The sequence below is a fragment of the Diadema antillarum genome, unplaced genomic scaffold, assembly GCF_040938485.1.
Source record: "Diadema antillarum isolate AM-2024a unplaced genomic scaffold, OU_Dant_1.0 seq00000718_RagTag, whole genome shotgun sequence".
Taxonomy (NCBI): Eukaryota; Metazoa; Echinodermata; class Echinoidea; order Diadematoida; family Diadematidae; genus Diadema; species Diadema antillarum.
This window is the reverse complement of record NW_027271622.1, coordinates 410,728-482,816: the sequence shown is the minus strand read 5'-3', so window position 1 is coordinate 482,816 and position 72,089 is coordinate 410,728. Positions and strand designations below refer to the sequence as shown.

The following is a 72,089-nucleotide window of genomic DNA, read 5'->3' as shown; positions in this document are numbered from 1 at the left end:
TTGAGATCTTCGCGTGCGTAGATGAGGGGTTGTAATCAAATACAGGAGTGTGCGCACGGAGCTCTTGGGTTGTAATTACAGGGGGCGTGGAGGAGCGCGCATTAAGGGCATATTTGCGCGTGTAATCATCATTTTGGCTTCTAACAACGCGTCTGATTGGATGGAATAACAATTAGATGGGAGGGACCTAAGATAATTACAGGGGACTTAATCATACCTTAATTACGTCCTCAGAATACCGATTTTGCCCATGATTAAGGGCCTATTAACTTCACGACTTAATCACGAAGTTAATTACAGACTTAATTACGACCTCAGAATACCACCCCTAGATTGGTATCTAGTGAGTAGTGTGCTAAAATCCTCGCGTTGAGTTGCCACAACACACACATACACATACACACACACACACACATACACACCAGCGAGACAGCGGCACCACGCAATGACGAGTAGGCCTACTGCACTGCCACTGGCACTGTGTGCTCTTCTGAGCAAAACATGGAGCCAGCGAGTCTCGTCCCGGTACCCGGTGGCGGTTTTTTTTAAAGACGGCACAGATTGGGGCATGGCGCGTGTTAAACCTATGGGAGAAACGTTGGGTTAGGGGTTAGGGGTTAGGGTTTAGGGTTTATGGTTATGGTTATGGTTAGGGTTTGGGTCAGAGTTAGGGTTAGGGTTAGGGTTAGGGTTTGATGGTTAGGGTTAGGATTAGGATTAGGGTTAGGTTTAGGGATAGGGTCCCCAATCTGTGCCGTCTAAAAAAAACACGCTAGGCCTACCCGGTGATCGCCCGATGCCGCTGCTGCTGACCGTACGTACATCACCGACAACTCGATATGTGTTGCATGTGAAACTGCGAGTCAAGGCTAACCGATTTTCGCTATTTCAGCTTAGAACACAGGTTTCAGACTTTAGTTTGCTAACTGTTGACTTACCTAAAGAAGAGGAACAGTACATGGAGATGCACAGCTGTGCTAGAAACAAAATCTTCAGTTCCATTTTTACATGAACTTTCCTGGCTTTCCTTTTGAAGACTGTGAGTGTGAGAGTAACGAACTGCCCTCTGTGGGGCATGCAGCGATAGCGATTGATTGCTGCTTCGTCGCGCTCGCTATGCTAACCATAGGCTACTTCTAACGTTAGTAGCTAGCGAGCTATCGCCTGAAGATAGCACAACCACAATCAAGAGTGATTGCGAAGAGAACTGAATTACTGCACTCGTACAAAAGTTCGTGTTGTAAATAACAAATTACAGACCAACAGCACATTTGTAATTCACGTGTTTTGGATGCGATGAGCTATCATGTCACGGGTGCGTAGTAAACTAGAAAGGGCTGATAAACAATTGAGTTTTCGGCTGTTCGTGACTCGTAGTTGTCATTACGTAGTGTACACACAGGCGCAGCTCGACCCCAAGATAATCCAACCGAAGACAAGACGGACCGAAACCCTTGACATCTCGAATGTGTAAAACTGTTCGGTTGGGCTCGTGACGGAACAACTCGACCAACTCAATTTAAAGGGTGTGTACAGTTCTGGTCGAGGTGAGGATTTAGGTTTTAACGTTTTGCGAGATATTCAGTAACCACTCAATGAGATGTCAAATCGCATGCAATTCTAAGGGGTATCAAAAGTTTATTTGATGAAAATCGGTTTTGAAATGGCTGAGATATCCAAAAACAAGGTGAAACAAAGAGATCCTAATAAAAGGCGTGGCCTGTCGCCTTTTAATATTGTCACTTTTTTTGGATATCTCAGCTATTTGAAAACCAATTTTCATCAAATAAACATTGAATCCTTCTTAGACTTACATGCTCTTTCATATTTCATAAGAGGTTTCTCATTTTCTCACTTAGGAATGTTCAAAACATGAATCCCCACCTCAACCAGTACTGTAGGCCCTCAGTGTCCCTTTAATTTTGTTCCCGTTAATTTGTTACCAATTTCAAGTAACAAAACATGTATAGATGGACATATTTGCCATTTTTACACTAATTTATATAGGACTGCATTAGTCCCGTGTGAAAAAAGCCAACAAAAACATTTTGTTCAAATTCTTTAAGTAGTTCGAGTTTGTTCTCTGTCCATGGCTAACAACAACCAAGAGGCAAATACGAGAAGGGGCGTCCCCCTCGGCCCCTAAACGCACTCCATATACACTCATACGAAGTTTAACGGCCCCATTATACGGTTGTGGAAAAAACAAACAACTGAACCTGGAACTTCCGGGGTACTATAATAGCCCTAACCAGATCCTCAGCAGATGACGATGGCTCATGACAAAAAAAAAAAAAAAAAGGAGGTCTTTACATTTTTGACTGCCACTTATACTAAAATCTGCTGACAAGCACTGACAAAAAAAAAGCAACAAAAAGAGAAACAAAAACAAAACTAAACAAAACAACCCATGCAAGACGGGGGATGGGATTACTATGACCCCCCCCCCCCCTCAACCAAACAATCCTCCAAAAAAAAAAAAGGAGCCAAAGGGCAGTTTTTTTCAAAACCTAATACCACCCCCCCCCCCCCCACACACACACACACACTGAGTCACACCCCGTAGATCCGCCACTGGGAAAAGGTCAAGGAGGCGCCTCGAACTCGACCCCAATCCACGTAGCACTGAGACGGATTTGCCCTAATAAAAAACAAACAAAGAAACAAATAAACAAGCACACATTCTAAGCAAAAAAAAAAAAAAGCTCCAAAGCTCTTGATTGATATAGATAAGTGATATTTATTTGCCTTGCACATTACAACCAAAGAGCTACCATGATGACAGTTGTATGGGATATCTATATATGATTAAAAGGCGCAATTTAATTTCGTTCAAGTGCAGCATCCAGCCTGGCCCGATGTATGGGAACCACGACGCGACTTCCCGATCCAATGACTCCCGTATCACTGGCAAATCGGAAGGTGGATCACTCTTACTCACGGTCACATCTGTTGCGTAGGTAGATATGTTACGTTGTCTACGTTGTCTACACCTCCCCCCCCCCCCCCCCCCCCCCCCCCTCCGCGGGCTATCATGCTCTGTAAGGACCGTACACCTCCAGATCTGTTATGCGATAAACACAGTTTTTTTTACCATAGTCCCTGGACATACATTGTTTCACTGTCTGATATCCCGTCATCAATTCAAAACAAAATGCAGAATTTCAGCTTGCTTACATTGCTTCCGTAGTTTAAAGGACAAGTCCACCTTTATACACACAAAAAATTACCCGAGTCAGTTGACTCATTTTAGGTCAAATCTACTGAGTCATTGCTGTTGTGACACACAGTCACCTTTTAAGTTCTTCTGAGTAAAAAGACTCGTTTGACCGAATCTAACGAGTAAAATGACGCACACCGAATTACATAATGAGCCACGAAATCGATGACTCATATTGCATCATCTCTGTTTGACTCAGTAACTGTTATAAATGAGTCAACCGACTCATTTTATGTGACATGTGAGTCCAGTTATAATCGATTATAATCGATCATGTAATAACTTCAAGCAAAAGAATCAACTATTTTTCAGAAAATATTTTCTGAAATTTCTGATTTTGTCGCGGATGGTAAATTGCATCATTTTTAAATATTTATAATTTCATATAATTTATGAAATATTCAGCTCTGTTATCAGAACAGAAGTCTTGAATAAATGGATAGAAAATATATTTCAAAACAGTAACCACATACATAAATACAATTTTACGACATGGGTATATATTAGAAGCATTGTCTCGTGATGTGTAGTTAGGTGTTAGGAATAAGTTAAGAGTAGGTTAGGAATAGCTAGTTACGAGTAGGATTATAGGCTACCACAAGATATAGGATCTGATTCCTATACTCCGTCTACGGTCGTGCTGCATGCGTAGGTCACCGACCTGGATCAGCATGCTGAACAAGAGACGTTTCAATCATTTTGCGTTTCGATTCTCGCACAGTGAGTCGCTTGACTCAGCATACTGAGTCACTTGACTCATTCAGTGACTTTACTGAGTAAAAAGACTCAATATTTGGCAAAAGTGTGTCACCACACGGACAAACTGAAGACCCAAGCAAAGGAGTCATTTGACTCAGTAAGCGTGAGTAAAAAGACTCAATATTTGGCAAAAGTGTGTCGCCTCACGGACAAACTGAAGACTCACGCAAATGAGTCATTTGACTCAGATTGTTTTTGTGTGTATACATTTGGATTGAGTGAATGCAGCAATACATTGTATTAGTAGAACACATCAGTGAAAGTTTGGGGGAAATCGGACAATCCGTTCAAAAGTTATGAATTTTTAAAGTATCTGCGTAGTCACTGCTGGATGAGAAGACTACTACAGTGTATGATGTCATATGCGTACAATCATATAAAGAAAATAAAAAGAGAATTTCACAAAACTTTACTTTTTAAATAAAGTGCACATTTCTTCGACTTGTTACTGACATACGTTAAGGGTATTCCCCCTGCCTTCTGAAAGAGAGAAGTCAAGTGTTCTTTTGTTATGCGAGAAAAGTGAAAATATGTTGAATTTTCTTTATTCTTTCTTTATATCGTTGTACTCATGTGACATCACAAGCTATAGTAGTCTTCTCATCCAGCCTTGAGTGAGCAGAAACTTCAAAAAAATAACTTTTGAACGGATTGTCCGATTTTCCTCAAACTCTCAATGATATGCTCTACTAATATTGCTGCAGCACTCAACCTATATACATGTCAATGAAGGTGAACTTGTCCTTTAAAGGGATAGTACAGTATTGGTGGAGATGAGAATTGGGCTTTTATGTTTTTGCGAACCAAGAAAACGCTTATGAAAAAGTACAGAGCATATACTATTTTAAGAGGAATTCAAAGTTTATTTTATAAAAATTGGGTTTAGAATGACTGAAACATCTAAAAACAAGGTAAAACAAAGCGATCGTATAATAATGTGGGTCCCACACTTTGTTAGAATCGCTCTGTTTTGGATATCTCAGCCATTTCAAAACCAATTTTCATCAAATAAACGTTGAATTCCTCATGGAATTGCATGCTCTTTCATATTTCATAAGAGGTTTCTCATTATCTCACAAAAAAAAAGTTGGAAACCTGAAATTAGGTCTCAACCAAAACTGTACGATCCCTTTAATTTGAGACAATTCTGTACAAATTACCATTCTTTTCATTACACTAATTAGTCATGCAGCTGTAGGTTTTCTACCAACTAATGATGTCGAAATGATGTTTGCGGAAATGACAAAAGTTGAATTGATTTGAAAACTGCACCTACTACCAGCTGTCTTACTGGAAACTCTGCAATGATTGATGATAATGATTATTATGATATGATATTGTCATTTATTTACCTCTTTCGAATTACAGAAAATAAGTATTGATTGTCTTGAAAGTTTTAATGAATGGTTTTCATGCTTTACTCAACCATCAGATTTAAGAAATATTCATGCAAAAAGAAAAAAAAAAGTGTTCTTCGATAGAAATCGGTAAATGCCACAAGTAAATTGGGTCGAGTTGTCCGATCAAACATTTTGGGGCCGATTTGTCTAGCATTGCATGGGCGCATATTATGCAGAGTACTAGTATACACACAGCGTACTGCTGGTATTCGGCGCCGCCGGGGGTGGAAACATTTTCCCACAAAAAATGCCAGCACGGTCTTGAAGAGCACGAACGTCGTAGTACTATCAGTGAAAGTGCGTGCGCCCGTACTGCACACACGCGAGTGTCTATACCCACCTCCCTGGTGTGTGTGTGTTGTGAGGAGTAATTGTGTAATGACTGTGATATACTGGTGTTACGACCAAAATCACTCCGAGAATGATCGCACAAAAGAAACAATCAACTGATGTTCAGGCGGTTTATTAACAGTGATATTGTGGGTACAGACTGGTAATCGGCGTCACATCAATACAACAATGATCAATAGAAACAGTTATAGATCGGTAGTAGAATCACTTACACGTATTAAATAATCCTTTGAAAGTGTCCAAATACGATGTTCGATGCACAGACGAATGATCCTTGACGCACCGATGAATGATTCCTCCGACGTAACTCCAGAGGCGCAGGTTACGATAGTCCACGGTATAGATCCGGGGTAAAATCCACGAAATATGTCCACGGCGAAACGTGCAGAGTCCAAACGTTGTGACGACCACGTCCAGTTGATGCGTTGAATAATGATTCACTTAATATTGTCCAGCTAGGAATCCAGCCCGTCACAGCTTTGCCGTAGCAATGTCCATTGACATAAAAACATGGAGTCTATCTCCAATGAAGGCACATTAATTCTCTGCAGGCAAAAATGTCTCCCAGGCCAAGTATCTCCACAAACATAACAGGTCAGCAGGTAACACAGGACTGACTATAACAAGTCGCTTCAGAGCCAGAAGTGACGTAACTCTCAGAGCAGAGGTGTTGGGTACTCTGCCTACTGCAGAATTTCTCTGGCTTATATACTATCTATTCACCCCTTCTAGCACATTCTATAACTCTCTCCAACCTACTAGCCAGTCCAAGTTCCAGGAAACCTGGATGACTCACTGCCTAACTATGTACAAAACATCATTACCAAGAATAACTACCAATCACATTGGGCTACAGGGACAGTGCCTCACTCAGCCAAATATGTAAGCACTTCCCAGAAAATTCTGGAAAGGGTGAACTCATTCTAAATTGAGTGAGTTATAATGTATTTCCTCTTACATGCATGTACTGTGTAGTTACATTGTATACCACCTAGAAAATTCTCCACTGATCTGGTCAGCCTGTATGTACTATATCTATACCACATAGAATGTTCTCCATTAATCTGGTCCACCTGTGTACATACACATTAAAACAGCCCGGCATACAGTACATCATACATGTACGTGTACATAACTACTAGTGTGTACATTTGTGACACCATCCCCCATGGGAAAAAGAAAGCCTTGCTGTAGCAAGGGTTTCTTTTACCTTCACAATTTCTCATTGTTATTTGCAACGAATGTGAGGTAAAGTCCAAGTCAAGCAACAATAATCACATACTATCACATGCCTTTTGGATAGCTGTATTAATTCCATGTTCTCTTTTCATGGATACTATTTACAATGATATTGCTTAGATTCTCGGAGCTTATACAATCATATCAAACTGTTTTGCACAATATATGCTAAACACATACACTGGAAATGATACGCGGTGAAAACTTTTCACCTTTGATACTCTCTTCAAGTTACACTCTTGACAGAGCGTCGGCAATTACATTGTTTTTGCCTGCCACATGTTTGATTTTGAGTGCATATGGCTGCGTCATCATGCTCCATCTGAACAACCTGTTGTTCTTAATTTTGAACCGGTCTAAAAAGACCAAGGGGTTGTAGTCAGTATAGACCGTGATCTCCCCTTTGCTATTTGTCAAGTACACTTCGTATTGCTGGAGGGCAAGGATGAGACTCAGAGCCTCCTTCTCAATTGTGGAGTACTTCTTCTGGTATGCATTCAGTTTTTTTGAGAAGTAGCTAACTGGCCGTTCAGTGCCTTCTTCATCTTCTTGGAGCAAAACCGCTCCCACTCCCACATCGCTAGCATCTATTGCCACCTTGAATGGCTTTGCGAAGTCAGGAGCTGCCAAAACAGGCTCATTAGCAAGGACTGCCTTTAGTTTCTCGAAGGCTCTTTGACACTCATCAGTCCAGGTGTACTTTGCCTTGCCCTTCAGCGGGTTTGTTAGGGGGGTGACTACAGTGCTGAAATTTGGTACAAATTTCCTGTAGAAACCAGCCATGCCCAGAAATCTGAGCAACTCCTTCTTGGATTGGGGGATGGGAAAGCCTAGTATAGCCTCTACCTTGGCTTCTCTTGGCAATACTTGTCCCTGACCGACTACATGCCCGAGATACACCACTTTGGCCTTTGCAAATTCACTCTTTGCCAGATTAATCACCAATCCGGCCTCCCTGAGTCGATCAAAAAGTTGCCGCAAGTGTGTAATGTGCTCCTCCCACGTGTCACTATACACAAGGATGTCATCAATGTATACTACACAGTTGTCAAGTCCGGCAATGATTTGGTTTGTCAGCCGTTGGAAGGTGGCCGGAGCATTTTTCATGCCGAATGGCATTACTTTGCATTGGAACAAGCCATCTGGTGTAGCAAAGGCAGAAATCTCTCTGGCTTTGTCGGTCAAGGCACTTGCCAGTATCCCTTTAGAAGGTCTATTTTACTGACATATGCAGAATTGCCGACCCTGTCAATGCAGTCTTCAAGTCTGGGAATGGGGAAAGAATCTGTTTTCGTCACGGCATTCACCTTTCGGTAATCTATACAGAATCTTTGAGACCCATCCGGTTTGGGCACCATGACGATTGGGGAGCTCCAACTGCTTTTACTAGGTTCTATTATGTCATTGTCTAGCATGTATTGAACCTCTTCCCTTACTTTTTGCAGTTTGCTCGGGTTTAGTCTGTAAGGGTTTTGCTTGATAGGGTCAGCATCTCCTACATCAACATCATGTACAGCCAGAGGGGTGCAGCCTGGTTTGTCTTTACACAGTTCTTTGTACTCATGTAACAGACTAGTCACATCTTTCCTCTGATTTTCAGGTAGGTAGTTCAGTGCCTCATCTACTTTCCCTAACATCTCTGAGTTAGACAACCTGGCACTAGAGGGCTCACTTCCATTCTCATCTCGAGCTTCTCCCTCTTCATCTACTTCTTCTACTACCACCTGAGCTACGCCTACCGGCTGACTAGCCTTTCTCTCATAGTACTCTTTCAGCATGTTTACATGACACACCCTCTGATCTTTTCGTCTGTCTGGCGTACTGATCACATAGTTCACATCATTGAGTTTCTTTTTGACACAGTATGGGCCACTGAACTTGGCTTTCAGTGGTTCACCTTGTATGGGCAGCAGTACAAGAACTTTGTCACCTGGGTTGAAAGTTCGGGCTTTGGCATTTTTGTCTGCCTTTCTCTTCATAGAGTCTTGTGACACTTTCAAGTGTTCCCTAGCTACCTCACAAGCCTTTGAAAGCCTTTCACGAAACTTTGACACGTAGTCAAGTAGGTGGACCTCATCATCCTCAGTCATGAATTTCTCTTTGATGAGCTTCAGTGGGCCCCTAACTTCATGACCGTACACCAACTCAAATGGGCTGAAACCCGTCGACTCATTTGGGGAGTCACTCGTTGCGAACAGTAGGAAAGGGATGCCCTTATCCCAATCCTCGGGATACTCCTCACAGAACGCCCTAATCATTGTCTTTAGGGTCTGGTGGTAGCGCTCCAACGCACCTTGGGACTGGGGATGATAAGCTGACGACTTCAGCTGCTTCACACCCAAACGATACATCACCTCTTGAAATATGCCTGACATGAAATTTGACCCTTGGTCAGACTGCACTTCCTTGGGCAACCCATACCTAGTGAAAAACTGCACTAGAGCATCTACCACAGTCTTAGCAGTAATGTTTCGCAATGGGATAGCCTCTGGAAACCGTGTAGACATATCCATGATTGTCAAGAGGTACTTGTGACCCGACCTAGTCCTAGGCAAAGGTCCAACACAGTCAACTAGAACCCGACTGAATGGTTCTTCAAACGCAGGTATCGGAATCAATGGCGCCGGCTTCACTGAATGCTGTGGTTTACCAGCCACCTGACATGTGTGACAAGTCTTGCAAAACTCAGCCACATCCACATTCAACCCTGGCCAATAGAAATGCCTCATGATCCGATCCTTTGTCTTTCTGACGCCTAAATGGCCGCCAACTGGTAACTCGTGAGCAATCCTCAAGATCTCACCGCGGTAACTAGGAGGGACAACAACTTGATGGACCACCGTCCAATCCTCATCAGCTGGCCTATGGGGAGGTCTCCACTTCCTCATCAAAATGCCATCTTTGACATAATAGCACTCAGGGACCTTTTCAGCCTCAGCCTCAGAACACGCGGTCTGAGACAAGCCTTTCAACTCAGAGTCTGCCTGCTGTGCTTCAACCAAGGAAGACTTGCTAAACAGCCCATCACTGTTAGCCTTGGACCCTAATACAGCAACCCCATCATTCAAATCCTTGAAAAAGGTTTCTGCCAACCAAACCCCGGAATTCTCCTCCACATCAACAAAATCCGCATCATCTTGAACAGCTCTACGAGCCTGAGACCTAGTCACAACACAATCTGGGAAAATCCCAGGAAACTCCTCCTGCAACTGCTCAGTTTCAGCAACCACCACTGGTTTCTCCGAAACAACTGGAGACGCAACCACCTTGTCCCCAGCCAAGTCATTCCCCAACAAGAAGTCAATGCCTGCCATAGGCAACTCAGGAACAACTCCAACAGTCACAGGACCAGAAACTAGGTCACACTTCAAATCCACTCTATACAGTGGCACTGACATATAACTGCCATCAACAGTCTGAATCAAGACTTTTGCATTCACTGCACTATCTGGTGGAAAAGTCATACCACCATCCACCATCAATGACTGAGAGGCCCCCGTATCCCGCAGGATGACTACTGGCTTACCTGCCTCACCAGAAGTACATGGGGTCACCTCACCATCAAACAAGAAGCTACGATAGCTCTCATCCACCTGCTTCATCCTATCTTTGAATTTGGGAGATTGACTTTCAATGGCCTGTGTTTCACTGAACGGGACACTGTTTTCGGGTAGGACACTTTTTGACATGACAAATCCCAAGTCCTTCTTTGTTTTGTTTTGCAACTTCCAACACTGTGACTTTACATGCCCTGTCTTGTTACAGTGAAAACATTTAATGACATTTGCACTTGTACCGGACCCTTTGTCAGATTGAGGCTTTGGTGTCGATGAAGTTTCAGAACTCGTGCCTTTTTCAGAACCAGCATTCTTTGGACTGCTCGACTGATTTTTGTCTCTCTTATTTCCAGAGAAATTCCTGAAAGGTGGTCTGTTGTCATTTCTGTGGGTCAGCTCATACTCATCAGCCATCAAGGCTGCTTTATGCAAACTTGTCACTTTGTGATCATCCAAATGTGACCTCACACTGAAAGCAACACTCTTTTTGAATTCTTCCAAGAGAACAACCTCACGTAGGTTATCAAAATCCTGATCCACTTTCAGGGATCTGTACCACCTATCGAACATCATTTCTTTTTCACGAGCGAACTCGACATGTGTCTGGCCTGGTTTGCGGTACGAATTTCTGAACTTGTGTCTGTACGCCTCTGGCACCAACTCATAAGCATTCAACACTGCTTTCTTGACTGTAGCATAGTCACGTGATTGCTCTTCAGAGAGAGATGAGTACACATCAGCTGCTTTGCCGACAAACACACTTTGAAGGAGCAAGGGCCAAAATTCCTGTGGCCAGTTCAAACTGTTAGCCACCTTCTCAAATGACACAAAATATGCATCAACTCTGTTTTCTTCAAACTTTGGCACCAATCGAATGTTCTTGGCCAAATCAAATTCAGAGGGAGCCCTTTCACGATTTCCAACAGTCTGTGCATGAGTCAATTCCATCTCACGCAATTTCATTTGCTGCTCCATTTCGAATTTCCTCATTTCCATTTCTCTTTGTTTTTCCCTTTCCTTCATTTCCAGTTCTAGTCTCATCTTCTCTTTCTCCAGTTCTAATTCCCTTGCTCTTTCTCTCTCCTTTATTTCCAATTTAGCAAGCTCAAGCCGTGTCTGATCAGAAATTTGAGCTTGATCTGGAGTGTCAATTTCTTCTTTGAGCTCCATGTGACCAGCTACTAAGTCAAGAATCTCTGCCTTTCTTGCACCTTGTGGAACATCAACATTCAAATGCTGTGCAATAGCAGTCAAATCACATTTGCGTAACCTTTGCAAATCTTTGAGGGACAAATCTGTCCTCTGAACAAATGCCTGAACATCCATTGTACTGATTGACATTGTCACAATGTATTACACACAATACATGTATACAATTGAACAATCAACTCAACTGGTATTTTGTCTGTACCAATATTCTGGATTCCGGAACGTTCCAAATTCTAACTTTTGGCTTTAAATTCACTTCCCGGACACAAGCCCCCAATTTTGTTACGACCAAAATCACTCCGAGAATGATCGCACAAAAGAAACAATCAACTGATGTTCAGGCGGTTTATTAACAGTGATATTGTGGGTACAGACTGGTAATCGGCGTCACATCAATACAACAATGATCAATAGAAACAGTTATAGATCGGTAGTAGAATCACTTACACGTATTAAATAATCCTTTGAAAGTGTCCAAATACGATGTTCGATGCACAGACGAATGATCCTTGACGCACCGATGAATGATTCCTCCGACGTAACTCCAGAGGCGCAGGTTACGATAGTCCACGGTATAGATCCGGGGTAAAATCCACGAAATATGTCCACGGCGAAACGTGCAGAGTCCAAACGTTGTGACGACCACGTCCAGTTGATGCGTTGAATAATGATTCACTTAATATTGTCCAGCTAGGAATCCAGCCCGTCACAGCTTTGCCGTAGCAATGTCCATTGACATAAAAACATGGAGTCTATCTCCAATGAAGGCACATTAATTCTCTGCAGGCAAAAATGTCTCCCAGGCCAAGTATCTCCACAAACATAACAGGTCAGCAGGTAACACAGGACTGACTATAACAAGTCGCTTCAGAGCCAGAAGTGACGTAACTCTCAGAGCAGAGGTGTTGGGTACTCTGCCTACTGCAGAATTTCTCTGGCTTATATACTATCTATTCACCCCTTCTAGCACATTCTATAACTCTCTCCAACCTACTAGCCAGTCCAAGTTCCAGGAAACCTGGATGACTCACTGCCTAACTATGTACAAAACATCATTACCAAGAATAACTACCAATCACATTGGGCTACAGGGACAGTGCCTCACTCAGCCAAATATGTAAGCACTTCCCAGAAAATTCTGGAAAGGGTGAACTCATTCTAAATTGAGTGAGTTATAATGTATTTCCTCTTACATGCATGTACTGTGTAGTTACATTGTATACCACCTAGAAAATTCTCCACTGATCTGGTCAGCCTGTATGTACTATATCTATACCACATAGAATGTTCTCCATTAATCTGGTCCACCTGTGTACATACACATTAAAACAGCCCGGCATACAGTACATCATACATGTACGTGTACATAACTACTAGTGTGTACATTTGTGACACTGGTAAACGTTGGTATATTACGTATCCTGTTGTGTATTATGGTAAAATAATATATTTGTCTCTTCTTCTTCTTTTTTGTTGTTTTCTTTTTTTTTTGTTGTTGTTGCCATGAACCAGAGTCATTGTGTGTTCCAAAGGTTGGGCTTAGACAGTAGATATATTGGATGTTTCAGGGGCGGCGCAGCCGTGGGGGCCGTGGACGCGGGGACGGGGAGAGATGAGCTGAGGACCTTTTTTTTTTTTTTTTTTTTTTTTCTTGTTAGCTCATGAAACCCGGAAGTGGGCCCCCACACTTTTGAAAACAGTGCGCCGGCCCTGTGTTTGTACTTGGAGAACCAAGATGGGAACTTGAAAAAGTGGTAGATCTCTTAAACTACTACAACAGTAGTATCCGAGTGAGATCAAACTGTAACAAGTTATACTTTTACATAAACTACACTGTGATTCGGTATTGTGACATACATCCTATGGAAGATGTATGGGCATAAAATGATAGATTTATGACTACCGTACAATCCAGAAGTACTAGTACAAAGTAATATAATATTGATAAGAGGAAAACATATGCAGACCAAAAATTATATACAATTCTATCGATAAAGCTTTATGGAGTTCCAGCTCAAATTCCTTTATGTACATAATCAAAGACAAAACAAAACAAAACATACATTTTAGGTTGGGAATATTTTAAGCTGGGATGTTACAAACCTGGAGACTCTAGAGTTACCCGGTGGCGACTCGATCGAGTCTCCACTGGTTGCGACGACATTTGCGATCTCCGAGTCGAGTCTTGATTTGACTTTTCCCAGTATCCTGCAGGTCTCGGAGACGTCTCACTGCGTCGTACTGCGTCGTACTGCGTCGTCTCCGAGACCTGCTGGAGACCAAGGAGACTATAATAGGAGTCGTTGCGGCGACATTGCAATTACGATGCAATGACGATGATGTCTATACGGTTATTGTTATGCAACATAGTGATAACCGTGTATTAAACACACACACACACACGTACACACACGCACACACACGCACACACACACACACACACACACACACACATACACACACACACAGTTTGTATAGAGAAAAGTGCCGATTCTTTCGTAGATAGATATCCGGAACATTTTCAGTGTTAAGTTTTGGAGGTACATGACAGTCAATGTGGACAGTGAAGAGAAAATACTCAACATCTGAAGTATTTTGACTGTTTAACGAAACGATACAAATTTGACATTAATATGATAATACCATGTCAAATTTGTATTGTTTCCATGACAACAGTTGCGTAAAATGAGCAAGCCCTCCCTCCTGCATGCCCCTGCCCCATAGAATTAGGCAGACTTTACCCTCATTGAATTTTGATGTTTGTTCGATTTTTTTTTCATTTTAAAGTACTTAAAGTCTCGAGATCAAATAATATACTTCTTGTTAACTCTATTTAGGCCCTAACTGTACGTAACTCTACCATGTCTACGAGTACACACAGGTTTCGACATGATAGATTATACATGATGTGTGTGTCTGTGTGTGTGTGTGTTTTCAATTTAAGTATACAGTATCACAGATAGAAAGAATAAAAAGGCTCCCTAACTGGGACTACTCAGATTGCTTCACTGACTATGGGCTGAATTATGGATTGTAGATTTTTTTTTCTCAATTTTGAATGATTTAAATGATGCTTCAGACAAGCCTATCACATTTGAACATGTATGTCATCTTATTACATCATATCACTTCTGTTTGATATGTGCAAAATTACTTTTCAGAATGGTAACAAGTCTCGTGGTTCAAGACTGGAATTAATTGTGCATCTTTTCATCGATATTAATGTCGCCATTTCCTTTACTTTAAAGGGGAAATCCAGTCCAAACATAAGTAAGTCTGATAAAAGGCGTAAAATCTTACGAGCTCAACGGTAAACAATTTGACTGAAATCGGATGAAAAATATCGAAGTTTTGCTAATTTCTGCAAAACAGTTCTTGTACAATTTATAGAAATACGCAAATGAATGAGCTAACCATGTCATACCCTCACAATTGTTCAATGATCGTGTACAAAGTCTGAAGTCTGAAACATTATTCCTGGTTGAATATAACTTCAGGGTAGTGATCAATTTAGATATGCCAGAATTTGAGCCTCGGGCATAATTGCGTTTGAATGAAAACTGGAAATTTCACAGTTTTATGTACAAACTATATAACAAGTTGTTAGGGGATGACATGATCACTTTGCCATTTCATATTCATATTGACTATTCAAGTACTACATGCTTCCTGAAAAATTAGCGAAACTTTGAAATGTCATAACTTCCTTATTTTTCACCCGATTTTGATCAAAATTTCACCGTTGAACTCATAAAATTTTACTCTTTCTTATCAGACTAACTTATATTTGGATGGGGATTTCCCCTTTAACAGTCATCACAGGCCGCGGAACTTTTGGGGTCAGAGGCCAATGTTCAACGTATATACGGTTTCATGACATTTGTTCCAGCGATAATTGCTCTTAAAGGACAAGTTCACCTTCATAGACATGTGGGTTAAGTGAATGCAGCAATATTAGTAGAACACATCAGTGAGAGTTTGAGGAAAATCGGACAATCCGTTCAAAAGTAATGAATTTTTAAAGTCTCTACTCAGTCACAGCTGGATGAGAAGACTACTACAGATTGTGATGTCAAATGAGTACAACGATATAAAGAAAGAATAAAGAAAATTCAACATATTTCCATTTTTCTCGCATAACAAAAGGACACTCGACTTCTCTCTTTCAGAAGACAGGGGGAATAATATTGCCCTAAACATACGTCAGTAACAAGTCGAAGAAATGTGCACTTTATTCAAAAAGTAAAGTTTTGTGAAATTCTCTTTTTATTTTCCTTATATTGTTGTACGCATGTGACATCACACACTGTAGTAGTCTTCTCATCCAGCAGGGACTGCACAGATACTTTAAAAATTCATAACTTTTGAACGGATTGTCCGATTTTCCCCAAACTTTCACTGACGTGTTCTTCTAATATTGTTGCCTTCACTCAATCCACATATATATGAAGGTGGACTTGTCCTTTAATGAAATATCTGCACACTAAGCCAAACATACATTCTATCCACAAACATAACCATAACCTTAATCCTTACATCAAACTAAGCCTAAAACCATCCCAACCCTAACCCCATAACCTTAAGTCCTTAATTGGAGCAAATAAGACCGGATCAACTTTTGTCGCAGGTCTGAAGCAAAAATGTCGTCTCACCACAATGTACAGAGCCATCCCCCATCCCCTGCCTCCAGGGGAAACTATAACGGAGAGTCATGATGGGTTATATTGTTTTATGTTTTTAAATCAAATTTTCTTCGCCCAATCTTTTTTAAGAGCCACAATTGGGGGGGGGGGGGGGGGAGTTGTAGGAAATCAGCCCGGTTCCGCGGTCTCTGACAATGTTGCCTTTTACTTCTATTTTTTTTAAATTTGCATCCCTGTATAGTCGAATTTCTGTTGGTGATTAGCAAGGCTGGAAGTGATTTCGTATCTTGTCATTTATAAACATGTTGCTTTTCATTTTTATTATCCTGCCTTGGTGAACCGCGGTCCCTGACAATGTTGCCTTTTACTTCTCACAGTTATTCTGAATTTCTTTTGTTTTTTTCTTGCCAAAAAAAAAAATGTGTTTGATATCATAACTGCAGATAATGATATGCATGGAGTACAGTTTTGTTTTGAGAAATACAATATCCCTTTAACATGCATTCAAACTAATAGTGAAATTATTATAGGCTCCGATAACCTTCCATGATGTGACGCTATTAAGGTCGGAAATGATACTTTTCATAGATTTTGTTGTTGTTGTTGTTGTTGTTTCCAGTATACTGTGCTTTCTTTTTTCTCATCCACTGCTGTACCGCTGGTGAAATTGTTGATTGTTTATAATATATTTATGTCTAACAAGGCTGGAATTGATTTCGCTTCTATTTTCATTTACATTTCATGGTATTGTAATTCCTCTTATGATTTTGCAATAGCTGCCTTTTACAGCTGATGATTAAGGCTCTGATTACCTTCCGTGAAGGGATGCTGTTAAGGAAATGATACTTTTCATTGAATCTTATTTTTTTGTTTCCAGTACAAGTATTTTTTTTTTCAATTTGCATCCCTGTATAGTCGAATTTTTGTTGGTGATTAGCAAGGCTGAAATGATTTCGTATCTTTCTCTTTAGACATGTTGCTTTTCTTCTTTATTATTCTGCCTTGGTTGTTGCATTTTGCTTGTTTAAATGTGTTTAAGCTATATACATTAGAGGAACTATACAATGCAATTGCATGTTGACTTGTGTTGGTTCGTGATACCGGGCTCAACATCACTAATTATGTGGCAAAATGAATATGTAAATACGTTCTATTTATATTTCATGTAGTTTTCTACTATTTTTCTTCAGAGTACTTGGATACGTCCACAAAATCCTTCCAAATCAAGATACTGCTTGTGACCTAATGCATATAGAATGCACCTTCCCATGTAATAAACTTTTTAGTAGCTTAACTTTTATGTTTCCATGTTACTAAGTTTAATGATTAACAAAAGACGTTGCAAAGAGAAACATGCATGCACGTTTTCAAAACTGGCATTTTCCATGTTTAGCAGAGATGTGATTAAGAACCGTACAGACATTGTAGGGAAACATGCGAGTTCCGTCTAAAGGAACTTGCATTCCAATGTCTTTTGCTGATGATCATATTAGTACCTTAGCAGTGATTGACAGATTAAGTCACATTCAGAATCCTGGTTTGGGAGGTAATCTTTGAAAAAATATTAAAATGACTATTTATATGATATTGACTGGCCCTGAGGGAGGTACCAGAAAATATTGCCCAAACTGAAAGCATATTGCCCGAGTCGAAGACGAGGGCAATATGTTTTCAGTGCGGGCAATATTCATCTGGTACCTCCCGAAAGAAAGGCCAGTCAATATCATAATTATTACCTATCCCTTAGGTAAATTAAGAAATTGTGTGAATACGGCTATACACTATGATACAGATCAAGCCACATTTGACTACCTGTAGACCATCAACATGTTTAATAATTGCAAAATTGTTCATCAATGTACATCATTCAACTCCAACTTCAAAGATACATATGTAGATGTAACAGGCAAACTTCAAACATCTGAACGCTCTTACACTTTATTTTTACTTCTCTGTTTGAAGTTGGAGAGTTGTAAAACTAATGGTCACTGTGCAATTACTGAGCACAAATGGACTAGTCATTGTTTGACGCCTAGTGTTGCTGTAAGTGGTCGACCTTGTATGAGTTGATTTATCAGCGTTCTTCTGCGGTGCGTGTAACTGACACCCTGGACGTCCTGGAATGTTTTCTTTTTGTATGATAAATTTAAATGACCACAAATCATGAATCAACACAAGTCGACATGCATTTGCATTGCATAGGCCTATAGGCCTATAGTTCCTTTAAATTTTGCCTATAGGGAGATACAATCGTATCACTTTTACAAGCATTCAACCCATGGCTCTGATAACCTTTATTGTTTTGTTTCCAGTACAGTATGCACTGACAGTTATGTACTTTTTGAGTTCCATCTACTGTTGCACTGCTAGTGAAGTAGTCATCATACACTCGTCATAGCATGCGACGTATCTTGGTGTATCCCACTTACAGTAACTGCTGGCCAGAAGCACATTCTTAGAATCGCGCCATCTATTGACGGGCAACCAAAGAATTAAATGACGTTGTGTGCTGGACTTGTGAAGTTATTATCTTGTTGATCACAAAGAAGGTTGGGATTGATTTCTCACCTTTCCATTTTTATTTCTTGTTGTAATTCTCCTTTCGGTGTCATCACGATAATTGCCTTCTACTTCATTACGCTACATCGAATGTATTTGTTGCTGCTGTAAAAAAAATCTTTTTTTGCTTATTTTCAGGACGTAAGGACTGTTCTGGGAACTTTGGTCAGACGATTGCACGTAATAAATTCGTTCTACATCAACCGTAATAAAGTTCTTATTTTGATGTAAACATTTTAATTTCGCTTTGGAGCCATCGACTTTAATACTGAGCATTCAATTTTAAAATACACATTATAAGCGAGTGTGAATTTGTCTACTTAATTATTGAAAGTGATTTTTACTTTTTATCTTTAATTCCATCATCATGACCAGCATTATCTTTTCCTGAACATCCTTCTTTTGCACGACATTTTATGTGAACTTCAATATGATTCCTTCTTTTCATCATGATCATCATATTGGGTTGATAATTTTCCGTTGACATCTTTATTTTCACTCTGATCGTCTAACTGTGTTTGTGATCTTCATTTTACATGATCATTGTCGTCTACTATAATAAATAAGTTCACTTCTGAAATGAACGCCTTTTACAAATTTGATTTAAATGCTCCTATAAATAAGAACGTGTTCACCTCTATTATGCGGACTTGAATACGTGGACGATCTGGAGACAGGTTAACACGAAAATTTAATAACAATTGCCGACAATGTTTGTACATTCCATAAGAATTAGATTGCGCAAATACGAAATCGGTTGTCATATTAGTTAAATTCGAACAATCCCCCCCCCCAAAAAAAACCCAACAACAACAACAACAACAACAAAACTGATTTAGAACGGCTATATTCCTAAAATCGATGAGCGTATTTGATGAAAATGAGTGCTTTCAAATAAATAGAATGACAAAACAAAGAAATTGACGACAAAAAATTACAATTCCGTATGTTCCTTATGTTCTCGTCCATCCCCCCCCCCCGAAAGGAAAGTGCCACATCATTTACAAAGGTTACTCCCCCCCCCCCCCCCCCCGCCCCCAAGAAAAAAACCAAGGGTCACAATATACCCTGCGGTTTTTGCCCCGCGTGGGTAACACCACATCCCATGGTTCCCCCTGTAAAATAAGGTAACACCACACCCCCTTGGTCTTGTATAACCCCCCACCACGAGAGAAAAAAAAAAGGCGGTAACAACAAGCCCCCTGGGACTTGCGACCCCCTCCCACCCGGCAAAAAGGGGTTCACACCTATCCCCTATAGGTCTTGCAACCCCCGAAAAAAGGGGTGACACAACACCCCTGGGACTCGCACCCCCCATGGGAACGATCTACCTCGGTTCGTCCGCATTTCCCCATCCCTTGATGTCTTCAAGAAGAATCTTAAGTCTTTCCTTTTTGATGCTAATCTGTGACTGAATTTTGTTGTAAAGTGCTGTGAAAGCAGTCATTGTCTGTGTAAGAGCGCTATATAAATGATCCAATTGTATTGTATTGTATTGTATTGTATTGTATTGTATGGTATTGTATTGTCAAACCCACTGGGTCTTGCGTCGCCCCCCCCCCCCCACGGGAAAAAGAGGGGGTCACACCACACCCCCTGGATCTGGCACACTCTTGTCACGCCACACCCCCTGGGCATTGCGCCGCCCCCCCCCCCCCCCACGGGAAAAAGAGTGAGTCACGCGACACCGCCTGGGTCTTGCACCCCCCGCGGGAAAAAGAGGGGGTCACACCACACCACCTGGGTCTTGCAGCCCCCGCAGGAAAAAGAGGGGGTCACACCACACCACCTGAGTCTTGCAGCCCCCACGGGAAAAAGAGGGGGTCACACCACACCACCTGAGTCTTGCACCCCCCCCCCCCTCCGAGGGATAAAGAGGGGGTCACACCACACCACCTGAGTCTTGCATTCCCGAAGGGATAAAGAGGGGGTAAAACCACACCCCCTGGGTCTTGCACTACCCCCTCCCCCCACACAGTAAAATGAGGGGGGGGGGGTCAAACCACACACCCCTGGGTCTTGCACCACCCCCCCCCCCCCAGGGAAAAAGAGGGGATCGCACCACACCCCTGGATCTTGCAAACCTCCCCCCAATGGAAAAAGAGGGGATCGCACCACACCCCCTGGATCTTGCAAACTCCCCCCCCCCCCCGGGAAAAATAGGGGGTCTGGCACACTCCCGTCACGCCACACCCCCGGGGTCGTGGCACACTCCCATCACGCCACACCCCCGGGGTCTGGCACACTCCCGTCACACCACAGATGTTGATTGTTTTCGATTTTGCCCAGTTTGCGAAAAATGAAAGAAGCCTCCTTTTACAGTTTGGAACGGGACATTTCATACACTGCACCGTCACACATGGCACCCTTGAAATTACAAGACTTAAAATTGATTCATGTTTCCATTTTATTTTGTATACTCTGTATACAAAATGAATTGGGGTCTAGTGCAAGAGTGCAGAATCCAGAGGGTGCTGGTGTCACAGTGCACACTTAGCACTGTGACACCGCACCTCTGGGTCTGCATTCTTACACTCTTAGACCACAATTTCATTTTGTATTTTTATACAAAGTAAAACGGGTGTTTCTCATTTTGCATACTCTGAAATTACAAGACTAAACCGAAGTTTTAAAAATAAACTTTATTCTCATTTTGTAACATTATTTTTCTTCCTTTATTGCAATGAACTCAATGTACCAGACATCAACAAGAAGTCCATGAAGCAATTAGTGTAGCCACTTAAGATTTGATTCTTTTATTTTCTTATGCTTCAAGACTAAGATATAATAGTCCGTCAGAAATGCCAAAAATCGATAGTGCATGGAAATCTCAGTATGAATAGGATTACCTACATGGAAATAGAACAAACGATTCCAACAGCAGCTCTACCTGAAAGTATTAAAAAGCAAAACTGGTTCGCAGTCATTTGCCTTTTTTTTAGATCATAAGACATGCATAAAGTTATATTGCATGGAGAAGAGAGGCAACCAATTCAAATCTATGAAGAGCTTTTAAGACGTCACTCCTCAAAAATCTAGAAGCATTACCAAGGATTAAGTCGTCTGCATTGTGTTGACCAATGTGAAGTGCGGCAGGGGAGCCCCCTATAACCGTCGAATTCATATGGCTCCATGGTCAGTTCTGTGGGTGTCTGCGGGTGGATTAGTCTCGTTGGTTACATGCCACACAAGACAATTGGGTTCCCCGCATGCTTGGTCATAGACTGGATGATTAAGCTATAGATCTGCAAGAGACATAAAATGAATTTATCAAACAAACTTTCCCGCAATCTACATCTTATCAGAATCAGTTACCTTTTTACTTGTGTTTTTTTTTCCCCCATTTTTGTTCCATTTTCCAAATGAAAAAAATAAAGAAAATTGATGTCGGGGATACAGACGAAATTTTGGCACATGGCATGCAATAGTAAATACCTACATTTGTCCCAAATATCAAGTTTAAAAACCCAAAGGCAACAAGCGGCCAGCCATTAGTTGCCGCTCAAAACCATAGTCTGCTAAATGTTTTCCAGTTTACACAGTAGTTACTTGCAAAATACATATTTTACAAATGGTTACAGATTTTTGAGGTCAGTCTCGGCTGGTTACATGTCCCACTAGACGTTTTCACATCAGCCCGATGTTTCGAAATAGCGCGCTATTTTCTGACTTGGGAAATTAACCCGATCACGAAATAGCGCGCTATTTGATAATGTGAACACAAATTGGCGCCCTAATTGTATCGCTCTGATTAGGCGTTTTCACATCAGCCCGATAAAAATCCAAGCTCGAGATATCTTTTAATGTCCTAAGTCAGAAGAATAGCGCGCTATTTCGAAACATCGGGCTAATGTGAAAACGCCTATAGAGAACATTTCTCGAGTCCAACTCGGGCAATTTCTGAAAAATAGCGGGATAACATAGCGAACTAGCGCGCTATTGATCGCCTCAAGATATTAGCGCGATGCATCCCATCATGCCTAGCGTGTGTGACCCGAAAGCGTGCGCTCTGCTGGTATACCCTACACTGTTTGCGCATGCTCAGCTGTCGAATTACAATAGCTCGAAAAAAGATTTCGGGCGAATTTTCTTCGGGCTGATGTGAATAGGAAATGAAATAGCGCGCTAATGTGCGATCGCGAAAAATATCTCGAGCTTGGATTTTTATCGGGCTGATGTGAAAACGCCTACTGAGGCAATTGGGTGCTCAGCACGCTAGGGTCTGGGACGCGGAGACATAAAAATATCCCGTTATTACACTTTCCGCAATCTACACCTCGTTAACTATAACAAATCCGTGACCATTTTTACTTGCGGGTTTTTTTTTCACTTTATTTCAATGACATTAAAGGGCTTTTGAAGATACAAATGGAATTGGCATACAATAGCGAAATAAATTTCTAATTTTGTCCCAGATATCAACTTCAGAAGACCACTAAATGCGAGGAGTGTATATAGCCAATACAATAGTTACCACTTAAAACCATAGTCTGACAAAATGTTGTCCAAAAAAGTTACTTGCGTAATTACACAAATGATCACAGAACCTGCACAACTTGAATGGGCATTCCAGTGCTCTAGAAGCAGAAAGTTTGACCCAGATGGTAGCTACAACACGCCATGTTAACCACCAACTGTGTGGAATGCTTCAGCAATTATTTAAACTCACGGCAGTCTTTCCTCTGATGACACAAGTTAGAACTGGGCGCCCTCCGATCAAGATTATTATACTCACTCTAAACAAAAGAGGGAGTCGTTTATATCATCATCAAACCTGCATCAGCGCCAGAGAACTTATACAGCTGCAGCACATGAGCAGCTGCTACCATAATCTGACGCTCTCAAATCTTCATCGTGCAAAATTTTATTTAGTGGGAAAAACAACAACAAACGATTGTAATACTAATTAAATAAAGACACATAAAAAGATGGATTTTCAGGAAATGCACCAAGGACCACTTATAGTACTTAAACATCTGTAACTGTGACTGCAGTAAGAATAAGTACTGACAATGAAAGAAATTCAAGTAATGAGGCTAGTAAAGGAAAAAAAAAAAACAACAACAACCAACCAGCCAACCAACCAACCGAACAAACAAACAAAAAGCAAACTAACAAAACAAAACATAACAGAACACAAAACAAAGCCCTCAAAACAGTAAAATTGAGCATTTGATTTTTGTTTTGTTTTATAATTGCGAGCTAGTTACTGCAGGGAGGTGAGTCTCACCTCCCTGGTTAGTGTCTTTTGCATGTGTGCATTGGGTTTTTTTTTTTTGGTGCAATTTTGATGCATATGAAGAGTTTGAATGCAAAAACTAACAAACACCATTTTTAAAGTTGTTTTTTTTTTTATTAGTCATTATATCCCCGCCCCCCCCCAAAAAAATGTATCTCTTCAATGATACTGCACTTGTTGCATAACAAGAAAAAGTTTTAAAAGAAATTATTACAAAGATCACGTTGAATTTGGATTATTTCTTTGTTTTTCAGCAGCTTCAATCTCAAACGCCTCAAGCCATTAAAAGTGGATAAAACACGGAAAGTATAGACTCCCAGGAGCAACTCCAGCTTACATGGTGACGCTGAATCAATCTCCCACCAGAATTGGAGGAAGGAATGGCTCGCAAGACTTGCACTCAAATCTCAGTTCCAGCTCCCCCCCCCCCCTGCCCACTGTATCAAAAAAGTTATTGGACAGACAAACAAGGTGCATGAGATGATATCAAAGTGAAGATTTGTTCGCAAAAACCGCAAGTCCATTTTTGAAGATTTTGAAGTACGGTCTCTGTCAAAAAGTACAAAATAATACCTTTTAAATGATATATTGGTCACTACATATAAAGGTACATTTTTGAAGTTATGGTCCAAAGAAGCAAAAAATTTCTTATCATTCTCTTTATTTATCCTGACCTTTAATCGCAAATATCTCCATTTGGCAAATATGGACTTATCGGTTTTTGCGAACAAACTCTTCAAGTGCATTTTGGGTGGTCTAGTGTAGTGCATATCGTTACACAGAGAGTCAATCTCACCTTAGTCGAATTCAAAAGAACCAGAGAAAATATGTAATTCAGAAAGATGATGATGATGATGAGGGTGTCTATTATTATCATTATTATTATTATTATTATTATTATTATTATTATTATTATTATCATCATCATCTTTATCATTATTATTAGTATTACTACTACCACTACTACTACTACTACTACTTCTATTTAGATTATCATCATCACCATCATCATCAAAATCATCAATTATAATCATGAAATAAACTGATATTGAAATTGAAATAAAAAAATCAACATCATTATCATCATCATCATCATTATCATCAAAGTCATCACCATCGTAAAAATCATCAATCATAATCATGAAATAAACTGATTTTAAAATTGAAAAAAAAATTTTTTATCATCATCATCATCATCAAAATCATTGCCATGGTAATCATCATCACAATTATCATGATTCCAAGCACCCGACTCTGTAGTTAGATGGTACACAGTACAACTGAGAACAAAAAGATGCCAGATTGATGATTTTACATACTTTTATAGACACTGTTTGATACTTTATTTCCATTTCATTCTTCATAACCAAGAGCATAAACATCATAGATTTTGACCAGAATGGAAGTATGGAATAAGAATCAGACAATTTGTTCACCTTACAAATACATTTTTGTACACAAAGTCGACACACATATCAAAGACACTTTGGGGAAGTTGACATGAGCAACATCAGAAATTTCAGCATCACCTTTAATACCCTCCTTACAGCGATAGAAAACTTAAGCAAGAAAATGAGGCAAGACAGAATAATTGGCACATGGAGAAGAAAACATGTGTTAATACCACCATATATCTGAAACAGATGACAAGAAATGTGTATCTAAATGGCACCCTTCATCGACAAGCTGAGATCAGCAAATCAGAACATACAAAGTGTATGTATTTACTGTCAAAACATTGAATGGAATTCATATATTTCAATTACGCCCATGTTGAATCGCCTGCATTGGCTTATCTGTAGCAAAAGTTACTGTGTATCAATCAATCGTCTTTTATGTCATAGAGTTGTAATCAATAAATCTTCTTATTTCTTTATTCTATGATTGCTCCATACACACCATTAAGAAAACTCTGCTTTACTGATAAGCTTTAACTTACTACAAAGTTGTAATACTATACCAGTTTCATCCACCTCTTCATATGGAGATATTTCCTTTGTTGTTCCAGTGCCTATTTTGTGGGATAGGTCGTCAGACAGACTTAGGGCTCACACAGACACGAAGCAATTTGTAAAATCTTTGAAAACTTGTCTTTTTCCTGATGTATAAGATGGATGTTACATAAAGTGCATACAGAATCTCTCAGATTATTATGTGCAATATGAATGTGAGTTACTAATATTACTATTATTATTATTATTATTATTATTATTATTATTATTATTATTATTATTATCATCATCATCATCATCATTATTATTATTATAACTATTAATCAGGGCAACACCCTCACACTGTTGTGTTGACGCTAGGCTGAGTCGTCTATATTAGTAAGTTTTTTTTTAATGTACTTGCATCTTTAACATCCACATGGCCATATCTTTTGCCATTATTAAACAGGAATAACATAATTTATTATCCAAACTGTTTTTTCCACTGAATTGATGTTCAGGAGTTCAGAGAATACAGCTGTGTAGGTAATCTGCATATTCAACGACAATTAGTTTCAATACATCTGTGACAATACGCACACAAAGCATAGAAGATCAGTAACATCAGTGTGAACTGCAACTCCTACTTTGTATACAGGCAATATCTTGAAGCCTATAATAGGCTGTGGAATCTTTAGCACTGCTATTGCTTCTCTACACAGAGATGGCTGGAAATTGCATTTTACAATAGCAGGTAAAACAAAATCCACAAATTTTTTCACATGCTCGAGTTTTAGATCCTAGCAGAATCTTCATCATTTTGCCTCTGACGAAGATTCTGCTAGGATCGAAAGCTCAGGCCCATTTTGACTCCATTTTACTCCATTGGCTTGAAAGCTCAGGCCCCTTTTGACTCCATTGGCTTGCCACTACTGGATAAGCAGTTTTCAGCAACTTTTTTTTTTTTTTTTTTTTTTTTTTTTGCTACATGCTAGAGTTTTCATAATTAGGCATCCTTCAAATTTTACCATGTTGGTCTGTTGACCATAGAATAAACATATCATTGATCTTTATGGCCAACAGAGGAAATCTAGGTATATGTATGCTGGGTCACTTGGCTGTTTAGTCCCTGGAACAGATAGCACCAGCTGTTACCTCCACTCTTATTTGGATTTTGTTTCGTAATTACAATCTCCATCAATAACATACAAGAAAGCCTTGATACATCTGCAACTGTTTCATGCAACAACAACAAAAAAAGAGAGCTAAAAACACACGCTTTGGTCACGATATCATTGCTTGCAATGTACAAAGTAGTCATTCCTTGGGAGAATACCAACACACTTATTGCGGCATACTCGTTCTACTACCAGAGTTATGCCTTTGTGTCTCAATTTTGACTTCTCTTGAGAGATCAAATTTAATGTTCTCGCATTACATGCAATGTACAAATAGTCATTCCTTGAGATATAAAGAATACCAACACACTTATTGCGACACACTCGGTCTACTACCGGAGTTATGCCTTTGTGTCTCAATTTTGACTTCTCTTGTTACATCAAATTTAATGTTCATGCATTGGGGAAATGTACCCGTTCTCCGCTCATGGTGCTCCAGATCTAGTGTACGTACATCGAGGCCAGTCGCATGGGCAACCAAGCGAGTACCCATAGCACATCTGCATAGCATCTCTCCATATCGCCCTTCCTATGCCCCCCCCCCCCCCCCCCATACAACATGTCAGGCAATCCATGCAAGGATGAAATCATACACTTTTGCCTGGGATTTTCCCTAGCATTCTTCATAATTATATGCGTATTGTGATAGAAATCCTCATGGCTCTGATTAACATCTTTATGTGCCACGTTTGCACATCCGACTCAGTGGACGGCATGTCAACTTTGCATATTCTGCTCAAATGCACAAACCCGCCCAAACCGATCGATAAATTGCCAAATGCCGCAGTACAATGAAAGCGTTTCTCACAATTCCATTCTTGTCACATGTAGTGTGCGTTTAATGTGGTAAATGACCATAAAAGGGATGTTTCCTACTGGATTTGCCAGTAAATGTCTTCCCAAAGCATGACTACGTTGCAATCTCAAAATAAGGTGGCACACAGGGAGTTTACAACATGGCACATAAAGAGTTAAGGACTGAGTTCAAAACATTCCCCCACATGAGACCGACTCTCTGCCATCAACAGCTTATCATCTATAGCTGCATGTTCCATTGTCCCTCATTTTCCATCAATGCAGAGAAAGAGAAAAAGTAAACTTGGTGTGCCCTCAAAAGCAAGCCGAAAAGGCAGATACGGATGGCTAAGGATGAGTCAAACTCCATAGATCTCTGCAAAATTGCTGAGTTGTTTGATCATACAATGTACAAGAATAAATAGTATTCTAATAATGCCCTGCCCTCAATGATTCTTCCCATCGCAAAAGGCAGTCTTAATGGTACTGCATGAGTCACATGAACTGAAATCGAACACACATGGCAGCAGTTTGTTTTTTACCTTATTTGAAGTGAAAATGACACAACCTGATAAAAGCAGAAGAAAAAAAAAAGGAAATTCCAAAGTAGTTGTACACACAACATTGACGTTAGAGATGACCTAACGCATCAAGTCAGGAAATGTGATGGTATTTACAGAATGCATGTATCGCTAAACTGATGATTATGACTAATGTAATCTTGAGTACCTGAACACAATACAAGCAGAAACCGTCTCTCTCCCTTTTAAAAGTTTTCAAAGGACACAATCCATTAAGATGGAATCAAAGCTTCTTCTTTTTTTTAATATCCTTTATCAATTACGGGGAGAAATATCATGTACAACTGGCCTTTATTCATGTATCAAGCTTTTGGAAACATCATATCATTGGAATGAATATACAGTAATTACAGTCAACAGGCGTTTTCACATCAGCCCGATAAGAATCCAAGCTCAAGATATTTTTCGCGATTGCGAATTAGCGCGCTATTTCATTTCTAATTCACATCAGCCCGAAGAGAATTAGCCCAAATTTTTTTCGAGCTAATTCGACAGCTGAGTATGTGCAAACAGCATCAGTAATGTGTGTGCCATCTCAAAAATTCCTCATGATTTGTGTGCAGTTTGCCTTGATCGATCGGGTCACACACGCTAGGCATGATGGGATGCATCGCGCGAATTTCTCGAGTCGTTTTCACATTATCAAATAGCGCGCTACTATCTCACTATTTCAGAAATTTCCCGAGTTGGACTCGAGAAATTTTCTCAAACAGAGCGATACAATTAGCGTGCTAATTTGTGTTCACATTATCAAATAGCGCGCTATGTTGTGATCGGGATAATTTCCCAAGTCAGAAAATAGCACGTTATTTCGAGACATCGGGCTGATGTGAGAATGCCTATTATGTGAATTTTGTTATAAAATTGCCACCTGTCCATGTCACCCCTTTTATGAGGACATGATTTTCTTGTTATTAGTCAACTGGTCCCCTTTCCCACCCCCTCAAATTCCATTCCCCTCCCCCACTCCTCCCTCCCCTCCATCCTTGCAATTTTTCACCTGTTTCTGGGATAAAAGTTCACCGATTTGAATTAGGGCAGCATGGATGTCTCCACGGTCCATGAAATCAATAATGATCATTTGGTACTTATTGCCTTTTGCCTGCTGTATCCTCAGGCCTTAGTTGGTGCTTCGCTAGACACAGCAGGCATAAATCTCACTGTAAAAGAGCTTGTAGTCTACAGCAACGTGTACAGTTGTAGCCTCTCATTTCCTACCCTTCAAATCAATACCACCTGTGTTCTGCAAACAATTGAACCTGCACTGCACAGTGACGGTACGACGTGTGAAATTTTATGAATGATGTTCGATAAAAGCATGCCACTATCTATATACAGTGTATGTGCAAATATTCAAATACCCAAGCTGCATTTAGAACTGTAAATGATTAAAAAAAATATAATCCATTTAATCAAAGCATTCAGTTTGCAGGCTTTGCAAGGTGCTATATTAAAGGGATCGTACAGTTCTGGTTGAGACCTAATTTCAGGTTTCTAACATTTTTAGGTGAGATAATGAGAAATCTCGTATGAAATTTGAAAGAGCATGCAATTTTATGAGGAATTCAACGTTTATTTGATAAAAATTGGTTTTGAAATGGCTGAGATATCCAAAAAAGAACGATCGTTACAAAGTGTGGGACCCACACTTTGTAATGATTGCTTTGTTTTACTTTGTTTTTGGATGTTTCAGTTATTCCAAACCTGATTTTCATCAAATAAACTTTGAATTCCTCTTAAAATGGTATGCTCTGTGCTATATCATAAGTGTTTTCTTGGTATCTTGCAAAAATTTGAAAGCCTATTTCTCATCTCAACCAAAACTGTACTATCTCTTTAATGGTGTCAGATTTTTCTGAAGACTAAAGACGAGAGGGCAGTAACTGACTCTAAAGTTAAAACAAGACAAACAATTCTTGTGTAACAGCCAAGCAAAGTTAAAGCGGTGTTATATTATGGATTGGAATCGATTGTGCGATCAATAGGTAACAATGATTACCGCATGCATATTCATTGCAAAAATAGATGACCATGGAACCCCATTGTGCGCTACTAATGTACATGACTGTGACACTTCTCAACTACTGGAGGTGGAGTAAGTGGTGCAGCCATGGTTCAGTGTTAACCCGTCGAGGACGGGCTGATTTTGCTACAACATGCATTTCCCATAGGGGCAATTCCATGGTATATAGGACACAGGTGCCAAAAATTCAAACTGATATTTGTTTCAAACACCATACATTTTCAGACAATACTTGAGTTGAAGTTTTAAGAATCATTATATTTTTCAATAAAAGCGGCCATTTTGATTTTCAAAATGGCTGCCATAATATACCTATAACTCAATGGTAAAAAGAGTGTATTGTCACATAACTTACTCTCTGTATATCCACTTTACTGGTACTCTAAACAACAATCTTTTATATGTATGCAGTTACCAGAGAAGTCTTTTACCACACGATAGAAAAAAAAGCTGGTTGCTTTAAAAAATTTGATAAAAACTTTTAATTAGTTTGACAATGATGGGTGTAACGTCAGTTACCAAAAACAAGGAATTTTTAACTTTATTCATCAAAGAAAGTGAGCTGTATGATGTAACTTGGGATTTCTAATGTATGCCCATATGCCTTCCTTTTAATACCATAAATAAGGATACTTGGCATACTGGAGAGTCAAAATGAACACTTCAAAATGTGTAACGTCAGTTACCGAAACGTCATACACGAGTATGTAACGTCAGTTACCATGACAGTAATTATAACTGAGGTAAATTTTTTGACTTTAGGCCATTTCAATACATCTGGGAAGTCAAAGGTTATCAACAAAGAGCAGCAATCCCTTTGATAGGGAATGATGTCATCACCATGGTATGTCCATGGATACATTTTGTTTTTTTCATTTTATTTTATTTTTTTTAATTAATTTATTTATTTATTTATCATAATTAGCTTTTTTTTTGGGGGGGGGGGGACTTGAGCTTTTGATTTTTGATTCAGCACAAGTTTAAGGTTAAATCATCTGGAAGTTTAGGCTTACCACATGCAATATATGCACTCAAATTACTATACAGTACATTCCCAGTCCTACGGGATGATTAAGCTACCAAAGTTTGTAGGCCTACGTAATCAATGACGCGGTCGCATGGTAACCACCTTTTCTATACAAAGCTTGTGTACAGCTGTATACCAACAGTTTTATAATCTTTACTAATGATTGCTATTGCTAGCATTTTTCTTTTTTTCAGGAAGCTTAGTGAAGTTTCTACATTGTACCTCAAAGCAAATGCACAAACAGACATTTCTTCGCTTGCACTTAAATGTGTGGTTTAGTTAATGTGGCACATCTTGTATTATGGTACATAAGGCATGTACTCGTTACTGTTTGAAACTTAACACTGATGTTGCTCAAAGTGAGAGGTGATTCTGGGGTTAAAGTCTTTTTTTTTCATATTTGTTTATTACTTTATTTCATTCATGCAGGGACATTTTGTAATTCATGATAATTATGAACAGGAAGATTTGTTTATATTGATCTTAGAATTCTTTTGTTGCAAAGTCCTATTTCTTGGTATCTGGGATGTATTTGCAAGTCTTGATATATATATCATTGAAAAGGAAAAGAAAAACAGTTATATTCCTTCAAGCAAGGAATAAACCAATAATGTTTCTTCTTCACAGAGAAATATTAACACGTAGTGCAACACTTTTCATTTAAATCAATTGATGATGGAGATCATTTTTTTTTTGTTATTTATGGCCCTAATAATGCCTTGAAGGAGAAGTAAAATACAGAAGAGAAAAAGAAATATATTATAGTAGATTTCATACATATTTATGCATATTTATGAGTTGATATTTGTTTTTTCCCCATTACCTTAAAGATATTTTTTTTTTTCACACACAAAAATATCCGTGTTTTGTGTACATGTAGTACTGTAGGGTATTAGGGGTGGGGCACTCTAGATAGAAACTTTCCTATTCATTAAAAAAAAACCCTTAGTTATGTCAATATATATTTATACTTGGAACTGCTGAATCTAAATGGCTCTGTGTAATCATTACTGTTGAATAAGCATTCAATCTTAAGACAAATGTCAAGAAATATCCTCTGGTGCATTTACATTATATTTGCCCAACTGTGCTATGGCATGGGGGGGGGGGGGGTTGCCCCCTAAGGGCCCCACCCCATTTGTGTCTTTAGATTTTGTTTTAATTTGTTGCTAAGTAATTGCCTGGGATTGTTACTGGTATACTGCAGCAGTATACACTGTAATAACCTGTTAAATAAATTAGTTCTCTGTAAACCCCATAGCAAAAGTATGTATAACGTCAGTTACTGACATGTTTACCTTTAAGTTTTCACAGAACACAAAGAAAATGGACTAATGTTTCACTTCATTTGTGTATTTATAATTGATGAACCAAGGTATGATTCCATATCAAGCAAATCATTCTGAAAGGTCAGAATTATGAAATATCACAAAACTACTCCCAACCATGATTTTGCCTGTGTAAACCCTATGGCAAATGTAAGCGTAACATCAGTTACCATCATGCCTTCACTGAAACTGGCATGGTGCTAAAAGGAAATATCTAGGGTGCACATTATTTTGCACACCTGTTCCTAAGAACTTAGGTGTATTGCCATATTAACCACATAAAGGCTAGAAGTCAGGGACATGAGATATTTCCATTTAAATCTACACCATAATTTTCCATGTCCTTTCTCTGTAACGTCAGTTACCGACACATTTTCACTTGCTATCTGAGAAGAAATGCAGTTTGAGAGAAAAACTTTCCACCAATTTCTTCATTCTCATGAACTCATTCATCAATGCTAATTGCAAGCCCCAGGTGCTTTCATTCACAAAACTACAACGTAAACAATTTCATGAAAATCCTTACGCGTAACGTCAGTTACCGTGGAATTGCCCATAGACACGAGCCCGAGTACACTCGGGACTTGTCTTCAGTGGGTTAAAGGAGTCAAGGATTCTGTATGGCAAAATATTTTTTTTGGATAAACTGGTATGGCATGCCATCATTTTAAATTGATTTATTCATTTGCTGTTGCTGTGGCTTTTGGTGAGAGAAAATATCAGAAATTGAAAAATCTGCACAAAATTAATCCTTCCTCATTCATATAATACCAGCTTTTTTTTTCAACACACTACTCTCCTTTCCTTTACAAGGACTCACTTGATCACAATTACTGACCTTGTAGCAACAAATTCCTTTACAATTCATTACCATACTTTCAGATTAAAAAAAAAAACTAGAAATGTCGCTATGGCGACTGATGCCTCCGCCATAATGCATGATTCTCCCAATAAGCGTATAGTACAATGTCTTCACAATGTGTGATCCATGACAGTTTCACATAACTGGCAAAATATTGAAATGGCAGGTTTGTCAGAAATGTCTTGAACTGGGTTTGCTATATTTTTCTAGGAGTGTAGGTACACATATTTGGGGAATTGAGAATTTTTACTTGCATTCTGACGGACCTTTTTGTAAGTTTATGCAATGAGTAATTTCCAAGGTATGAAGAAAGAGTGTAATAACGGTACAAAACATTTTTTTTTCCTTTGGGGGGGGGGGGGGGGGCGGGGGGGAGGCATTGAAACCTAGCCTTTGACCCTTAACCTTTGACCTTTGACCTTCTGGCTGGAAATTTCCCAGAGAATCTCCATCAGGTAATGCATGTATTAAGTTTTGAAAGTAATAATGCAAACATTGCATATACTACATGTAGTATATGAGGGAAATAGTAAAATTTTGAGGAGTTGACCTTGACCTTTGACCCCTTGACTATTGACTCATGACCCCTAAATTCCCTAGATAATCCCTGCCCGTCAGTACATGCGTATGTACCAAGTTCCACAAAGATACATTGAACCATTTGCGAGAAAAGTGATAATGCAACATTTTCACCTAACCTTAGACCTTTGACCTTTTGACCTTTGACCTTATGACGTGAAACCCTCTCTGGAGAATCTCTACGCAGTAGTACATGTCCACACCAAGTTTCAAGAAAATACCTTTGGGAATTGCATAGATATGGGGGAAATTGTAACATTTATAGCATTTGACCTTGACCTTTTGACCTTTGACCTCTTGCCAATGTAACTAAAGTCTACTCAACTTATTGTCACATCATACATCATCCTTGGACCAAGTTTGGTGAAAGCTGCTTCATCCAGTTTCGAGTTATCACATAAGCAGATGAATTTTAGGATTTGACCTTGATCTTTGACCTTTGACCTCTGTCCGATTTCACTGAAAAACTAATCAAGTAATTGTCCTATCATACATTATCCTCCAACAAAGTTTGGTGAAATTTGCTCGATCCAGTCTTGAGTTATCGCGTAAACAGATACAATTTCATGATTTGACCTTGACCTTTGACCTTTGACCTTCAGCCGATTTCACCCAAAATCTAATCAAATAATTGCCCCATCATACTTCATACTTGGAACAAGTTTGGTAAAATTCCAGTCAATATTACTCAAGTTATCGCGTAAACGAAAGCGGACGGACGTACGGACGTACGTACGGACGGACGGACAACCCGAAAACATAATGCCTCCGGCACCACTTCGTGGCGGAGGCATAAAAAATTGTTACAAGATGACCAGTTATGTGACAAGATTGGTTGAATTAAAATCATTATGTTCTATTCCTTGACAGTTACAGCATAATAACTAAAACAGCACACACCAGGGGCCATGTCTGTGGGTACACAAATTCCAACAAGGAAAATAAATACCTTACAGCCATTTCTATTTTTTTCCTTATTATGTTATTGGCACTTCAAAGGCATGGTATCACAACAAATATGGTTTACATGTACATTTAGAGACTTACACAATTTGAAAACTGTATCATCAACAACAAAAATTTAGATGCATTCAATTGAAAGTGGTATACACACTGTCTAGACACCATCTGCACTTGATAAAAAAGAAAGAAATTAACCCTTGAACATACAATACATATAAAGTTTTTTCTTTTTCTTTCAACCCACATGCATTCACTACCTCACTATCCATCTGTAATAGATGTACTGAGTATAAAACTATACATTATACATATGTACACTTCAAGAAATCAACAAATTATCAGTATAACTGAATGAAGTCCATATATTTTCTGGGTGCTGTTCGTTATTCCGAAGGTTCGTTAATCTGAAAATGAAATAGGGTTCGTTATTCCGAAGGTTCGTTGATCCGACAAAGAAATTGGGTCCGTAACTAACCTTCCGAATAATGAGCTTTGTTTCATTTTCGGATTAACGAGCCTTTGGAATAACGAACCTTATTTCATTTTCGGATTAACGAACCTTCGGAATAACGAATCTTCGGAATAACGAACTTTAGGAATAACGAACCTTCGGAATAACAAACCTTCGGAATATCGAACTGTAACCATATTTTCTACAGTGGACTTGTAGCAACTTGGCATAAAGAGTCATACTGTATACTGTATATACCATACATATATTTCCCGAGAAAGTGATTTTGAAATTTGAAATTGCAAGTCGTTTTTCATGAGTAGCTTTGATTCATGATGAAGAATCGTCAGTGATGTACTAAGAAATAAATCTTATTGCTTTCAAGAGAAAAGAAAGTTTCTCTCATCATAGTGTTAATAGCATGCATTGCAATTCTGCAACATTTTTGAGCGTCATTAATTTTGGAAAATGTGAGTAGGCATACAAGCTTCACAAAAATTATAACACTGCAAAATATCTGGCGTACTGTATGTAGAATCAGCATTGCACACAGGATAATTCAAATGAGAAAGAGAGTGTTCCCCACCCCCCCCCCACTCTGTCTCTATTATGAACACACACATACCCACAGACACAGAGACAGACAGAAAGCAACACACACAAACATTCTCACTCTCTTCCTTGCTCATTCTCTCTTTCATTCTCTCTCTCTTCAGAAAAAAATGTTCTAGGAGAAGGAAAAAATATAATTTCCCTGATTGGAATTATTCCGAGCAGACACACCTCCTCAAAGGGAAACTTAAAGATGATGATTCGATATTAGAGATGGCAACACATGTACATTGTATGTTTTGGTCCCATGGACTCTGTAATGGCGAGTTTCTTTGCAATGATTGTCCTCGTATAGTGGCATTAACAGAGCAAGAACAAGAAACCTCAATGAACCTCAGAGATCATAGCTGCACTTCCAGCATTTTGAAAAGTTTAGTGGAAATGGCATGCATGGAATGTTGATTCTTCAACATTTGAAGAGGAGAAGAAAATGATGAGACAATTCAAATACTCCGTGTATTACTTTTGAGTGTTAGTAGCTTGACAGTGACTGTGCGCTTACACACACACACACACACACACACACACACACACACACACACACACACAGACTGAAATAAGAAATCTTTACCACGAATATAAAAATAATATGTGCATGCAGTATGCAGGGAGGCAAACTTAACTTAAGGTTGGGGAAATAAAGTTGAGAATGCTTTCTTTTTTACATGGCACTTCATAGCTCACATCCCCTTTTGCTCTACTCTTTTGATCTTATTAAGTTATATCATTTCTAAGGCAAGCATTTTTCTAATTCTGAACAGTTTAGAAGCAAAAGGAATGTACACATTGATTGTAGTAATCTGTTGCTTCTCTACACTAAAGTAACAATGTTTATTTCTTATTTTGTGTAACGCTACAGTGAAATCCCTTGAAGGATGAGGATTGTCATCATGGCTATAAAAAACGATTTGGAAAATGAATGTTCAGGCATGATGATTGAGAAAATGGGGATTAAATGAAACATGATTAGATAAAACACAACCATAGAACCTTCAAGAACTTTACAGAATCCAACATCAGGTCAAGACTTTAATACAGTGGAACCTAGTTCTAATGACATCAGATATAACAAAACCTTCTTGTAACAAGGTGAATTTGGAGGTCCCAACTCTTTATCTTTTATATATTTATCTATTTTATTTCATTTTTTTTTGAGCCGTGAGATTGTGAAGCAACTCGATGTAACAACCTTGGTAATCATCATCGTTTTTAGGTCCTCGTCGTAATTTGGTTCCCCTCTACATCAAACAAGTGTGCCACACTGTAATTCCCTTGATTGGCGGAGGCGTGGCTTGCCAGGTCTCCTATACCTTCTGCCCACTGTTCACCTCTACTCTTAACGCAGTGTCCGCCTGCTCGTCTTGGGTATTATCCCCACCTTCCACGCTCACTTTCTCTCCTTCCGCCTGCTGCTCCTTTGGAGGGATGGGGGCGGCGACCTGGTCCCCTACCCCGCCATCTTGCAGGGCGGGGCACATGTACGTGCCGATGCCAAAGGGGCGCATGTGGTACACCGCATACTCCATCATGTAGAGACCGTTGGGGCTCACCTTGTGGAATGAGACGGGGTAGTCACGGCAACAGTCCTCCTGTCCCTGTAGGATGATGGCGTGACAAAAAGAGGAGACAACTTTGGGGTGAAGCAGAATATCAAACTCTACAGAAAATACAGTAAACATACAATGCACATCAGTGAGGGCATTTAATAAGAACTACCCACACAAGGTACCTTCAGAACAGTCTGCAGACAAGCCAGAGTTAAACATTGCAGTTAAAAAAAATGGTATATTGTCCCATCTGTGTTTAAAAACAGATTAGTAAAGTTCTTCACTACTATGTAAGCATAACTTCCCTTCTTATCAAGGATAAACATTACAATACAAGTAAATTAACAAGGCAATCGCCGAATTGTGTCTCGCCCATTCGCGTACAAGGAATTAATATTTTTTATAACTCCCACAAGTTAATTGACCTGCTTATGACCTTTGACCTTGTGGTGACCTTCAACACCCTAAGGGACATTCACCATCCAAGTTTGGTCACAAACGGACAAAGGGATCAAAAGTAATGAGCCATAATCGAAACGCGCCATAAAAACTTAACATTGGGCCCTAAAAATTTGTTGACCCCTTTCTGTGACCTTTGACCTTGTGATGACCTTTAACTCCCCAAGGGACATCTACCGTCCAAGTTTGGTCACATACGGACATAGGGATCAAAAGTTAAGAGCCACAATCAAAACGTGCCCTAAAAAATAACATTGGGCCCTAAAAGTTTGTTGACCCGTCTGTGACCTTTGACCTTGTGACGACCTTCACCTCCCCAAGGGACATCTTCCATCGAAGTTTGGTCACAAACGGACAAAGGGATCAAAAGTTATGAGCCATAAACGAAATGTGCCCTAAAAACTTAACATTGGGCCCTAAAAGTTCGTTGACCCCTGTCTGTAACCTTTGACCTTGTGGTTACCTTCAACTTCCCAAGAGACATCTACCATCACCCAAGTTTGATTGCCATTGTAGCAACATGTGCTGAGTTACGTGTGATAAGAGAGTCTTGCAAGTAAACTTAAACGTATGACCTCAAATGACCTTTGACCTTATCATGTGACCTCTTACGGCACCATAACATGAAGGTACCCCTAGTGCATCCATCACCCAAGTTTGATTGCCATTGTAGCAACATGTGTCGAGTTACATGTGATAAGAGAGTCTTGCAAGTAAACTTTAACGTTTGACCTCAAATGACCTTTGACCTTATCCTGTGACCTCCAACGGCACCATAACATGAAGGTACCCCCAGTGCATCTATGACCCAAGTTAGGTTGTAATCCAAGCAACTTATGTGAAGTTATTTGTCAAAAGAGAGTCTTGCAGGTAAACTTTAACATAGAAAAGAGAGTCTTGCACATACTCTTTAATTTATGACCTCAAATGACCTTTGACATCATCATATGACCTCTGACAACACCATAACATGAAGATACCCCTAGTGCTTCTATCACCCAAGTGTGGCTGCCATTGCTGTAACAGATGCCAAGTTATGCATCATAAGAGAGTCTTGCAGGTAAACTTTAACATTTGTGACGGACGACGGACGGACGACGGACGGACGACGGACGGACGACGGACGGACGACGGACGGACGACGGACGGACGACGGACGACGGACGGACGCCATTTGGATCCCTTAGTCTCGCCTTCACCTCCGGTGGGCGAGACAAAAATGATAATTGGCTGTTGAAACAATCTACTGTGACTCTTTTGAGGGGAATTCTGGAGCAGTTACAATTAAATCTCCTAAGAAAGAGGAAAATGTTTTATGCACAACAAAGAAAATTTGCTCTAAAATCAGATAGAGATTACGGCACTCATGAAATCAGGAAGCTTTCCTTATCCAAAAACAAAAACAACTAGAAATGTCGCTTTGGCGACTGGCATGCCTCCGCCGTAATGCATGATTTTCCCAATAGGTCTAGATGGTACATGTGGACAATGTGTGATTACATTTTCACAAAATTGGCAAAATATTGAAATGACAAGTTTGTCACAAATGTGTTGAATGTTCACCTTCCTTGACCTAGGTTTAATTCGATGAATAGGAGAGCATGTATCTAGGGATTTAAGGACTTTAACTTGACTCTGACCCATTCATACATTTAGGCATTGAGTAATTTTCAAGGTACAGGTGTGGAAAAAAAGTGCAATTTCTGAATTGAATAGTAAATTGTTACCATTTTCATCTGGCCCTTGACCCTAAAATTCATAAGATAATCACTTTCAGGTAGAACATGCATAATATGTACTAAGTTTCAAGATAACTTGAGCCACTTCCGAGATATGGAGGAAAAAGTTAGTTCAGCACTTTCACTTGATCTTTGACCTTTTGACCTTTGAGGCAAAAAAAGAAGAAAAAAAAACTTTCCAGAGAATTTCTATTAGGTTACACATGCATACACCAAGTGTAAAAAAAAAAATAACCCTGCTGGCATTGCATAAATATGAGGGAAATAGTAAAATTTTGAAGTGTTGCACTTGACCTTTGACCCTGACCTTTGACCCCATGAACCCTACATTCTTTAGATAATCACTTCCAGTCAGTACATGTATATACTATGTTCCATGAAGATACCTTGAACAATTTTCCAAGGTACGGATAAAAAAAAGAAGTTTTAATACTTTTACTTGACCTTTTGACCTTTGACCTCATGACCCAAACTTTCACCAGAGAATCTTAATTGGGTAATACATGTATACACTAAATTTCAAGAAAATATCTTCAGGCATTCAATAGATATGGTGGAAATAGTGAAATTTTATGTATTTGACCCTGACCTTTTGACCTTTGACCTTTGACCTCATGACCCAAACTTTCACCAGAGAATCTTAATTGGGTAATACATGTATACACTAAGTTTCAAGAACATATCTTTAGGCATTCAATAGATATGGTGGAAATAGTGAAATTTTATGTATTTGACCCTGACCTTTTGACCTTTGACCCCATGACCCAAACTTTCACCAGAGAATCTTAATTGGGTAATACATGTATACACTAAATTTCAAGAAAATATCTTCAGGCATTCAATAGATATGGTGGCAATAGTGAAATTGTATGTATTTGACCCTGACCTTTTGACCTTTGACCTTTGACCTCATGACCCAAACTTTCACCAGAGAATCTTAATTGGGTAATACATGTATACACTAAGTTTCAAGAAAATATCTTCAGGCATTCAATAGATATGGTGGAAATAGTGAAATTTTATGTATTTGACCTTGACCTTTTGACCTTTGACCTTGAGCATGTGCACCCAAAAGTTGATAGGCACAACTTCACCCCCTAATACACATACATGCCAAGTTTCATTAGGATACCTCAACAGGTTTTGATAGTTACCTTGTCCACAAAATTCATTACGGATGGACAGAAGGACGGACGGACGGAAGGACGGACGGACGGACGGACGGACGGACGGACGGACGGACGGACGGACAACCCGAAAACATAATGCCTCCGGCACCACTTCGTGGCGGAGGCATAAAAAACACTTCTTGAAATGTCAATAGGAATATCAAACGAGTGAGTTGATAATGTCATCACCTCACAACTTGCCTTATATAGTTTGTAAACAAAATCTTGAAATTTCTGATTTTTGTTGAATACATCCATTCTCAAACTGAAATACAAATATCTCTCTGATCATAATTTTGAAGTTATTCAGTTTTATTGTTTGTTTCACACTTTTGTGGCAGAAAGAGTGCATTTTCCTCAGTTTTTTTCCCCTACAGAATTCATGGAAAATTGGGAGGTGATAGCATTATCAGCTTATTCATTTGCAATATTCACATTAACTGTATGAGAACTGTTTTGCAGAAATTATCAAAACTTTACAATTTCATAACTGCCCTAAATTTCATCCAATATTGATCCAGTTTTCACTGTTGTGCTGAAAGAATTTTACTCTTTCTCATCAGAAAAACTTTTAACTGGTTTAGAATTCCCCTTCAAGAGTATTAATTTTCTTACTATGTAAGAGTCAGAAATATTTGTAGTCACTGACCAGGACACCACACAAGCAACACACACCATTTTTCCAGTGCTTCACAATGTTTGTCATATCCTCACACCCAGAAAAATCAGATTAGTTTCTCTGTACACTTGAGATCAATATCAACATGTTTGCTTTTCTCTGCATTGCATGCGTTCAATCGTGCATATCACGAGAATCCAGAGCTCCTGTGTTTGCGAGCTCATTGGATTATAAATATGCAATGTTTGAATAACTGGCTCTGAATGTACAAGTCACTCATTGATTGGAACTACTTCTGTGCCAGGCTGCAAGTTTAGTATCACAGGTGGAACCCTGTAACACTGTAGTGAAGTTGCTTATAGTCACTTTTAATATCTCCAGTCACTTTACAGTGAGAGTCTAACCACTCTATGGTGTTTAATAATTCCTTGGAGCTAAGCTTCTTCTTTTTTTCTCATGTTTTAAAGGTATAATTTACCATTTGCAGATGAAACAAAAACCCAACTTTAGTGCTTCAGAATAGTTTTGAAATGTGAGTTAGGGATAGAAACAACCGATGTTAAAATTTGAATCAGTATAATTAATGTTAAGTACTGTTAACTTTACAAAATGTGAACAATAGTTATAATAAAAATGTTTCTAGACTAAACCGTATGTAGTTACGGTTTATTGAGAAAACAGTGATATCTCCTTATATTTTAGGCTTTATTGCAAAATGTTTACATGGTAGGATGTTTTGTGATACAACTGACCAACACATATGCATAAAATGTGACATCTAAAACATTTTTAAATCACTGCTCCCACAGGTAAACAAACTGTACCTTTAACCATAGGCATGTGAAGGTATTGAGGTACAAGTGTAGCTCTTATGCCCCCCCCCCCCCAAAGTACAGTACAATCTCCATAGTTTGGTGCAGATACTGTACACATACTATCGTGATACAGGTCAGACATTGGATAACACAATGGTGCAGGGTGGTCCACAAGCGGTTTGAGCATGTTGCTGCAACATGCTCAAATTCTTGTGCAACATACATGTACTCAGAAGCCAGCAACATGTCATGTAACATCCTCAAGAATTTAAAACATGCTCAAAATAACAATTTAATCAAACAAGTGAAAAACATACTGTGCAAAACCAAAGAAACATCAAACTGTCATTGGTACTTTCAAAATTTGTGCACAAAACATGAGACAGAACATCAAACCATAAAGTGCATACAGCTCCATGATCGAATGCAAGCACACTTGCATTCAAATCAGTGTTGCTGGTGAAGACAAACATGTCTGAGTATTCTTACATTCTAAAACATGAGCACATAACTGATTGTAACAAATGTACCATACAATTAGTCAGATATTCAAATATTACATTACATTGTTAATTGACATTTAATGAAAAATGTTGAACAGAAACTCCAGAAAAAGTTGCTTCTTTAACAAACAGAGCCTTTGAAAAAAAAGTAACTGGAAATGGAAATCTTACCACATTTTCAGGGTTAACTATGGAACGCCAGGACCAATCTACTGTTTTGTGAGCATTAAGGGGTAAATTTGGTTTGGCTTGAACCATCTGGAATTGGTTCACCCCTTGTCCATCGCGGGCATCTGTGCTGGCTTTGATTCCGGCCTGCTTCAGACATGCCTCAAGTTCTTTATAATCCTCTTGGCCCCCAAAAAGACCATTGCAATTTGGGAACACTGTCACTGCCTTTGAAAGCCCAAATTTGCTCAGTGCAATCACCGACCCATGCGCGTCGTTCGTCTGAATGACGTGTCCGGCGAAACCCGGCACTCCAGTGCGGTGCGCCAGGATCATGTAGCGGAAGTTCTCGAGGACCAAAAACGTATCGTGCTCCACTTTCACGTACCAGTCATGGTTCGGATGGTGTTCAAGGGCATATGCAAGGACCCTCTTCGTACGTTCCCACGGACTCACATGTTTATCTGCCACCCCAATGTTTTTTACTTTATACAGCTCGTTGTCTACACTACTGAGCATGATGTAGTCGTTACAGTGCTTTGTCCATGACTGGGCTGCTGCTTTACCATGTTGGGGTACACTGGATGTTCCAATTGGCACAACGCAAAAGACAGACAATAAAGACTTTAACATATCTGCATCATGCAGAGGGTCAAACGTCTGCCACTCAGCGATGGTTGCTAACTGCAAATCTTTCTGCAAGTCCGCTTCTGATTTGGATGGCATGCTGTCCAGACTATCGAATTTCAGGTAAAAACTTTTGCCGCCCACTGCATACTCCAGTGGCTTGCTGGCTGCAAGACTCTCCTTCTTACCGACTGTGGCATTGTTGCCATGGAAACGCAACAGTCCTCTTATGTTGTCCCTTCTATTTCCTTCCACGTGCTGCTGAGCGACTGATTGAATTCGTACATCATGGAAGGTGGAATAGTCCTCGTACTTGCTGTAGACAATGCCAAACATCACCCCGGCAACAAGTCCTAGGGCCAGTGACATGATGTTTCTAATCTCCATGGTGATGGTTGATTGTCTGCTCTGTATGTCAAGCCAGAGTTCCTCCTCCTCTCCACTGAGTCATCCTGCATTTTGTGAGGAGAAAAAAAAAATCAGTTGATAGGTAACAAATTTGTCACTTTATATTGTAGTTGCACAGTAAACATGGCATTTTTCATTATAAATGTGGAAATTTTTATGCACATACAGCAAACTGTGATAATGGTGAAAGGAGTTAAATAAATGTGAACATTTGGCTTGCTAGATTTTGTCGTTATCAGTAGCTACATACACTACGTATAAAGTGTAAGCTGCCAAATTGAAAACATGTATATATGTACAAAAGTTATGAATTTTTAACATTTTTGTGTTGGAACGGCTGGATGAGGAGGCTACGAGAGGTTATGACGTATGAGAGGACAACAATACAAAGAAAATATAAAGAAAATTCAACAAAAATTCACTTTTCTAGCATTATGAAAGAGCACTTGACTAACCACTTTCAGAAAGCAATGGGGATAATTGCTACCCTTAACATAAGTCAGTATCAAGTTGATGGAATTTGTAATTTTCATGAAAAATTAATTTTTGTGGAATTTTCTCTATATTTTCTTTATATTGTTGTCCACTCATATGTCATCACCTATAGTAGTCTCCTCATCCAGCGGTTCCAACACCAAAACTTAAAAAATTCATAACTTTTGCATCGATTGTCCGATTTTCCTCAAAACTTTCACTGATTCGATATGTTCTACTAGGTAATGTTGCTGCTTTCACTCAATCCACACTGCTCTTGGGGTTTATGTTCCCTTTAAAACCTCTTAAATTCAATTCAATAAAACATTTACTATTGAAAAAACTGGCAGAGATTTAGTCACACTAAAGTCTAATACAAACTTGGACACAGAGAGAAATTATGACACATAAATGTTTACTCAGAAACTGTAAAAATTTTCATACACTATCACTTATTTGTACCCAATATTGTGCTCATTCATCCATCACAAGTGATATAGAATGTAAGTTAATAAGTCATGAAATGAGTGCATGATATTTAAATTGATTTTAAAAAAAATCACAGCAATGTCTCCAGTTGATAAAGGCTCAATTTCCTTGAACACATGGCATCTTGTGCAAATCTAAAGTTTGACGCCACTTCACCTGGCCATGACCCAGCTCATTTCAAGAAGGATCAAACCTGGATATGAATATAGAGGCTCAGCCTGCATTCAAAATCATCCATAGGTGTCCATAGAATAGGTAAAAACACCACTACAATTTAAAGTGCAGTAAAGTTACATAGGGTCCTCTATAAAATTAAAGATGTGGTCTAATGTTAGATCTACACGGTAGATCTAGATCCTACAATTTACAAACATGACGAATGTCAAATCACACAGTTGTGCATGTGCACAAGAAGAAACCCTAAAAGAAGTGCATCCTAGTTCAAAATTCATATCAATCTCTGCCAAACCTAATTTCAAATGCAATTGCAATGCAAACAACCAAGTAAAAATGCCAATACTAGACTAGAAATCTAAAAGACGAGACAGTTATATATAAAATGGGTGCACGGACTCCGACATCTAGACGCACGAGTGGGACTGATAAAACAGTAGGTAAACATAGACAACAGGGCCAGGACTACTATTCATCACTGTAAATGAAAACTATGTAAACAACTCATTGGGCTCTGTGGAAGTCATCATCACATGTTACTTACAGTTTTACCACATTTCTGACCAGTCCCATGCAATAGCACTGCATTCCTGAAGGAGACAACCGGCCGTATTAAAACAGGCCATCCACGTATGCGTACACAAAGTGGCTGAAATGACGATTTACAATACAACCAAGTGAGTGTACAAACGGTACGATCCTTGATCAACAGCATGCATGCGGGGAGGAGGTTTCGTCACGTCTCACCTCCCTGATATAAAACAGCCACGGGGAACCAACTGTGGTGAAGAACCCGCCCACTCCTCCTCGCTAACCAGCTCTTCCCGACACCCCCCCCCCCCCCCGCCCGCCTCTCCCCACGGGCCGCGCACCTTCCCCCCCTCCAAATTACTGTATCAAAGGGCAGAGTAGCTTCTTTTTTTTTTGGGGGGGGGGGGGGTGGCGTGGGGGGGGGGGGTTGTGGTCCCCTCCCTCACGTTCAGATGAGAAATGTATCTGGACGGAACATTGGGAAAAGTGTGTTGAGATTTTCTTCCCAATTTTTTTTCTCGCCTTTTTTTTTCTTTGCAGACTCCCCAAAGTAGGGGGATAAAAAACACCAATGCAGCACCCCGGTTCTGCTGACTTTCTTTATTTACATTGAGCGAAGGGAAGAGGTTAATAACCAAGCAGTTTAGGAGCGTATGGGTTTCTCAATTTCTCAACGCTATTGCAGATTGCGGTACATATTTATTGTTACCCGAAACAGTATAGGCAGCATGTACTGTGTATAGACCAATAGGAAACGTTAGATACACACTACACAAACAAAGCTTGCCCCTTGTAAGCATGTACAAGCATAGTCAAGATATGTGGCAGATTTCGACCAGCTGGGAAAAGAAAGAAGGAAACGAAAGTCAAGTTGTTCCTTTAGAAGTTAGTTTTGTTTGGTTTTGTTCTTCAATAAGTTCAAACCTAGGAGAAAATGTTTGCCTACAGATCATTGTGTACGCATCATGAACGGGGTTCTTGACTTCCACCAGACAACATTGCATTACTCAGTGGCGACTCCGGCGGGGGGGGGGGGGGGGGGGGGGTGGGAGGCTCGGGGTGCACCGGGGGCGCGTCCCCTCTTTATTTTTTATTTTTTGTTAAAACAAAAGAAACAAAAAGAAAAAAATGGAGGGGGGGGGGGGGCTCGTGCATCCCCCTCTAATTTTGTAAAGGCATGCACCCCCTCTTTACGGAATTCCTGCCATCTGCCCCTATTATTCCTCCTCGCCTTCAATGGTAATGAACCCACTAGATCAATATCAGAGCAGGTCTATAAAGTGACTTCTGCCGAAGCTCGATGGAAAGACTAGTGATCAAATCGAGGAGGTACATTCTTGTTCACGCATCAAGCTGCTGCAATTCATTTGGAACAGTATGATTGAGTTAAAGGATGATGGCACAGTATATATATGAATAACGCATTTTTTCTTATTTCTTCCCCTTTTCCTCATCTTGTTTTTTTTTTCTGCCCTAGAGCGTTTCCTCTTCAATCACCTAATGTTCGTTTATCATTTATACTCTGTTTTGTTTATTTTTATTAGAAGGCTATAGCTATACAAATACTTCTTTTCTGGAATGAAGCACAACACTTTAGAGCACCCCCCCAAAAAAAGACTAAAAAATTAAGATATATTATTATCTATTTGCTTCCCTCCTCATGTAATTAAAGTGCATTGTTATGCATGCTATAGAGAGATTTAAGATTTGTTTTGTTTCTTTTTTTTGTTTTTGTTTTTTTTAATTTATTTTGTTTTTTGTCTTGTTTTTGTTCATCTTACTTCATTTTTTTCTTTAAGTGGATCCGGGAAGTGGATCGGCCAACATAACTATGATAGGCGCTTTGTGTCAGAAGTATAGGCCCTAAATGAAACTGCACCTCCCCAAGGAGGAATTAAAAAAAAAAGGGTTACCGTTGACACACTGATCTGCTGATAAAAAGCCGACACTTGGTGATAATATTTCTGAAACAACCGGCAGCACGCATTCACACCACACATAGTGGCGCGGAAAAATACAGGGCAAATTGCAGGGAGGGTACCGGTGCTACACCCCCTTCCCCCTCCCACAGATGCATAGGCCTACAGTACACACTGGTAATCTGGTTCCACCATAAAACAGTAAAAATAAAAAAAAAAATTACAAACAGACAGACACATAGACAAAACGAGAAAACGTTCCGCCGACCCTGTTACCACATCGTTTCTCAACATATTAAATGTGCACTGCGCCTCTGATGAATGAATCGGGGTCGCTTTTAGTACTAGTACTCGAAATGCTCGTGGTCTCTACCCCCTCCTCCATGCAGTGAGCGAGCCGGAACAGCTCTGCCCTCCCCTTCAAAACACCCCACCCACCCCTTCACCCGCACATACAAGAATGTACACTGTAGTAATCGAGTGTGCATGATACAGCAGCAGACAGTACAGGAGGCAGTGCCGGATACGTGCGTGATACTAGTAATATGGAGTGTGTGTAGACTGAACATCGCAACTGCTGCCGACACTGCTGTTCAATTACTGTATGTTACAAGAGAAAAACGGTGTAGATCAGACATGGATACACAGTGAGAAAAATCATGGCGAGTAGTCCTGCGAAACCTCGAGCCTTCATTTGGAATTTTTGCTTCGGTTTATTCTTCGGAGGGTGTATAACATACGTTCTCGTGAAGTTTTCTAGTGTGGATAGCTACATTCCGTCAATAAATCTCCAAAAGGAGAGATTTTCATCGTCTGATGGATTTCAGTTCCAGCAAGGCGAACATATTGTTGTGGATGATACGAACCGTGTGCTCGAGAGCGAGCGAAAACAATTTGAGCAGCACCACGAACACAATTTTCTTGGTATGTATGATGCTTTTGGTAGCATTTTATATAATCTTCTGTTCATAGGTATACGGTTGATTGTTCTAATTCATCAGATTTTGCCAGGGTTGTTGTTAAATCAATATACAACGCGACGGACGGGCTGGCTGATGTTAAAGAAGTCGACATACCGGTAATGTCCCATGCGTGTGATTTTGTGTGGTGTATTACTATTACTAAGTATTAGCAATAGTACTTATTAGTAGCATGACTATTACAGGGCCAAAACCATTAAAAATGTACAATTCAGGTTTTGAAATTTTGAAAATATAAAGTTTTCTCAAAAACATTCCGACAACGAAAAATTGCTAGAGGATACACTGAATTTCAACTTAAACAAAAATGAGCAACAAATATTGCAAACTTTTTATGTTCTGAAATTTGACAAAAGTTGAACATGAAAATTTCACCACTGTAACTTACGTTACTGCGCTTATTTTTCTTTGACCATATTCATTCTGTTTAGGGATGGACAATTTAACTATCCTTCTATTGGTGGATAGTTTCGAAGATATGACCATTCTTATTTCAATGTGCCTGCTATATTTTCCATTCATTTGATGAGTTGCTGTAACCGTGAATTAAGATATTGATAGATATGATGGAGGTTGTTAACTATGTAAAGTTAGATTGTTTCCTATATTTTTTTTTATTCGTACACATAGAACTTTCAGAAAACTGCCAAATGATTTTAGATGGATTTGTCCTGCACATATTCTCAAACAATCTCAGTCACCATATGACAAATGAAAATGTGACTGTTTAAACCTTGGTAACGTTTGTTACGCATATGAGTCACGTATGTTACATGAATATATTAAACACTAAAAAAGAAGATAAATTTTAAGAGTTCTAATAAATATCAAAAGTACCAGCGTTGCAAGACCTTCAGTACTTCTGGAAGCAGATTTATTTAATTGTCGTCTGATTTTATCGTCCTTATAGTATATACATTTGGCCAAAAATGAAAAATTGGAATACAATATTTAGATTTCAAGAGTTTATTTTGTCTGAATGTCATGAGTTTCACTGCAAAATTACCTGTTGAAGCGCCCTGTTTAAAACCAAAGGAATGCATTTATATAAGAGTCACATAAGACATTGTCAAGAACCCCTAAAATGTATCAGTGTGTACTATAAACAATTGTAACGTATGTTTCAAATATTTCCAGATTGAAATATTAATCACTCGAAAGTGGAGATGCATTGGAAAGTGCATTAAAAAGGAATGATGCATCGCTAAACAACATTGCACAGTGTGAGTGCACAAACTGGTCAGCACTTAACTGTTTAGCATATTAAAGTTTACATCAATAAGGTATATCAGGCATAAGAGTGAAAAATGTGAAATAAATCACATCGAGCCTATGAAGTTTAAAATGCAAACACCAGCACTGCTTTATGATTAATAATGCATGATTATCACGAGTTTCATTAATGAACAAACCATGCATTATTGTTGCTTAAAACGTACAGATTTCTTGGCACATTATTCAATAATGTGCTAAGAAATCTGTAAGTTTTAAGCAACAATAATGCATGGTTTGGGTAATAGTCACAAAAATACAGAATTATGAACAATTTAAGAGTGGTCACGTAAATAGACAGCTTTCTCACGGTTTTAGATTGAGAGTATAACTGACCTATGACACACTAGTCTATAAAGACAACAATGATAAACACAAAAAGGCGCACCTTTCATAATTTGGATACCCCCCTTTTTTTTGGGGGGGGGGGAGGCAATGGAAAAGGCATAGAAATGTCAGAAGAACAAATTGCAGTTCTTCTATCTCCATTACATAGAATAAAAGTTCGGTGACCTATAAAATGTTTTCAGTGGACATCATTATAAAAGACAACTGTAAACTCACAATCTAGTACTTTTCTGCAAAAGGCAACTTTCAATAAAAGGCATACTGGGTAAGAGCCAGTGTAGGAGAGAATAATGCAAATGTGGCGAGTTGTATTTTAGTGAAATTATATAAAAGTTGGTATAAGAGCGTTAGTATGACGCTTTCTTCTATTTTCTTGGTTAAACTTCATATTTTCATTAATATCTCGGAATAGTTAGATTGGGTAGAAATTTTCATGGATGATTTTCGGTGCATAAACAAGGAAATTTACATATATTTCATCCTTTCAATTTGATATCTACAATCCAACACTTTTATACAGTACCTTTCATTGTAAAGCATACTACATAAGTATACATCATTAGCAAATTTTTAAATTTGTGAATCAATTTCCTTGTCAATCCTTGTCAATCAAGTCGACATTATCACCTTCATTCACCCTTTGCTGAGATCGGTTTAAGTCTTCTTTTATTTTCTTGCCGAACGCTCTGTGCTTTTTAACTCTTTAATTTTTTTCTGTGCTCTTGTTTTTCCCAACTCTTAAGATTTTCCACAGGAACGTAATACTTTTTTACACGTTGTTTCTCGGATTTACTCTCTAAAAAAATCGAGTGAAAGTATTCACTCTTAATGGGGTGAATAAAAAAAAGAGTGAATTTAGAGTGAAAATGTTCATTTTCACTATTTTTAGAGTGAGCTCAGGGACCACTCCTAAATCTTCGAGTGATCCCTGAGGTCATCCCAAAATGAGTGAAAATGAACTTTTTTTTACTCAAAATTAATTCCAATTTTACTCTAAATTCACTCTTTTTTTGTATTCACTCGATGAAGAGTGAATATTTTCACTCAATTTTTTAAGAGAGTACGGAAGGCTTCTTCTCCAATCTTTTCCTTTTTCCTTCTTCAGTAATCGGCCTGAATCTTGGCTCTTTATTTTCCCATTTTGACCTCTAGGAACCGAAGGAGTAATGATAAGATTCCCTTAACAGAGAAATAAGAAAATCCATAGTGCAAATCAGTAATAAGATATTCTTACATAATTACGTAACCTACGTTACCTCTAATTACAAGGAATGAAGTGTCACATAATGAATTTGGTAGACTACAGTCACTATAACTTTGAAGTAAATGATATGATAATTAAAATGAAAACCATTATTTTCATCATTCATATATCATTAACATACATATTGGATTGATTTTGATAGAGTGATTGAAACCTACGTTACCAGGGTATTCAGGGCCTCATTGACAATGATTATCGCCAAAAAGAATGGTTAGTGCAAGCGTAAAATTGAAATATGTTTTTCATCTGTTTATTTATGGATATTAGTCTTTTTTAGGATAAAGCTTTGGTGAAAAGTACGACAGTGTACATGCAGATGTAAAATTGAAACCTACGTTACCTTAAGTGAAACCTACGTTACAATATTGACCCTATGTTTAAGTACAGGGTGTACCTTAACGTTGTATAAATATCTGAGTGTGATGTAAACTTATTATTCTCCTCGACAAAACAAACACCAAAGTACTTGCTTATAGTAAAAAAGTACCAATATTTGAATGTGATTACGCTAAACATGACTTTGAAAATATATATACCGTTCGCTCAGATACTGAGAAAGATCTCGTGCAGTCCATTCCCTGTGAGTCGTCAACGTGATGCGCCATTTTGTCGCAAGGACTGTTTCTATGCAACTATGGAGTAAGATGGCTCTAGATAGCGCTTGTTATTGATGAATGGTTGCAATGTTAGTGAATATAATTAAGATTATTTTTTCGGGGGTAACGTATGTTTCGGTAACGTAAGTTACATCAGACCTTCGATGTGACTTTTTCAAGCGATTAGTAATGGCTCAAAATTGAAATCTCAGTGGAGAGATTGGGGTACCGTATGCCTATGTTTGGCATCTTCCTTGTAACATTTTCATTTTTAATTTTCCATAGCGGTGGTAACGTATGTTTCATTTCTTAACCATACGGTCTGACACATATTAGTGCTTGAAGCTTTTTCTCTGCAGCAGATAACCAGGTGGCACAACTATTGTTTACAGCATTGGACGAGACATTTTCTAAGTTTTTAGGACGGATAATTCACAATTTCAACCCCAGGGAATGTTTTAAAGGAACACTTGAAATCATGGTAACGTATGTTTCACAGGCCTTTGCGACAAATTTGACTTGTAAAATAATTCAACTGAACAGTTTTCAATTATATTTCTTTTTATTCTAACGTGTAGGCAAATGGCTTAATTTGCCTTAGAACAAGTTTTAATGAAAAAAGATCATGCTTTCATTTGCATAATAGTAACATATCGGCAAAACTATTAATTTGCGACATGCTTTTTTTGGTGGGTTTACCATCTTAATGAATGCATAACTTCCGAAAGAATCATAACTGGATGTTCAAATTCTCGGCAGTTCTAGTTAATAATGTACTAACGGTAACTATTACCCGAAACTTATGACAATCGGTCGTTGCTTTATTTTTTCTTTGGTAAAACTATTGCGACAAGTATTTCACTAAATTGTACATATTTAGTGGTTTTGAACCTACAGTATTGTACAGCTACGGAGGCCTCGAAAACGTCGAAGCGAATGGCGAAGGAGAGTCCTTGATCGTATCACCGAACTCTTTTTTTTTTTTCCGTGGCTCTGAATTTTGTACTTGGAAGATGAAATTTCGGCCAAAAGTATCACCTGTTATTCACAAAGTCCTGAAAATTACGAATTCAGTAAAATTACGAAATTATTCACTCCGATTTTCGGAAAAATAGGCTTCAAATATGGTCTAAAATTACCCCTCTCCAAAAAGTTGTCCTTTTTCGCGGTGAAAAATCGCATCATAATTCCGGACACGGTTTTTGTAATGGACGTCTTTCACATCTTGTCCTAGACAGAAAGATCCGTCTGTCCGGAGGACTCTTTTATATTTTTGCCATTAACGCTGTCCTGAAGCCAGACGCAGCCTCCGCGGAACATTCCCCGACGAACAGATACTGACCGATCTTTCGGTCAAATCTTGTCCTAGCACCACAATCACAATTCATACCCACATTTCCCCGAACACATTCCTACCAAGCGGACGACAAAGAAAAAAACGGCGAATGAGGTTCAAATTCCGTAAAAGAAGAAGAAGGAGAACTGCATCATAATCTGGCAATTTTTCATCTTCGAAGACACATTCTGAATTGTAACGTCAAACTGCTAATCTGAAGATAGTGTAAATGTGTTTACCGACAGTTCAGGGGTATTGCCTATGCCTACATGTATATTAAAATGTATGTTTAAAATAAATCTCTGTCCTGTGCCATTGAATTTTCTATTAAACTTCAGACATGTAGAAATAAAAAGTAACAATTGATGTGACCATCAAACAGCAGGGTTCGAAATTGGCGATGGTCCGCTGGCCATTGGCCACCCAAAATCGTGTCGGACTAGCTGAAAATCATAAAATTCTGAAGTAACTAGTCCGTCTGGCTAGCCAAAATATTGCTTCAGTGTCAAAATTGATTCTAAGTAGTCCGCCTGGCTAGTTAAAAGAAAAGTTAAGTGCGACCCCTGATCAGTCAGCTAAAATTTCTTGAACCAGGTGCCCTGATAACTTTCTTCCCCCTTTTTCCCCGTATTAGGTCAAGATGCCATCTCCAAAATTCTGTACAACAAGGTGCGTGTGCTGTGCTGGGTAATGACTGGCCCTGCAAACATTGAAAAGAAGGCTGTCCACATCCACGCCACCTGGGGCAAGAGATGCAATAAAATCATCTTCATATCTTCAGAGTCATCTGACCTGGTCCCTGTAGTAAAGGTGAATACCCAAGAGGGAAGGAACTACTTATGGCAGAAAACTCGTTCGGCATTCCAGTACATCTACGACCACATACTGGATGAGTACGACTGGTTCTTGAAGGCCGACGATGACACCTTCGTCATAGTGGAGAATCTGCGGTACTTCTTGTCGGCGTACAGCATAGACACGCCCGTCTATTTCGGGCACAAGTTCAAGCCCTACGTCAAGCAGGGCTACATGAGCGGAGGGGGCGGCTACGTTGCCAGCAGAGCCGCCGTGAAGAAGCTTGTTGAGGTTGCCTTTAAGGATCCAAGGAAGTGCAAGTCCATCGACTACGTGGGTGGGGCAGAGGATGTGGAGATTGGGAAGTGCTTTGAGAATGCCCAGGTGCCTGCCGGAGATTCAAGAGATGCGCTGGAGAGGAACCGTTTCCATCCATTCCAACCTGAGGCTCATCTCAACCCAGACGGCCTCCCTAAGAAATTTTGGTACTGGCAGTACTTATTCTACCCACCACATGAGGTAAAAGAACCTTCATTTGTTTTACAAGTATCACACATTCACCCTAAAAGATGGTGGAGGCATTTAACGTCTTTAGATTGAATAACAATAAATATTCATCTGTCTGTCTAAAAATGGTTATCCCAGCACCCCATGTCTGTGTTGGAAAGACAGCATGCATGTTCGATAAGATTGCAGGTAAAAAAGGGTAACTATTCACGTTATGAAATCCGACCTGTGAATCATTAAAAAAAATAGGGTGTAGTTGAGTTTTCATGCAGAGATTTCCTTGAATATTCCAATATTCTTTTAACTCTCCTTCTCCTTTGACTCCTGAGAAAGTTAAAAAGGAGATTCAATTTGAAATATTTAAATCTTGAAAGTCATAGAATGACTATCAAATCCTTTGATCAAATTCCTTCCCATTAACAGCATTTAAATCTCATGAGATTTTCATTTTTATTTGTTTTTTTAGTTCTGAGATCCCATTTTGAACACACAAAAAAGTCTCTCCAGAGATATAAATTGTAGTTACAGCTTACTGCATAGGACTTGCCGAAGAGATACTAGATAAAGATTTATGATAGCTCTCATTTCACTATCACAACTTGTCTAGACATTCCATGTAATTTGCAGAGTACCTCCAATCAGTCACTGCTGATAGTGTTTTATGAGATCTCATAAAAAGTCAAAACTTAATCTTCAAGGTTACTGCTTGTTGTATGGCATAAAAACACAAGAAAATCCTTGGGATATATCTGAGAGCATTGAATCAGAAGAAGAATCTGCAACCGTACTTAGGCTGAGAGAGGCAGACACTTACATTGTATTAAAAGCGTTACTCTAAACTTTAAAGGTGCATGGTCCCGGTGTTTAAGTCAAATGCGTACGCGGGCGCACGGCGCAAGTTTCCTATAGAGACCTACACTATCAACTCCTCTTTAGTGCTTACGCTTTGGCCCACTTCCCCGAGTCCGAAGAAGTCCGATTCACTCGTGACACTGTAGTCAGTGGTCCAATCACAGTTCGGCTCATGATTCGGTTGAGGGGGATGACAGCTTTAGCAAACTTCTTTTGTGATGTCATAATAAGAAGCACAAATATGCACGTACCCTGGCGTTACTACAGACTGCACGTTGCGCAGAGAAGACAACGAAGGCAACGTTACTTTATAGCAACATCTACGCACTTTACTCTTGATGACAGCTCAACTACCGTAATCTTCGTATCAATGCTGACGGTGATCGGCAGTATCATCAACAGTGCCCTCTACACTACCGGGACTATGCACCTTTAAGTCGGCTGTAATGAACTATTTAAAAGTTAAATCAAACTTGTTCAAGAAGTGGCTGAACTCACATCTAAACTCGCTCATGGAAAAACAAATTTATGAATTATTGTTAAAAGTTGCAATTAAGTGATATTTGTTGCAACGACATGCTATCAAAGGCCATGATGTCATAGCCTATAGAAAGTAATGTCATCGCATCTAAAATGATGTCATAGCCCCTTGCAAATCTCTTTGATCACTGCCAAATTAAAAGTGCAACTCATAGAAAAATCTTTTGCAGCATATTTATAATTTTTACAGGACTTATTTAATTGCAATTAGCATTCTAGAAGTGCAGTGATTACTTTTTCTGTCTTGTTTTGTTCCATTTTTCTTCAGAAGGGGGTTGTTAACAACTGCCAAATTGATAAGACAACACATGTGATTGTCAGGATTTTTGTTTGTTTCTGTGTGTGTGTGTGTGTGTGTGTGTGTGTACAAACTAATGAGGCAAGTTGGCTTCTAAAAGTAAAAACAGAACAAATATTTCATACATGTACATAAGTACCTGTATACACACATACAGTACAAGTGTACGGATCATTCGGTAAATTTTATGATATCATAAAATAAACAGGGTTGTGAACTTTGAAAGTCCACATTCCTTTCCTTTGTAGTGAAATTTATGGCAATCTGTACTGTACAGGTGTATTTTTTATGGGGGGGGGGGGGGGCAAGAAGTCATGAAGTTCAGGAATTTTGAATGTTTTGTGCACATACAATGTATCTTGTATGATTTCTATGATTGCAACCACTATCACTATCAAACAGTGATAGTGGTTGCAATCATAGAAATCATTCAGTATGTAAATTAGATGATGTAATGATCTCACAAGTCTTTGATGAGCTTACCTTACATCAACAAACCTTCTTTCCCGAATAATGTTAACGTGCTGTGATACAAATCAGGTGAATATCACCTTCATGTACTTGTAAATATCATGCATTATGCACATAATGTATACTTACAGTATCAAAATAGTTGCTCAATTTTAATGCTGTACCATGTACTGTACCTGTAGTGCACATTGTGACCATGCAGGTCCTGAATTGTACCTGTACACACAACACATACAGCAGCTGTAAGGCTAAAGTCAGTATAAAAATCATTAGAATAATATTAGCTTACAACAAAGTTTGTATTATTTCAAAGCAAAGGAGACCTTTTTTTCTTTTCTTTTCTTTTCTTTTTTTGTTTCGTGCCAGATGGGACCATACTATTCCTTTTTGTTTTTCATTTTCTCTTTTGTCTCATAAATGGGACGCTATATGGACTCCCTTGCACCTGGTGTATTGCAGGTTTCTGCTTGCAGTTCTGCTATACAAACATTGATGAGAAATTGCCTCCAGAAAATGAAGGTGTAGCTGGCATGTTGATCAATACCCATTCAGCTGAGTGCCTTCTGTCAATCAATATACTCATGAAGAATGCTGGAATAAGGCCTGACTACATGTAAAAGTTTATAGCCTGAATGCAGAAGGTACAGTGTACCAGTTGTACATGTGCATGTGTATACATGTGAATTGTTCAATTGCTCTGGACAGTGCTCAACCGTTGCATTTCAATTGGTGAGAATCAAGGTTATTGTAAGTTCAATGAAACTCCACGCAGGGAATCTGGTTTCTTTTCACAGCATAATTTTGACCATGACCCCAGATTTTGCCAGTCTCCAAGTTAGATGGGAGTAAAACCGAAATGAAATAGCTGAGATAGCAATCCAAAAATGTAAAACAAAGTGGTCAATAAAAATTTGGACCCACAGTTATTAGGACCACTTTGTTTAGAACTTCTAAACCAATTTTATGAAAATTGGTTTTTCATGACAATTCGTGAGTGGTTAAAATTTGCAAATTACATGTATGTGGAGTACAGTACTGAACGGAGAATAATATGAATATGCGTGTACGACGCATTCATGGGATCAGAGTTGATATTTTCATGTGTTGTTAAATTCATGAATAGCACCCCACTCACAAAATTCACAAAAGGAGGTGTCGCGGCTGAGTGGATAAGAACGCTCATCTGTGAACAACATGAGTATGGTATATAAAGTGGTTTGTGGGTTTGAGCCCATGCAAAGCCCGACATGTTTGCCCTTCAGCAAGGCACTTTGTTCACATTGCTGCTCTCCACCAGAGGAGTATAAATGGGTACATGGTAGAATGAGAGAGCTTATGTTGGTTGATAAGCATGTGCGCGCCTGTAAAATGGCTGTGACTTTGCTGGAATGCTCCCCAGGGAGTGGAGAGTGAGCACTGTCAGTGCTAGTTGGAAATAATGTATCCAGTGACCGGGGTAATAATAGTCTGTCAAACGCATCAAGATGATTGATATACATGTACTTAACAAGTGTGAAATATGTTATGTAAAAAACCTGCTATTATTCTCATTAATTGTCAGTAAGTAGCTTCCAATTATTATGCATAAAGCTAAAATATAAATCCCCAACTTGACCCAGACTACAGTGTACGTACAGACTATACATACATGTATGGTGTACAAGATGTACATGTTTTCGGTACCATCCCTTTAACACACATGTACATGTAGAGCTCTAGGCTATTTTCCTCAAACTTGGCTGATGTGTTCGACTGACATTGCAGCATTCACTCCAGCCACATGCAGTATGTGGGTTTTATACCCTAAAAAAAAAAAAAGGCAGAATACACTGGTGTGCTCCTGAAATTGTTGCTTTTTTGTTTCTTTTTATCATCTTGGTCTGATGTTATTAGCCTGTAGTATGGTTCCCATCGTATCATACTGGACTTCTTGTGCTGTGATTTTCAAAATTCAGAATTGATATGGAATCCTGCTTAAACAAAAAACTTTCTTTCCCCAAATTCCCCCAGACTAAATTTGGGACACTGTATTTAGGCATTTTTGTATGTCACTCTCAGGAAGCCTTGTTTAGAGACCAAACGTATGTCACAATAAAATTAAACAGTTGTGAATGAGACTGGAATTGCTGAGATACTTTCTCAAGTTCCTCAGTGCCCAACCACATTTCCTGGCCATTCTGAAGTTTAGGAAAGTCTAGGAGGATCGTGATAGTGTGGCATGCTAGATGAGATAGAAACATGTTTGCTCTTGCAAGGGTAAAATCACTTTTATAGCTAGGTGCAATCCTGCATACCGTGAAGTGTCTGCTTTCTGTGTCTTCCGTCTTTCCTGCAGGGTTATGAAGGTTGCTGCTCAGACTACTCTGTGACGTTTCATTACGTGCCGCCCGCTGCGCTTTACAACCTGGAGTACCTGGTCTACCATCTGCAGCCCTTTGGCATCGGAACGTTCCCATGTCCCACTGATCTCCCCCAGGACATACTCCGTGAGGCTCAGCAGCAGCAGGCGCAGCAATTGCAACTAGAAGTGCACAGGGGACATGCCGAAGGCACCCTCCACCATGAACTGCAGCAAGAAAGGCAGCAGGAGGGGGACGGAGGGCAGGCGAAGGAGGGCGGTGGAAATGGAGATGGTGATACGAGAGAGGGGAGGAATGCTGCTGATAAGAGCAATAGGATCAGACGCAGTGTAGATGTTATGCCTGAGGAAGAGAGCAGGTGATTGGATAGATGTCTGCCACAATGTGGTAGATACAGCGTACCTGGACTGCATACATTTCTATTCCTTTTGATAGAATCAAGTAGTAAAGAAGAGCTATGTCAAAGCTTAGTTTATGATGTATTCCAGAAAGTCTTGTAAGGTGTGGGAAGTGGCTATTCTTAATTAACAGGCAGTGTCACAAATGCAATATTGTAAAAACCCCAGACTTTGTCATCATGTGTTCAAAATTGTCGGGTTCAACTGCTGCAGATTTACAGCTGTTATTGCCAGTGTTAAATACAGAAGTATCCAGTGAAATGCCAAATTAACTGCCGTGCAAGAAACAGTAACTGTTTGTTTGCTTGTTTCATTTTGTCATGTTAATGTGTGCCGTTTTTTTTTTTTAAATAGTGCGTAAAGATTTTTTTATTTCACAAAGTTTTTCATTCTGGTAAGGTTGGATAATTCTGGTCAAAATGCATCGAAGAAATATAGCTGTACAATAAACTCTGTAATGCTCTATACTCTTGATAAGAAGTGTGAAAAAAAATATTTTTAGTAAAATAATTTTCCCTGGTTTAGTCTCCTTTTATCAATGGGTCTTGTAGCAACATGGGATTCAGTGCAAAAATCTGCTCTGTGTTAGTGCGCAGTGGGCTTACGTATTAAATTTGCATCCTCCAATAAAATTGATTACATACTACATGTGTGTTGGAGTAACAGCTACTCGATTCCTACATTGAAATGACCTCTGTTGTGTGCATGCCGCATGTGCAGCGAACATCTGTGCAGAGTCAATACCAATTTAGACGTTGCATTTGATTATTTATGAATCTAGTGCTGGTCTGTGGGACTTGGATGTGATGAGCAAAGCCACCTGTTGCCAGTGATGTACACATGACCAGCAAATGTTGGTATACACACTTTTGTAGACGTCACAGTCATCTCCAGCACTGGTGTATGCTTCATGAATCTCACTAGCAGTACATATTGTACTGTGGAAACTTGATAAAGATCTGATTTAACAAAATACATGTACCTGATATAATTATAACAAACTAATTTCTCAGGTCCTAGTGACTTTATGACTTTGTTTTGCATTGTTTATTGACTACCGATGTAACAAAATATATGATATAAAGTACAAATTGTCTTGGTCCCAAGGATTTCGTTATACTGAGTTTCCACTGTATCATTCAATAAAAATGCAAATTACCAGTCAGGGCTTGACATTAACTCTTTTCTTTGGTGGCCCATTTGGGCCTCTAAAATCTTTGAATTATGAAATTTGGTGGCCCCAAAAAGAAATGTGGTGGCCTGAAGTGAAAGGATATTAAAGACATCATCTTGAATACGGTAGTAGCTGCCCAATCGTGCCACCAAAAGATAACCTCTTTGGTGGTCCAACATAAAGTTTTGGTGGCCCTGCTAATGGCAAGCCCTGCCAATTTGATGCTTGCAGTGCAGTATTGTATGATATTGCTATTACAGTTTCACATATTGAGCGACACTGACTACAATAAGATTATCAATCTTTATGGTACATGTACATTGTATGTTGTACTGCACAGTCTGCATACTAAATGTTATAGTATGCCATATTGATGTATAGGGGTTAATGGTGTGCAAAGTTTATAGATATATGCATTCATATACCCCAATTCATGATATTTCAAGGCAATTTGCAGCAAACATTGTGTGAAAAATGTTGTCTTCTTTCTTCCTTCAAATGTGAGTTATTCCATGGAAGTGCAGATTTTTAAAAACAAAATGTTCTTCATTGCAATTTTGATAATATTATGCTTGTGTTACGCTGTTAATTGGTAAAGGGTGTGATGTTTGCCATCACAAATTATTATGATGCATTTGACTTTAGTGAAGTTTACAATCCATATTTTACAAATTTGTTTCATCTCAGAGCAAAAAAAAAAAAAAAAAAAAGATCAGTGATTGTGTTGAATATGCCAGCATACATAATCTGGAGGTTGCTTGTATGAGTGTAGTCAGAACTCTACCTTGTATGTAACAGTATGCCATCAAATTAGCTTTTGTATCCAGCCAGCACATCCAATTTACGCCCCATAAGAACACTTCCCAAATGACAGGAAGTTTAACTTCTCCCTTTCAACGAGGAGTTCTGTGTCAGAAATTGATCCATACATAGCTAACAGAGCTGTATAGCATCAGAAGTCAAGATTTTTTTTTTTCTATTTCACACAACCCCCCTCCCCTCTCACCCTCCCCCCACCCAATCCTGGCAGGCAACCAGAGAAGGGGTGGGGTGGGGTGGGGGTATAGCCCGGTGAGGAAATTGTATTAGAGCTCATAGTTACTGGTTGTTGCATTGAAAATTAGTCTGTGCTGGCATTGTGAATAATGGTTGTTTGAGTGCCAGACACATAAGTGCCAGAAATCCCAAGTTCAAGCTACTGACTGTACTTGCCGTGCAAGCCTAAAAAATGCCCGCATGTATCATTTTTCGCAGACAACGTGGCATGTGTACGACTGTAAATTGATGTGGTCTATAGAAAGAGAGGCTGTTGTGATATCTTGCTTTAATGCATGGCAATGACAATTCACATCATTTGTCTGGCACTATTTACCCTGTTAAAAAAAAAATCAAAACTAAAAATAAAAAAAGTCAGAGACTAAAAAGTGGTTTTGTCAACAATGGTTGATATACATGTATGGTCACTGATAGAGATGTAAAAGACAATGAAAGAAAGAAAGAAGATCTCTTCTTTATAAGAGTGCAACTTCTTGTATTTATTTTTAATCTCTGTGAAAGTTTAATCAATGTTTGCGTACTGAGTAACTTGTGCCAAGTCTTCATCTTTAATGCCATGTAAAGTTGGTGTATTGTTTTGACCCAGCAATTGTATTTTTTAATAATTAGAAGAAAACATTGAGTTCCAGTTTGTATCTGTAGGCCTACTGATTTCCAGGGTATTAGTACACTGTTAAAATAAGTGTTTACACTGTGTTTCATCATCTTTTCCATGAGGTCAAACACACATTTAATCATTGTGTATCATTGTTTTGCCATTTTGCAGCAAAGATTCATTCAAGTTTTGTTAATTATATTATTTTGAGAAATTCACTGACCCTTGTCTATGCATGTTGAAATTATTATCTGCATGGCTGAACTATCCAGGCTTTTATAGGCATAGAGTTGCCACGACACTACACTTATATTACTGCTAACAAGAGTGTAACATGTATACATGAACATTTAATCTGTACACCCACCTCCCCCAATAAAGGTGACCCTTGAACTCTAGAAATGGATGATGGGTGGGGGGGGGGGGGGGTGGGGTCAAACACAGAGTAAAGAAAAAAAATCTTTAGGAGATATCATTGGTCTTCTTGAGCTGGCAGTGGAGGAAAATGGACAAGTGTGTACGTATGCATGTTTCTCATTACTGTAGTTTTGTATCTCTGTGAATTTTTTAATAACATTTTTAGTGTGGCATTTTGTGCTGTTATATGCACCTATTCTGAAGATATCAGGGGCTGTGTAGAATCGGGTAGTTCGTTGGTATTTCCTCTCAAAAGTTTGAATGGCAGTTAGTCATGTATACATATCATTGTTTTGTATTATACAAGGCCTAAAAAGAGTCTGGCTACTGTATGCGATTGGTTGATTCCTCATCACTTGACATACAAGCATGTAATTTCTGTTGATCAATTTTTTTGATTTATTATGCTTATGTGACCCATTTACATAATTTGTTCCACACATCGCCTAGCACAAGATATGTACTGGTTCTTTTGATTTGTGCTGTCAATCAGTAACAAGCATGCACTCACACTTGATATGCTGACAACTTCAAATGACTGGTTTACTCGTATAACTGTGCCATAGTACAATGAACAACCATTTGCCAGGGCCATTTTCCTTCCATGAAATATGGTTGTTATCCCTTTACTATAATATTGTGAATCAGTGTGGACCACATTCGTTAACATCTGAGGTGTATGTAAACAAATATTGTGTAGTCTGGAATTGTGCAATGGAACAAGATTTTTGCACACATGACCATTCACCTTTTGTATACAAGACATGTGCTTTTTGCAAGGTTTGCATATATGAATCTGTGGGGAAATGTAATTTGTGCATCAATGAACCTTGCAGTAAGCAATTATGAAGCTGTTCTCTTTTCTTTCTTTCTTTCCTTGATGGTATTGCCAAGAATAGTGAATGCAAAGTAGCCGAATTGGTTACCTGCATGTTAAGAGAATACAATATTAGTATGCATGTCTGTTATAGATGTCTTCATATGCTTTGTTTTATAATGTGTAAAGATATAAACATTATGCTGTTTTACATACAAGTGTATTTATATTTCTTTCCTTGTGTGAGAGGAGTAGCAAGCATGTGTATACATCAGCCATCTATAAATGATATAAGGTTATTCCAGTAGTTCTTAGTGAAACAGAAATAACCCAGGTGTGCTGATTTTTTCCATGTATGCTGGTCAGAAGCTGTTAAAAGGGGCGGATCCAGGAATTCCCTAAAGAGGGGGCGGTTTTACAAAATTCAAGGGGGGGGGCATGCACCCCTCCCCAATTTGTTTATTTTTATTTCTTTTGTTTTAACAAAAAAATATAAGAAATAAAGGGGGTGCACCTGGTGTGCTCCCCCCTGGATCTGCCATTGGTTAACAAGTTTTGTTGCTCGTACAAATGTACATTCTTAATGATATTATTACAGTGTGTCACAAGTGTTGATAGCTTGAATAAGCCACAAATGCAGCCCGTGAATACAACTCGTGCCTTTTGTCACTGTGAGAGTAAATATTTTTCTATTTATCGTGATATGAATTGTACATGTACGCAAATGTTTTGTCTTTTCGCCCTTTCCGATCATCTACTGTATAATTAAAGGCAGGCTGGAATAAGTGAGGAAAGAATTACTCACATTGTAAAGAATATGATTTGTTTTGGTTTTGTCTGTGATATACCTGTCGATGAGTTATACACTGTACTTATCCTTACCTTTATACCAATTTTTATACCTTTATACCATTTTCTGTCATAGGGGCTTCATGGGCATGAAGTACAACTGTTTGTTTGTTTGTTTGTTTGTTTGTTTCATTTTTCATCTGAGAAGATGGTTGGATAGCCCATATTCAGGTGCAATAGCTGGTCTTCCGTGGGGTCCAGTTGGATGTGAGGCCAGACAACTTCAACGGGTCATTTGAGATGAGTAAATGAAGTGGGATCTTTTCCGTGCGTGAGTTGTGACTCTCTCACACACAGAACCTCCATTTTATGTCCTATCCGAGGGACAGAGTGTTTTGCCTCTTACTAGAGGGGACGGTATGATTACACAGTATTGGTCAGTGAGACCAGGCTATCGCACCGGGGACCTTAGGATCGTGAGGCAGACGCGCTACCGACTGAGCTAACTCACCGCCCTGTATTCTGCATTCCCCATGAAGTTTCATGTTTGAGTAATCATGCCAAGTTTAGTCACTTGGCAGCACAAAGGTTGCAACTTCACTTTTCTTGGCCCAAGCATACAGAAATAAGCACATGCAGCCTGGCACAAGCAAACATGTGAACACATTCTCACACATGTACCCAACTACACACACACACACACTTCTTTGTAATATTCTTTATTTGAATTTCACTCTATATCAGGCTCATTTTCACAGTGAAATTAATCTGAACAAAGATAAGCAGCTGTATTCTTACTGGTGCTGCTGAATCATTCTTTTGTTTTAAACATACATTACAATGTAGGCCTATATACTATGCATATATACACAATTCTTACCATGTATACAAACTTGATATAAAATTCTGCATAAATCTCAGATAAAGCTGTCTGTATCAAACAAACACACACACACACACACACACAGATACCTAAAAGGTCATATGATACTTTACAGACTTTAAAGTAATCAGTAATGTAGTAACAGCCGCCAGTGCTTGCTGCAGTATAAACACTGAGTGTTTGCCAAAGTATGTTTACAGTGTACTGCAACCTTGTTTTACACTGCCCTACGATAGTCAATATGTGAGATTGTTGCTATTGTAGCTCTCTTCTACATGATTTAAGACTGATAGAACCAACACCTGTGTGTGGGGCCCAGTAATGGTAATTAAGGCTGTATGGCTCTAACTTTTCAAGAGTCACTTTAGCCGTAATCATTGTGTAATTCCATTAGGTAATTGCATCTATGTCGACAGATACAGTCAAGGAAACCTTCAATGAGACAAAGTTGTGATCATTGTCCTATGATTCTTGAATCTACATTGACTTCAAAAACGGATACAGAAGATGCTTCTGTGGAAGAATTGTTATTTCCCTCATCTTATGAAGGTACCAAAACAATATTTGAATTTTAGTGAGTTGAAAGATAGGCCTACATAAACCATACACTGAAGTTCTAATGTTTACTGGAGATAGTGAAAATCAGTAGACAAATTAACGTCTGATCATCAGCTTCAACTGCAGATATGTGTGTAGAAATGAAAAATCAAATTACAGTTGGTCATTTATCCGAAATTTGATAAATTGGTGATATCAAAGTCAGTTGTCGAAGAATGCATTGTTACTTAAATAGCATTTATGCATTATTACATATTTCACTTGTCGTTATTCTGTTGTAGGGAATGATATATAGAGCAGACTCTTTGATTGAAACGATATTTGCAGAGCTGCCAGGAATAAGGTTGTGGTTGTAGTGAGTGATTGTTGGCAGTCCTGTAATTGGTAAATTGAAATGATCATGATCAAATTCTGAAAATTCTCGTATGAAAAGAAATTGCCATCTCAAAATGCCTATGGAATTACAAAGATATCGGTTACCAATGAGAATTCTTTGGTGATGGTAATGATTGGGTACTCAGACTTTGAGCAGAAATATTTTCAAGGCTTTATAATCACATCAGCAGGTGACTTGTGCACAAATGAGCCATTAAACCTAGTAAGAAGAAGAAAAAAAGAATACTCAGAAGGGAAGAGCTAGTGTTGGTCCTGTTCTTGTACAGCTACATTGAGTTCCTCTGTTCTTTGGAGAAAGGAAATATAGTAATACCATGCTTCCTCCATTTTCCCTCCTCTGTTATTCTCCTATATTTTTTTTTCCTCCTTGGTGTTCTTTCTTTTCTAAAGGCCGAGCTATAATAGGGGGAACTAAAAACAGAATCAAGTCTTCCATCTGGCTGCAATAATTGAATCTAGTCTGGAGACGAGCTGAGTCCCTTTACCAACCTGCCAAAGGCGCCACATTTGGCATGCATACATAGGCCTACTCCAACTAACATGCTTGCTAAAACCTCAAGTAGGACTTACAGTCTCTGAGCGAAGTGTTTGTTCTCTTACACCTATGTATTACCTATATCTTGGCCAGTTCTATCGTCAATATTATTACACATCAATTATGTGGCACCTGGACCCAGGCCCATCGCATTATAAAGTGAAATTGGGAATTAACTTCTGGCTTGGGACAAAATACCAACCTCAACTTTGTGGGATCCACTGATGTAAAGCACTACCACCCTCCCCCAGCACAAAGGGGGGGGGGGGGGGGGGGGGGGACTTGTGCATAATGATAATCTATGGAAGCAGCTTCCTTTCAGGAACATACATGTACATGTACCATTACACTTCCACTCAGCAAACGGGTGAATGAGAAAACAGACAATGATATTAAAGGGGTGATATAGTTTGGTTGAGATGAGAATTCACATTTTAACTCTTTGTGAGATAATAGAAATCACTTATATGAAATATTAGAGCATACAATTCTAACATGAATTAAAAGATTCTTTAGAAAATCGGTTTTGAAATGGCTGAGATATAAAAACAAAGAGTGTAAGAGATCCTTAAAAGGCGAGATCCACATCTCATTATAGGATCACTTTGTTTTACTTTGAGGTATCTTGGCCATTTTGAAACCGTTTTTTATATAATAAACTTTTAATTCCTCTTAGAATTGTATGTTCTCTGATATATTATGTAAGTGGTTTCTGACTATCTCTCAGAGTTAATACCTGAATTCCCCATCTCAACCAAAACTGTAACACCCCTTTAAAGCAAGTCAGAACAGACCAACACAAAACTCACCCCCCCCCCCCCCCTCGTTATTCCTTTGTGGATATACGCGAATCGTCAACGTTGCGAGGCACGTTTCAAAATTGATATTTTATGTATCTCGATATTTTCCCCCAGAACCATATAAGTGACAAGTTATATGCCATTAACCTTGTCATACTACAAATACAATGTCAGTAGTAGGAATCCAATGCACATGCTTTAGTTGGATGCTATATTGCGCAAGTCTTAGCCTATAGCTTGCTGGTCATCAGGCAAACTTTTTGTTTCACTGCAGGTCTGCATCTATTTTGAATATGTTTATAGTTATTTGGTCTTTTTGTGGGGGGGGGGGGGGGAATGCCTCGATTATGAGATTAGCAAAGAGATGTGTGAAAATTATCAGCTTATTTTTTCAACACTTCAAGCGTCAACATTTTTAATCTATACCTAACATGACAGGTAATATTGATGTAAAAGTTATGCGCTTTCCAATCTTTTCTTCCATGAATTTAAGGATTGATTAAAAAAAGATACATGACTGAGGCATTCTGCCTTTGATATGTTCATAACATGAGATTTATTACATTGTATTCTATCGGCATTTTAAGAAATTTACGATTTCAACTATTTATTTTGTTCCCGAAGTTATCCATTCAAGTAATACACACACACACACACACACACACACACACACACACAAACACAAGCGAGGTCACCTTAAAAAAAAGAAGGTCGCGCATTATGTGAAATCTATCATTATAGTGACCCTACATCACAAAACCAACAAAAAGTCGCCAGACATGGAGTTTTAGTTTAGGACAGATTATGAAAGGGCAGACTTTCAGCTTTAAAAATAAAATGGTGTATAACTCAATTCAAATGGACTCTCCTAACCTATCTAGATATTGGAAAGAAAGTACACACTCTGGAAAAGCGTACTAAAAAAGAGCCTCCGATGAAAAGGGTATATTCAAGTGCTTAATTTCACCGAGCCGTGCTCTGGTCTCGGCGATGAATGGGATAAAAACAGGATGAAAAACTTCATAGCAACAAGAATTAAGGGCTTATCAGATTAAGCTGAAATTGAGCATGCTCTATCAACACATTCTGTTCATGCGGACTATGATACCAACTTTCAAAGCAGTAGCACCATCATTGCAAAAGTTATAGGGTTGAAAGTGAAGAGTACATATAACGGGTTTTGGAAGGAATGAAAAGGGGACCCCAAGACACATCTAAGCTCACGATTACACACACACACACACACACACACACACACACACACACACAAATATTCTAGAAAAACTGTTATAACACACATTTTTTGTCCATTCCTTTTATGATTCCAAACTTTAGGATGATATATATATAAAATTTAGAAGAAGAATTGCTTTTTCAGCAATACGAAAAACTCAAGATTGACTATTAGTTACCTGACCCGTTTCACCTATTTTGAATCCTCGCACAAAATCAGTGCGTGTTACTTTTTGTTGATTTTGTGATGCACAGTCCCATGCAGTGCAAGGTCACATACAGAGATAATTGGATATAGTAATCGATAAAAGTAGATGATAACGATAAAAAGGGGGGATTACGTCCCACCCCTATAATAGGCATCCCACTCAATGCTCAATGTATAGCGCACGTCCACATGGAAATACATGTAATTTCAATTGCGGCGTGTGCATACATAACTTATATAAACATTAGATTATGTACGAGCGGTTCCAACAGGTTGCCAGCTACACGGAGAAGTGCTCGGTAAACATGGTTTTTGTTGGCTAGCACATCAATAACGACTGAGGTGACGGGGAAAATGTCATCCAGTTCCAGTGAGTCAACCCACGTGTAAAAAGTAAATATCACTGATGATATTTCTCTTGGAAAATATATCAATTACATACGACTGCTCCCCCTCCCCCCCCCCCCCCGTCTCCTCTTGATATTGGATAGAAATATTATGGACCTGGCGCTCCATGGTTGTCAAGGACTATTAGTATATCTCAAGACTACCACTATCACCACTGATATTACAATTTCAGATGTTGCCATTGATCATTGAAGGTACTGTTTGCCATTGGAAGCAGTGATCTAAAAACAAAAATAAATGTTCGAGATAGCACATATTTTGATGCATGTTTGAAGTCAGTTGTGTCGCAAAACATCCCACCATATAATAAAAAATCGCATTCAAGCCTGAAATATAAGGATATATCCCTCTTTCCCCCTCAATAATACATAACTTATAGACGGTTTATTCCAGAAGCAATATTTTATTATAACTGTTATTTACATTTTATAGATTTAACAATATTTATTATACTGATTAACATTTTTGCATTGGTTGTTTCTTTCCCTAACTCACATTTTAGAAGTATTTTGAAGCACTAAAGCTGCCATTATTCATCCGCAAATGGTAAATGATGCCTTTAAGTTCAATCGAAATGTCTGGTCAACAATGTCTGACCGCAAGGACCGTGTACATTTTTTCCTGTCTTTGATATAAGTGTTGTGTATTCCTTCGTGTGTACTATGTTGTATGTTGTATGGTGTGAGTGCATGCGAGTGCATGCATGCATAATGATGCCCATAATGTGTTTGTATAATGTATACATGTGTGTTGTGCTTTTTACGTTGTTAGCTCTCATAAACGGCTTCAGTCGGGGATGTAGTTTCGCTCCATATAATATTTCACATCGGGCATAATAATGCCCAAATCGAAGTATTGAAAGTAAATAAAAAGCGTCCTCTTAAGGCCTTAATAGGGGTACCTTAGGGGTAAAAGCACCTGCCCGTTCTGCATTATTATTTATGACCTATTATGTACTAGAGGTGAATAGTTTTCACACCGTTCAAATGAGGATAATTTTAGCTTATTATTTTTTTTTTGTAAACACGTATCGTCGATTGTTGTTCATGCACTTGCGCACGACACGAAGCCTTTTATATCACTTACCAAACTGAAGCTTTTCAATTTCGATTTCAATTGGTCAATTTATGAGGATTTTTTTTAGAGACTTGAATTTGCACGGTCACTTTGATCAAATTTTCATATTCGAAGCATCTTACGAGAATGTGTATGTGTGTGTGTGTGTGTGTGTGTGTCCGTGATGTGTGCCTATTTCACTGCAAGCGTTTACTCTGTAACCATCTTAAGTAGATTAAAAAAAAAATATGAGAATATGCTGCCAATATTGTAATTTAAGTATAATTGACATGATTGACTACATCACAAATACCAGCATGCATCAGAAAACATTGCGAGCTACAAATCTTGTCGCATTTATGTTTATCATCATTCATTGTTAATTGGCGTTGTAATGCTATGATTGTATTGAAGGAAACGCATCGCGATCTTTATGTCCAGTCTCTTTGGACCGTCTCAGTCAACCGAGATAAATAATTCATATCTTGCCGAGAGAGTGCGCCATTTATTCTTCATTCTGACGTTACCCCCCCCCCCCCCCCACCACCACCTCTCTCTCTCTCTCTCTCTCTCTTCACCACCTTCCCAAATAATAAAGATCGCGTCGACAGCCTGCTGTTGATATTGTCTTGCCTTTTAAACATTCGCCTTGTACGTGTAGATGGTAAGATTAATCTATAAATTGACACTTTTTTTTTCTTTCTTTTTAAGGTTAAGTTGCGTCATAGTATCAAAACAGGGCAAAACATAAAAAGGGGGCTGCGGGTCATTAGTTCATGGCACCCTGGCAACCCCTCCTTAGACAACCCCCCCCCCCCCAAAAAAAAAAACAAAAAAACACAACAACAACCCAACAACAACAAAAACAAACAAAAACAACACGTAGGAATGAAGACGGTCTTTGGGCAATTTGATGCCTTGACTTTTTTCTCCGATTTTTTTTTCTTACAGGTGACCCTCCCAAAAGTGTGTTTGTGTGTTTGTGTGCGTATGCGTGTGT

The 72,089-nt window shown here is 39.0% G+C and overlaps 2 protein-coding genes across 2 annotated transcripts; one reads left to right on the top strand and one right to left on the bottom strand.

Annotated features, from left to right (window-relative positions):
- Positions 1 to 36,566: 36,566 nt before the first annotated feature.
- LOC139738008 (glycoprotein-N-acetylgalactosamine 3-beta-galactosyltransferase 1-like) lies at positions 36,567 to 46,357 on the bottom strand. The gene is made up of 3 exons (XM_071648674.1): positions 46,242 to 46,357; positions 43,529 to 44,604; positions 36,567 to 38,101 (listed from the first exon to the last, which is right to left on the bottom strand). Exons 2-3 carry the CDS (start codon positions 44,537 to 44,539, stop codon positions 37,811 to 37,813), a joined length of 1,302 nt encoding a protein of 433 aa, XP_071504775.1. The 5' UTR covers positions 44,540 to 44,604; positions 46,242 to 46,357; the 3' UTR covers positions 36,567 to 37,810.
- Positions 46,358 to 48,777: 2,420 nt separating this feature from the next.
- Positions 48,778 to 60,128, top strand: LOC139737984 (glycoprotein-N-acetylgalactosamine 3-beta-galactosyltransferase 1-like). The gene is made up of 3 exons (XM_071648650.1): positions 48,778 to 49,071; positions 54,578 to 55,257; positions 59,742 to 60,128. Exons 1-3 carry the CDS (start codon positions 48,807 to 48,809, stop codon positions 60,126 to 60,128), a joined length of 1,332 nt encoding a protein of 443 aa, XP_071504751.1. The 5' UTR covers positions 48,778 to 48,806.
- The last annotated feature ends 11,961 nt before the right edge of the window (positions 60,129 to 72,089 follow it).

Coding starts and splice junctions, on each gene's coding strand:
- LOC139738008 (XM_071648674.1), bottom strand. CDS start 44,539: ATGGAGATTAGAAACATCATGTCACTGGCCCTAGGACTTGTTGCCGGG. Junction 38,102..43,528: donor TAGTTAACCCTGAAAATGTG/GTAAGATTTCCA, acceptor ATCATCCTACAG/GGACAGGAGGACTGTTGCCG.
- LOC139737984 (XM_071648650.1), top strand. CDS start 48,807: ATGGCGAGTAGTCCTGCGAAACCTCGAGCCTTCATTTGGAATTTTTGC. Junction 49,072..54,577: donor CCACGAACACAATTTTCTTG/GTATGTATGATG, acceptor TCCCCGTATTAG/GTCAAGATGCCATCTCCAAA. Junction 55,258..59,741: donor TATTCTACCCACCACATGAG/GTAAAAGAACCT, acceptor TCTTTCCTGCAG/GGTTATGAAGGTTGCTGCTC.